The 72,089-nt window shown below is 44.2% G+C and overlaps 3 protein-coding genes across 3 annotated transcripts; 2 read left to right on the top strand and 1 right to left on the bottom strand.

The window, feature by feature from the left end:
* Window positions 1–19,562: 19,562 nt before the first annotated feature.
* On the bottom strand, window positions 19,563–20,009 carry LOC129589480 (uncharacterized). The gene has a single exon (XM_055484257.1). The coding sequence runs from the start codon at window positions 20,007–20,009 to the stop codon at window positions 19,563–19,565; it is 447 nt and encodes a 148-aa protein (XP_055340232.1).
* An 18,577-nt stretch (window positions 20,010–38,586) lies between these two features.
* On the top strand, window positions 38,587–44,854 carry LOC129589514 (uncharacterized). The gene is made up of 3 exons (XM_055484304.1): window positions 38,587–38,975; window positions 40,311–40,790; window positions 44,367–44,854. The coding sequence occupies exons 1-3, from the start codon at window positions 38,891–38,893 to the stop codon at window positions 44,414–44,416; spliced, it is 615 nt and encodes a 204-aa protein (XP_055340279.1). The 5' UTR covers window positions 38,587–38,890; the 3' UTR covers window positions 44,417–44,854.
* Window positions 44,855–49,138: 4,284 nt separating this feature from the next.
* LOC129589519 (uncharacterized) lies at window positions 49,139–58,966 on the top strand. The gene is made up of 2 exons (XM_055484313.1): window positions 49,139–49,534; window positions 57,747–58,966. Exons 1-2 carry the CDS (start codon window positions 49,447–49,449, stop codon window positions 58,550–58,552), a joined length of 894 nt encoding a protein of 297 aa, XP_055340288.1. The 5' UTR covers window positions 49,139–49,446; the 3' UTR covers window positions 58,553–58,966.
* Window positions 58,967–72,089: the final 13,123 nt, after the last annotated feature.

Raw genomic sequence — 72,089 nt, 5'->3', positions numbered from 1 at the left:
TGTTTTGCTGATTCCCGGCGACAGTCTATCCAGGGCAAACTTCCCGGTAATCAAAGAACATCGTCGAAACGCGCGGCAATTTTCTTTGTATAGTATGGAACATTACACCCGATGCGTGACGCATGCACGGCGCATTTTCCAGGCGAGAAAACCGTCATAACCTATTGAAATCCAGCGTGAAGAAAATTAACGCAATATTAAGCTGACTCCACTTCGTCTTGATCACTGTGCAAGATGTTTTGGTTAATTAGTACTCTGGCAACAATAATTCTGACGCAAATCGTGAGCTTGAGGAGTATTCTGCAATCCACAATGTAAGTAGATAAAAGTGAAATCCTCCTTACCGATGAGAAAGCGGGTTAAAGAAAAAGCTATGACTGTATACTGTTAGCAGAAAAGCGTCGGTCCCTGGTTGGATGGAAAACCGCTCGATTCGTGCAGGGATTTATAACACAATTTTAAGCAGATTCATGATGGCAATCAAGGCAGGAAGACTTACTTCCAACTTCTTTCTTCGTCCCATCCAAAACCTCTGTTCCATCAAATACCTGGTCTCTTGTGCGACTTCTGCGTTCTCCCCTTGCGCGGCATTTCTGAGCGGCCTCACCAGTTCCAGGAGATCCTTAATCCCTTCGCTTCGGAAACTTTCTAGACCCGATAAGGGGTGTGAGGAGGAGTGGCCTCTCCGTTCACCCGCGCACAAGCGGCTGCTAGGTTTTTGTGCTGTATTTTGATGGTATTTTTCTCCATCTACCAGATTTTAAATCTGGTAGAAAGAATCTAAAGAATCTACCAGATTTTCAATCTGGTAGATTCTTTAGTTGCTACAATTCGTCATCTGAGCTGCTTGCTGTCCTTTTGGCACCGCAGCATTCTGCTGCGGTAGCTTCTGTAGTGTATGGTGGGTCGATAAAGTCTGCAGATTGTGAGCGGAGCGTTTTTCGTTTTCCACGATTAGCTCGCACCTTATAACACTGCGCGTGTAGCCGGCAGGAAGGTTGACGGGTTGATGGTTGATGTTCAATGAAGGTCATCAACCTTTTTCTAAAGGTCATCAACCTTTCCATCAACCTTTCCGTCAACCTTTCTCGAAAGGTCATCAACCTTTCTGTACGGCAAATTTTCATGCAGAGACGGCACAGCACAGAACAGTGCATGCAAGAAAAACAGCTCTAAGCCCGGCCAAGAACCTTCCACAACGCAAGTAAGATGGATGGTGGATGATCATGAAATCGCCTTCACCTTCCTGCAGGAGCCAGGAAGAATTGTGTCCACTTTGCTGCCAAATCATTATCGCTTTAAACTAATCTAAATTAAACTGATCTAAAATTAACGCCATTGTGAGCATTCGGACCCATTGTAAGATCAATGCATTCCGCAAATGCTCCGGCTGAAAAGTGGACGAAGATATGTCTGCCGCTCTACCTGTACAATTTATACTGACTAATTTGCTTCTAGTAAATAATTTGCTTCTCGCACCTGTCGATGGTTGACTTTCAATTAAAATTTACGAAATAAATAGTTCGTTCACTGGGATATGAAAAAACGACCAAGATGGCGCATAAACTGTACAGATTGAGCGATAGACAGTAAGACATATCTGCGTCCACCTTTCTGCCAGAGCAGTGACGGCATGCTCTGATCTCAGTATGGGTCTGAATGCACATAATGGCGTTATTGTTAGATCAGTTAAAGCCGACCATGGACTGGGAGAAGGATGAACGCGCTCCGGCAGATTGGTGGATGCGATTTCATTGTAAGTCCACCATCTTAAAGTCCACCTTCGTGCCGGTTACGGATGTTCAATGAAAGTCATCAACCATTCCGCAAAGGTCATCAACCTTTCTCCAAAGGTTATCAACCTTTCTCCAAAGGTCTTCAACCTTTCCGTCAACCTTTCTCGTAAGGTCATCACCTTTCCACCGGCGGTATCCACTGATCTGCTTCGAAGCCAGGATGTACAAAAGCTTTAATTCTGCGTAACCGAGTGATTTGTATTTTGTATCGCACTAAGCCCACGTGTTCGATTGCGTAAGTCGGTCTAATACTGGCACACAACGCGCAGAGCGTAGTCCCAGGACCCGTTAACGGTCCTGCAAAAAGTTAAATATGGAAGAAGATCTTGTCATTTTTCATTAATTTCTCTGTGCGGTGTAAAAATTTTAGTGGGTCAATATACGATTAATTGGTTGGAAGTTACTCATCCCTAACCCAAAATTTTAATTAAAAAACTAGCAAAAAACGGTTTGCCTTGTTAAACGACAAAAGTGCAAAAAGCGAACGGTAGCATCCACCTTTCTGCTGAACCGGTGGCGGCATCCACTCATTAAACTTTTGCGCTATTGCAAACATTTTCTGTCACAGTTGCTTCCATCGCTATTGCTTATCAGCATATCGCTTATCTATAATCAAACATTCAGACGCAAGGCACAAACATAGTCGATGTCTTACCGAGTGCGAAATAGTTGTGGCGCACAATGAATTACAACACAATGAGCACAATAACATCAAAGGACACCGCCGGCAGAAAGGTAGATGACCTTTACGGAAAGGTTGATGACCTTTACAGAAAGGTGGATGACCTTTACGGAAAGGTTGATGACCTTACAGAAAGGTGGATGACCTTTACGGAAAGGTTGATGACCTTACAGAAAGGTTGATGACCTTTACAGAAAGGTTGATGACCTTTGCAGAAAGGTTGATGGCGTTTAGAGAAAGATTGATGACTTTTCTAAAAAAGTTTATGACTTTGCTGAATGGTTGATGATCTTTAAAGAAGGATTATGGCTTTCGACAGACAGGTGGACTACCATAACAACCCCCAGTAAAACTAGGAGTGCAATGACGCCATTTGCATGCAGAACGCGGTGCTGTTCATAATGTTCTAGTCCTAAAGCACAAAGGTTCGGAAACTGGTTACAGATAAAGTGCACAAATAGCGCGAACGTGACAACCAAAGAAAGCCATCTGCGCCTTTCGCCTTAAGTTTGAAGTGTTGCGCTCCTATGTGGCACCCATCGGTGCATTTTTCCAGTAAGTGTAACTGAGAATCTTAGCAAAAGACAGTCCCTGCAGTAAGGTTTCGGCTTCTCAAAACGCATACTTTTAGGGCGCAAAGTGATTGCATAGGGCCGCAATGTCTCCAAATGCAATTTTTAAATCAGTGGATACCGAAAAAAAATGCTAAGAAACAAAAAGTTAATGTTAATAGAGCTTAGACACACATACAGTGCGCAAGAGTGAGCAGAACGATAAATGTGTTGGGCAGCTAGGAGGATCGGCAAAAACGTGAAAAAGCTCATGCAGAAGTCTGATGACCTTTAGAAAAGGTTGATCCGAAAGGTTGATGACCTTTAGAGAAAGGTTGATGACCTTCATTGAGCGTCAACCATCAACCCGTCAACCTTCCTGCCGGCTACATGCGCGCACAGCAGGTTAGATTCCGTTTCTGTCTCTGCCCGTGGATCTGTTCCAGATCCACTGTGGTAGGGGGTTCATTCAGACGGGCTCGCGACAGCTTGTATCTGATTTGACCAGCGCCTACAACTGCTGAATAGCCTTCTCGCTCCGAAGTTCGATAAATCATTCTTCTAAATTAACTCTTCTAAAAAACTTTAAGTCTCATAAGAGAAGAGCGCCGGCTCAAGCTACCGGTTCGAATCGTGATGAGATGGTTGCTGATTTTTACTCGTTTGCAGAGAGACGGATCGGTCGACATACGATTCACTTCCGCTAACAGTTTTTCGTACCTTGTCATCCAGATTCATTACACACATACGGCCAACCGCTCTTACTCTCCGGTGCATATTCGATACGGCTTATACGCAATTTACGGCACAAAACCGCATCAGCTCCAAACAGGATGTGCATTAGGTACTTTATCGATCCATTCCAGTTATCACGCGGTGCCCTGCCGGCATCAGCCCGGGTTTAACGACAACGGCGATTTTTATTGCAGTTGATGATATAATAATGTTTTCCAGTTATTGCGGTTTCCCGTTCCTGTGGCGATGAAAGTAAACAGTCTCTTCTGTCATCCCGGTACACAATCAACATGGAGCGATGTTTTCCTTTCCTTATCGCCCATGCCTTATGCCAGTCGCTGGCTATCGCTTGCCCAGTTACCAGATGGCTGAGTCGGGAAGAAGGTGAGTACTGCTGCATGTACAAAATTGAATACGTTATTATTAGTACGAGGTACTGTAACCAGTTGACAAAGGAATATTGAGATTATTGACGACTTACCAGGGAACATTTTCCGCCTCCAAATTCAAAAAATTCTCATGTTTTGTAAAATGGTAGTGTACTATTGTAGTATGCTTAAAAAAATATTTTTAGCTGCCATCGTCAAGGGGGCGTGGCCAGACAACAATTAAAAGTTTGCATACTATCATATTCTGTGTAATGGAATGCAGTACAAGTTATTCGTAATTATTATGTTAACTTTTTCCTGCAGCACCATGGACTTTTGCAGCTGTTCGCTGTCGAGAAATGATGTAAGTAAAATAGGCCCACTTGCGTCGGCTCGGGCCATTGCTGCCCGTGTGCACATTTTCAAAAACTTGTTGTGAAGTACAGCACAGATCTGTGTATTAGCAGAACAAAGCTTTTTCACAACTTATTGTTTGCAACACAAATCGATGAAAATATATTCCGAAAATGTATATTCATGCAGCAATGGCCCGAGCCGACGCACTTGGGCCTATTTTACTTACATCATTTCTCGACAGCGGACAGCTGCAAAAGTCCACGGTGCTGCAGGAAAAAGTCAACATAATATAATTACGAACAACTTGTACTGCACTGCATTAAACAGTATAATATGATAGTATGCAAACTTTAAATTGTTGTCTGGCCACGCCCCCTTGACGATGGCAGCTGAAAATATTTTTTTAAGCATACTACAATAGTACACTACCATTTTACAAAACATGAAAATTTTTTGAATTTGGAGGCGGAAAATGTTCCCTGGTTAGTAAGTACCTGTATAACATGTACTGTCTGTACGTTAGCGAAGCAATGGAAAATAAACCGCATCTGCGCTGTGTAGGTACGTACAACTGTAAATGTGTAACCTAACTCGTTGGTTAGTAAACACCGAGACAGAATCATCCTGGAAATTTTTGGAAGTTGCCACCTGTATTTACAGTACTGGAGCAACTAGACGCTGCACTGCTGAGACACCCGGGCGGACCGCTGCACCTGGGTCATCTGACCAAAGCTTCAAGGTCTCCGACGGATCCACTGAACAATACCATACTAATCCAGGCAGCGGAAGGAGCGCCGGTCACATTCGAAAGCCATGACAACCGTACCATACAACGGAAAAACAGTTGCCGGGCAATGCGACACGACGGCGTCGATCACACTAAGACCAGTAGCCTGCGGAAAGACTCCATAGCCCCCGAAACCGGCCATGCTTGCGGCTGCACCAACACCACGCTGCCGTTCATCGGCTTCCGCGTCAACGAGCACAACTCCCACTGAAGAACTTCACGCACGCCAGTACGGGTGCATGCGCGTGCGTGTGGTACCAAGACGGAGAAGCCTTCGTCTCTCAGCGGTATGTGGTCAGCGCGGCGTTCACCGCTCGTCAACGTTTCAGTCCACCCATATACAACGTCATCGCCCGCCTCGGGGAGCGTGTGGATAGGCAGTCTGCAGACGCGGATGATATGAACCAATGAACATGTGATCCTCATGGCCTATGGCGCTCCCCGTCTGCTGCTGCTGGTGCGCTATCAGGTGGATATCATCTGGTAGCTGAAATTCAAGGAGGAGGGTACTGTATGGCGTTGATTTTTTCCGGCGGGAGGACGCCGGTCTGTATCGCTGATGCCTGATGGTTTAGGACGGATGATACGCTGGAGGAGTGGCTGGTGCAGAACGCGTGTATCAAGGTGAAGGATTATACCAGCAATGTTACACATCGATGCAGAGACTGTGTTGCTTTTTTTACTAGTTTGAACCATCGATCACTTTTTCGTCCACATAAAAACATGGCAATCCGAAAAAAAACCAACATAAGCTAAAAAAATCTCAAAAATAGCGTTCACAATGTGAGGCCAACTAGAATCTAAACAATCCGCGAGGCCTTTATAGCATATGAAGGCCTCGCGGAAGGAAGGTGGCGCTATGTGAAGTTTGAGCGGATGATAATTTACAGATCAAGAAAAGCCCACAGACTAAAAAACTGCAAAATTTTCCATATGCAACACTGCCAGCCCTTGAAGACTGCCGCCGGCCGAATCTAAACACGCATCCCAAGCCTGGTCTACTCCTCTGCCCTGATTGATGACGGGCCGACACGGTGAGACAGATCACCCAGGCCACGCACACTAAACGCCCAAATGGGTTCGGGAATTAAGGTCCTCCTGGTTTGCTTGTGTGCCACAAGGTGGGACTGAGAAAAGTGGGAATGGACCGTCAGTTCATAATAAAATTAGTAATCATTGTGCAACACGAACCATCCAGTACCGGTAATTCTAGTTCGTGGTACTGTTGCTAGGAGTGTTGCTAGCTAGTTACTGTACGCTGGTAGTATAAAGGGGAAGCGCGGGGAAATTGAATGAATGTCGGCAATTGTAGTACGGGAAATTTTTACTTTTCTGCGAAATCTCCATCAGCGGTTATTGCTTTTGGCTGGAAACTGTGCACAGAACGGTGTCACGCATAGGTTTATTGTTATTAGGGGAAGCTGGCTTATTGGCTGTGTTTTTGTTGTAGGCTGGAATCCCACTATCCGCCGGGAAATTGCGTAAACAAGCGCTTTTTTGTTCGAACCCATCACACGTGCCCTTAGGTCTTAAATGATTATTTTCTCGATGTACTTTTAAGTTGTGCAGCAAAAGGCAAACTGTGCAGAACTGCTTTTATTGTCATTGAAATGTGGTAGTGTTAAAAATATGTGATAAAATGAACACAAGAATAAAATAGGCATCGATAAAAATTGACGAGCTTCAAATCTTATAACAACAGCGGACGACATCTTTTGCGGTACCGTGTGGGGGGAGTAAGTCGAAATAAAAATGTTATTCAAGGCGCTTCTTTGTTACAGACGCCCGTGTGTATCAAAAGTACTTTGCTAATTCCATTCATTCTAAAGTAGATCAGTGACGTCCAGTACCTGAATTCCCTACCAGATTTCCCGTCGTCTCATCACGTTCCAGCAAGATTGACGCATGCGCCGTAACACAATGCCTCACTCCAATTAATTGGATGGAAGCTAGGCTGAAAGGGCACGGGTAAATTAGTAACTGCTAGCGTACAGATAAATCTGGTAAATATCGCTCTCTCTCGGGAAAATAGCGGATTTGTTATGCGGCCTCGATTATCTTTCAGACAGTTAACCGCAATCCTCGGCTTGTCTATAATTAAAATCACCTTCCTCTTTGCGTGATCAACGAGAATAGTTCGCAGCCGGTGATTGGATTGAAAGTTCATCATGTGTTCCGATAATCGTGTTGCGGCTTCGATTATATAATATGATTTCAGGGTTGAGCCATGTTATGGGAAAGATTCTTCGAAAGAATCTGAGTATAACGAGGTCAAAGGGTCGTCCTGCCACGAGCGTATGAATGGAGTGAAGACGGATGCCGGATTTGGAGCAGGACGAAGCAAGAGTCTATTTAAGCATGATTGTATTCGACAACCACTTCCAGTTTGTAAAATTATTTTGTGCCGTTCTTCTTCGCTTTTAAATTTTCTTCATAGCTTTTAAATTTTCGGTAAAATGAGTAAAACGCAGGAAGAACTTGAAGTTATGACATGTGAAGAATTAAAGGTGATGTTAAGAGAGCACGAGCTCACGGTTACCGGCAATAAAGCCGAACTCGTTAAACGTATGCTTGATCACCAGCCTGGATGTGCTGGCCATGGTGGTAAGAAAGATTCACAGCTGAACGTGTCGGGTAATACGGTCGATGATTTGGCTAAATCATTGGGATTGTGTGAAAGCACGGTTGCCGTTTTGAAGAAGGAGCGTTTCGTTACCATTGAGAAAGTCCTTTTCCTGTCCAAAGATGACCTTTGGACGCCTCCGCTGAATGCCATCCCGCTGTGCGACCGCAAAGATATTTGGACCTACATCATGGATAGCCGAAGTGAAGAGTCAGTGATTATTGTCCCACCTGCACCGTGCAAGAAGGTCAGCAAGCCCGCATCCGCGTTGGCAGAATTCGACCGAAGGGTCATGCCGGATCCGGTTGACTTTCCACGTTGCAGCCCCAGTCCTATTCCACCGGTCGAACAATTCCGCAATGGTGAGTTTGGCCTAAGAGAAGTTTTTAACTTGAAAGGTGACCCGTTGCCGAAGTTGGCAAGAAATTTACCACGACCACACGAGGTGGTGTATTCCCGCGCGCAAGCAGAGAAGAAGAAACCAGTTGGCGCCTTAGAGTTAACATACGCAGAATTCATGAATGGGTCGCTTATGTTGATTAAGCAGTTGAGTAAAATGCCGAGCCACGCAGAAACGTTGTGTGAATATGCCGAGTACGTTGAGTTCTTATCCAGTAAGGCTCCAGATTATGAACCAAAAGCTATATTGAAATTTGATGCTGGTTTCCGGCAATATGCCGAGCGGTTTGGTTGCTCACTGAATGATTTCAATGCGTGTGGAAATTTAATTCATCAGTGTTTTCACGCTGGTTCACTGTTGCCGGTTGAAGCCCACGCCGTGAGCGAAGGTTTTCGAGGTGGTCACGATGGTCGGTCTCGCGGGTACGGTCGTGGAGCGTACAATGGTCGAGGAAATAATTATAGTGGCGAAGGGCCGAAAAAGCTGAGCTGTTGGGCATATAACGAAGGGCAATGCCAGCGTGAAGAAGGAGAATGTTGGTACTCTCACGTTTGCGGCTCCTGTTACGAGAAAGGTCACAATTGGCACGAGTGTCAGCGTAACCAGAAAAATAGCAAACGAGGTGGGCGCAACGGCGCCTGATACTGCAAAATTTGATTGTGCATATTAAGTTGACGTTAAATTGTTTATGTTATTCAGTGACAATTCTCAGTATGAATGGTATTGTAAATTGTTGCAGTTCTCCGTGTGAATTGTATTATTATTGTTGATTTAATTAAATTGCATTGAGTTATGGCAAAGTTTTCATGGAACTTTGCTTATTGAAAGGTCAATGAAAACGGTTAAATGTAATAATCATTAACGCTCACTTCCAGCAAAATTCAGAACATTTAATTATTGATTAAATTCTTGAAATGAACGATTGAATGAAATTATTTGTGGTGAATTCCCGCAAATGCTGAAATTAAGGATTAAATTTATGAAAATGATGAAATGTATTCATTGTATGCACTGTATTTTGGTCATCTCCAACAAATTGAAAAATAATGAAGTTGAATTTGTGAGAATGATTGAATGTAATTTGTATTCATGGTCAGTTCCAGCAAGTATTGAGATTAAACGTTGAATTTCTGAAAATGATTTAATGTAATGATTTATGGTTGATCTGCGAACTGCAGAAATTTAAAGTTTCCATGTGTGTTGAGGAATTGTGGCAATGGATTGCAGCTGGTTCTGCAAAGTGCAAAATGAATTCTGCTTAAGCCCATTGTTGAGCAAAATGTTTTAAATAACTTGAATTGCTGGTGGTGTTCCTTTTTTGGGTTGCTTGGGCATGTGAAAAATATGATGATTTTGTTCTCGTAAACTTGTAAACTTTGTGCTACCGCTGTTTTATGTTTACTGTTTGTTCGCCAAATTGCCATGAATGTGAGAACGTAGAAGACCCGGCGCACAAACATCGCGCCCAAATGAATAAACCCATGGCTGTTGAGAAGTTCCTTTCCTCTTGCTCCCCGTAGACCGTAGTTATTGCAGTTCTTATGTCATGAAAACCAGTTGTTATATTTCTGCATGTCAGCTTTGTTGGTCAGACGAAAGATTATGCCCGATGGTTAAGTGGTCGTCACGGCGCTGATTGATTAGTCGTCTTCCACCTTTTCCATTCAGTTCTTCAGCTGAACCGCTCAGACAGCACCAGGTTTAGCCGCTACCAATGCTGTCGTTCTTTTCTTGTATGTGAAGAAACTGATTCTCGTTGTGCCGGATTAAAGTACGAACATTTCTAGATTCCACTTGAATTTTATTCGCTAATTGCTTTGGTTAATAATACCATTACTCACTGCTGCCTGTTCATTGCTGTCCTTCGTTGCCTGTACCATTGACAGCAGAGGTACCATTGACAGCCGGTCTTGTATTTTTATCATAATGCTTTCCGCGGTAACTATTTTTCTCCTTTCGCTTATCAAAGCCATTTATTCTGCTGGATTCGGTGAATCAATCAAGCTAATGAATCAAAGCCATTCTGGCAACAGCACAGACGGTATGGAACATTGGATTCCCAAGGGTCACCATAAAAATGCCACAAATCCTGCACCACTAGCCCCACCGGTCAAACCTAAACAATGGACGGAGGAGGACAAGGTTTGCCTTGCGACGTTGGCAGGAGTCGGATTTATTCTTCTGGTCTTCGGGCCGAAATTTGTTTGTTACTGGAGATGCAGCGGACAAAGAGTGTCCGAAAAGACCCAAGGTCGAATTGAACGGCTCTGGAATCCATTACAAGAGGTAGAAGTAGTTTCCGATTGTTTATGTTCATCTACTTGAATAACTGCATTTACAAAATTTGTTTTTTTTTAATATAGGCAGTACTATGGTATTTTCACATGCAGAAGTACTTCTGTGTCGCCACAGTGACGTCAAAAAGAGTCTGGTTGAGCCAGTGCGGAAAGGTTCTGATTTATCACCCTCCGCCGCCTGTTGATGAAGAGAGACTTTGCACCTTACGCAATGTCATCAGGTAGGCAGCGGAACAAATATTTTTTTTTAGTTTTGTTCTATATATTTAAGCATTTTCATACATTATGTTTTATACATCTAAGCACATAAATCTGAACATTTTTACATCTAAGTTTTATGCATCTAAGCATCTAAGCTTATTAAAAAAGGTTTTGCTTCCTGCAGGAATAGCAAGCGCCGCCAGTGGCACCGTGGCCACGGACCGGGAACTGTTGAAAGGATATTACTCCTTCAGGTATTGAGCTCGAACCATGCATTTCAAAATAAATCGATACACCTTAGGTGCGTTATAGAGCAAAGCCTTTAACTAAGGCACTGCAGATCAGTTGTGCGGCATCTGTAGATGACGTAATGTGTATCTCTACCGAAAAATTTTGAATCACTTTAATGCGATGAAGTAATTGTGTGATATTATTAGGTGGAGGGGCGCAACGAGCAGACATACGTGTACATGTAAAAGCATATGGCCCACGGAGGCTGCGTTCTTCGGTCCAAGACAAGATTTGGTGTGATGTTTTTTTTTTAAGAATGCGTGAGTATGTATTCGGAACTGCCGCGCTTTTTGTTGAAAGATTAACCATTGTAGCTGTCGTCAGAGTGCTGTTCTTGTCAGCAAATCCCACTAACTTTCAAGAGAAATGCAACAGCTGACAAGCTGGTAACTGGAATTGCCTTGCAACCGTATTTATGTACGAGTAAAACACAGATGTACATGTATCTGAAACGCCTGAACATGGTACATTTTCTAAGACTTCGGTCAGTTTGCCGTAAAATGGCGAAGATTGTTTTAGCGCGCTATTGAGAGAAGCGGCAGAAATTGTGGTGAAGCACCGAGTTCGCCCAAAGCAATTGAAACGTGACGCGCCCGGTCACTGCAGTTGTATGAAGTGGATTTCTGAAAACCTTCTCGGATTCGTTTTGTTTTGTCTGTTTAAGAGGTTGCTTACTGTGCACTGTGACCAGGATTATTCACTCTTCGGGGTATGGGTTTCAGCACATTACGAAATAACATCTTTTTACGGTAATAAGGGATGTGACTTTACAGCATCCACAAAATTAATACTGCGCTAAAACTATTACAAGGCTATTTGCTTCCGTCCCGACTCACCACTTTGTAACGGGACGAGCGACAGCATTCGATAGGCACCAAACACAGACCATAAGGAAATCTAAGCTCATCTCCATTCTGGTTTATGCAAATAAAAACAGTTGATTTTAATTAATTTTTACCACATACTGGCCAAACCGTACTTGATGGTAGAACATATGTAGTTTCCATTTGTGATCACTTACAAAACAGCAACGGTTCTTGCCATCCTGCCCGGCCCGGTTCGCTGTTGGCCGAGCCCGCGGAGGGCCTGCAGTGGATCTACATACCGTCCTCTGCTCACAACGATTGTGGCATTTTCGGGTCACGTTTTCGGTTTATGGAGTTGACACAGAATGAAGAATGTAAGCGATACCGGGTGGTCGAACAAAATGTCGGTCTCTTATTTTGGTCTGTTTCTCGCGAGTCATTTGTCCTATCGTAAAGTAGTTAGAGTCGTTCGATAGAAAATTTAATTATCTACTAGAAACAATAAAATTTATATCAGAAAATTAAAACATGCTCATTAATACCGGTGTTAATTAAAAACGTGTGGAAAATTATTTTGTCCCAGATCGAAAACTTGTGAATCTGGTGATACCTTTTTCCAGCACGCAATATTTACTTAGCGAAAACCTTCTGCTTTCCAAAGAAGAAAAAGTTATTGGCATGATGCATGCTCCGAATGAGCTATGCAGTTCCCGTATTTTGTGGCTTTTCGAAGAACTGCAAGTTTTTTGTCTGATTTTTTCGCTTATTTTAGGGAAACTTTTTTTGCTGCAAAACAGGCTGCAACCAGATAAACCGATTTGGATGATAAATGTAGCTAAATGATTGCTCTTATAGAAACACGTTTAAGCCTTATCAGCTTCTGAAGCGTCGGACTGGGAGAGAAATTTGTTATTAAAGTACCGGCTAGCTGGTTTCATGAGAAAAATATCTGCGGGGTTTTGTGCTCACCGCTTCTAGCCCGAACACATCCAATAAAGGTCACAGTTTTTTACGAGGAAAAAAACAAGAAACCTTTCCCCTACCCGAAATAGTAAATTTACACTCATGAAAATACTTCGTCGAATAACGGCGATCTTGAATTGGGAAATGGTAGAACTGAATTTGGGTTTCTGGACATCGTCCAACTCCACCCATTTTTTCCCAAAGAATTTGTAAAAAATTCAAAGCTTTGTATAATGTTGGTTTATCCTATTTTTTATATGGAATAAACACTGCTCTTCCAAATGAAATTAGAAAGCTGTCAATTAAAGGCTGGATGGACCAGCAAAACGTTAAAGAAGCGGACGGACATTTTGTTCGGCCACCCAGTAGGATATCGACGTCTAAATCGGGAAGCGTTCACTGACTGATAAATACGATATTTTCGTATGGTTTTGGTTGAGATGTTCCTACCGCTCTCTTTTGTCATGGCACTGGCTGCCGAGCGGTGAGCCGAAAGGAAACTGAGTTGACCATGGAGAGGTTCTCTATAAAAACCACGTAATGTTACCAAATGCGATTGCACCGCCGCTACGTCGTCATTCCTCGGCGCCAGTACGGTACATATAGGCAGAAGGATAAATTCGTCAGAGTCGCACCGGTAGGAACCAGTAACGATGGTCCAGCGGCCGCGATGTCTGCATCAGTCAGCGGAATGTTGTCTGCGCTTTGTTAACCACGCAACAACTTTCACGCCGCTCATGCGCATTGTTTCCGTCAAAATCGGTGAGCGCGTGAAATTTGACGGGATGGAAGGCGGTATGGACATATGGTCAGCAGTCCATACGGACGAAAAAAACACGACTTTCTGCTAACCGGTGACGCTTACCACTTGCATCGTTTTGTGCGCCATCGAAAGGTATCGCTTGGTGGCTAAAATCAAAGGAGGGATCGCGTTATATGGCTCTCAGTAGGTAATTTGGACACATATTGACCTTAGCAGTATCGGCGATTAGCAGTATCGGCTATTTGCCATAGTTCCATCACAGCGAAAGAATCTACAGGCAGACAGTGAGATTACTCCTCGAAGGTACTTACTGTATCGTCGAGTCTAAACTGGATCAGTCTCGATGCATTCGCGTACTATCTCACCCTTGTATGCTATTACCTACCTCACACCGCAGTGGCATAAGCGGCCACTGACGGAGTGACGTGCCGAGGCATATAAATGGATTAAGCCCATGTTTCTCCAATATCCCGCGTACGGTTGATGGACGAGTCCATGCCCTTCATCGACGAGATCCTCCTCAATCTCCGCTCAGTCATCTGTGATCTTGGCCACCAACAGGTATGCCACTCAGCTTAGTTACCAGTCGAAAAATATCAGAAAATAATTTGTCAATAATGTTAAAATAATTCCATAGCAATTTCTGAAAAAATTAAAATTATTTCTCATCAAATAAGCCATTTTGAATAATTCAATAGACGTACAGATAATTCGTAAAATGGTTTACAAATAATTTTTATAAATAATAGATCCGTAAATTTATTTACATTCTCAAGTAATAGTTTTTCAAATAATTTTGGAATGAAATAAAAAATTAATCGGCAAAAATGTTGAATTATTTCTCAAGGATTGGGAAAAAATAGGAATTAACCAATAGAAATGTTTCAAGGTTCACGGGAATTCTCTGAGAGGCGAAAATAATTTTATATCAGTAGTCAGTGTCACTAAGACGACTCAGTGAATAATTAGCGGTGTTTTGTACTGCGTTCAGGTGCAAAGTGCAAACGTTCTACGATGCGGTGGGCTACATCATCTCGGAAGTGGACGACAGCCAGCAGGCCTCGCTGATCGAGCGGCTCATGTCCATGCCGAACGCCATCTGGGACGAGGCCGTGCAGCAGGTCAAGGCCAACGCCGAGACGCTGAAGGACGTCTAGTGCCTCAAGCAGTTCGCCTTCTTATTACGCACCAACTACCGCGCCTGCACTTCCCGCGGCAACGTATACGTCACCAGGTACCGCCCCCTTCTCACTCATTTCCTATCCGTTGAAGCTGCCATTTATTGAAGATTAATTGGAAATTAATTATCAATTTATTACAGTACAATTAGATTTAATTGGAAATTAGTTAACAATTTTTTTTGAATTTCGGTGTTAATTAATTGATTTATCTTATATTTCATTAAAGCTTTTGTTTAGGTAATTTATTAAAATTATTTCTAAAATTTCCGAATATTCACGCGCGCTGGTTGAACTACTGTAGTACGAGTATAAATATTTTATTATTTATTAATTTGTATATGAATTAATATATGTAGTTCCCTTACATCTTCAGTTCGTAGCATTATTTCGGAGATTTTGTTTAGAATTTTAAATGATCCCACACTGCATATCTTTGGAAATTAAAGTGCATCTGCTTTCTGCAGTGTATCTGGCGCATCTGGACCCCGAGGCCAGGAAGTCATCATGACGGAGAAGTAACACAACATCTTCAGGTGAACGGCGCGGAGTGGTCGTGGAGAAATGAATTTTTTCGATTGTTTTGCATTTTGTTTTTGCCATTTACTATATTATTTGTATATGGATGTATCTGTATTTTCTGTTACCCCTTGATATTTCGCTGATGTTATTATTATTCCGTTTTTCATGGTTTCCATTTTCATGCTTTACTGGTTAAGGATGTTCGATGCGGCGCTGCGCGAACGTACCGAAAAGTTTCAAACAACATCTACTCATAGTATTGTTCCTCCGTTTCTTCGTTAAAACACCCGAACAAGTACGCAAAGCGGTACGGAAAACACTGCCAATTTAGTAACTGCACGAGGTGCAAACTGGAAGTTCTAAGTACCAATTAGGTCTTAAATGGTCTTTAAAACAGTTTCAAACAGGTACGACTTTTTGACTTGGGTTAATTTTAGACCCGGTTCTATTCGAGAAAAAAGCGCCCATGTCTTCTTCATCCAAAAGATGTCCTTTAGATGGTTGTTTTTTGAGTTTCAAAAAGCCATAACATAGTTTCGTGGACCATTTATATTAGACGTGTAAATGTACATAAAAAGGGGCTCCATAAGTATGTATACTGAAACATGCCGTTCTAAAGACGGCGTGTTGTGCTCTGACGATGTCTAAAGCACATCAAAAAATTGCTTGCCGTAGAACCGGGAGAGTGATACAAAACGCGTTACAGAAGAGATGAACAGAGTAGTGACAAATAGAAGCACATTCAACTAAAAAAACAGTTTTCAGTCAACACACTGGACCGACCAAAAATGGACGGATTTCTTAGGTTCAGCGTCGTTACTGGACTGATATTAATCTGGCGCACGTTGCGCGCATAAATACTTGGTATATTAACTTCTATTTCCCTCCTTCTGTACTGACAAATTATTGCACGTACAACAGTTCCATTAGCAGTACTGATCATTTTAAACCATTTTTGCAGTGTTGGCAAGAGTCCGAGGAGTCGGAATTTCAATTTGGCAGCTGTAATTTGGTCAGTTTCAAAAAAATCGTCGCAAAATTCTTAGTTGAAGTTAAACTCAACACAAAGGCATCGAAATGCAGAAAATGAATTCTCTACATTCTGTTGTCCAACTGACAGTAACAAACTTCCCAGAAAGCGTTATGCAAGACTTCCAAAAGTGGATAACTAGGGAAGCCTCTGTACCGCCAACACTAGCGAAACAGTACAAAAGCGGTAGCAGTAGGAGGCGGGAGACACAGTATTTTTTACGCTGCACAAAGTTTAGAAAGGTCCGTACTACGTAGTGTCCGTTAAATTATCCATATATCCGCACTCTCCACGCCTTTAACATATCAGACTGTGCCCTAAAGCTGCGCACAGGACCTATATCGATCCATTTATAATAAACATCCATCCATCTGATAAACATCCATCCATCTAATAAACATTCATCCATCTGATGTTGGTAATGATGAAATAATGGAGTGGGTAAAGTGTAAACGGTATATAAACGGTGTGTGGGTTACACTGTACCATCAGCATAGAGCAGGGTTTTTATTATGATTATTATCGCGTACTGGTGCTGGTGCGGGTGTGCTGGTGCCTGGTGTTTATTTAATGCCTATCGCTTGCTCGTGCTATCATTACGGTTTGGCTGATTTTGTTGGCTGCACTAACATATTGCTGCATCAAATGGCTACTCATATTTTTTCCAACTCTCAAAGTTATTCTGTCTTGGCTCATATCACCACAATTTGAACTTCACACACGTTTCCTTACTCACACGTTTCCTTAGTTCAAATCAGAAATCGAGTTAGATAAAAGTGGTATGTATTTTATTATAACCAAAATCAATCGGTTACTGTACCCAAGTGTCAAGTAAGTACAGTACTCACTTAATTATGTACTCATGTACTTGCACGGTATGGGACAAAGTGTACACTAACAAGCACTGTAGTCTGTAGGAATTATACGAGTATTTAATTCAGCATTTTACTGTGCATACTGGGCCAACAAGCGCTTCTTTGTGCATCTGGGAACTGAATGAACTGAATGTGTCCCTATTACACGCTGTTTGTTGATATCTTTAAAGAAGTTCCGAACTGCGGGCTGACTGATCGCTTTTATCATCTAGGTAGGTCCACATGAACCGTGGCTCCGGATTAAATACCATTCCGTTGAACGCGTCATAGCGCTGGGGCGGCGAGAAGAGTTGTTGTGCGGTGAAGATAGAGCTGTTGATGAAGACATCTCCGTACCCTTGTCACCCGTACCTACCAGTGTTCATGTAGCGAAACATTTGTCAGTGTCAAGTTATAGGACTTCGCCTTTAACTTGACACTGATGAATGCGCCGTTTCTAGCCCTTTCTTCCTTGATTCATGTACTCTGTACAAGTCGATCTCGGAACTTCCTGCACCGTCACGAAGTGCCGCCGGCATTTCTGCGCGATATTGATGAACGTATCACAGGCCATGTCCTGTACGCCGTCGTGCGTGTCTAATCAACACACAGCAACGACCTAGTCGTCTTCATCAAAAGATACATATCCTGATTCCTCACTGTGCAGTGTGCATAAACTCGAAGAGCTTTTTGATGACGGTGTTCAAGAACTTCCAGTGGGCGCGCAGGAAGCGCGTATACTGGCCAACAATGTTCATGATGTTGGAGGCGATGACGGCCTTGTTGTCTTTCCCCCGCTTCTGCTCGCACAGCCCCAGCAGCTCCTAAACATCAACTCGATATATTTATTTGCTAATTAATTGTCATTTATTGCAGAATTAATTTGCATTTAATTATGTATATCAGCATAATTTGTGGGAATTGTGTGCTAACCTTGATGACGGTGACGAGGAAACGCATCCCGTTCTCCTCGTGCATGGTCCCACTGATGGAGGCGATGCCCAGCACAGCGTGTTCAGGTTCTTCCACGACCACTCCGCGCCGTTCACCTACAGATGCAGCTTCTCAGTCATGATCCGCTCCGTGTCCACCGGATCCAGATGCGCAGGTATACTGCACCTACCTCGACGCTCCGCCACACTGTTAATGCGTTCATGGCTGGCTGCATGCCAAAATTAACAAGAATTACCGCAGTTGCCTTGTGGATGGGGCCAAGCGAAAGTCAGTGCGTTAACAACTGTAAGAGACGATCTAACAGCGGAGCAGTCTATTATCGCACATACTGTACTTGTAGTGCAGCGGCTATCATCGTGTGCTAAGAGAGCGCGTACTTTTTCTTTCTTTATTGCTTTAGTTTTAAGACAATTTTTAAGATCATGCTCGAATACATTATAATGCAACGTGAACATTGTAGCGCATAAAACATAAACAAAAATAATATTGTACTAACCACGGAACGTACAGAAAAACTGCATAAAGGTAAAACTCATATGTTATATCCTTAAAAAAATTATTTCGTAAAGGTAAAGATCTGTACCAGTACGGTAATTAAAATTAAAGTGCTGTAAATTCTCACATTAAGCCGAGCGTTTCAGGAAATAGGGCCATAGGCCATATTCTTCTCGTCAGTATGATCATGAAAACCAAAATTAAAAAAGTTGTAATATACTGTATGTTTTTTGTTAATGGCACGCTGAGCTCGAGGCTATTCCAATAAAAATTACTTACAGCTAATTTAAAATAACCACTGAGTTACGTATCTCGTCGAGTAATAATAAGCGCATCTTTTACATTTACAGAAATGCAAACAACTGTTCAGAGTAACATCAGAGCACAACCCCCGCAACGGAGATTTGTGGACAAACTTGACTTCACGACTTATTAATGGATTTGCTTTTTTCAGTAGCGTTTGCACTTGTTGGTGCACAAAATGCATATGTCTCACCTCACAAACCAGCTCAACGATATCGATCAAAATTTAAATAAATGCAACACCGTTGCGAATACAAGGGACCTTTAGCACTCACAGCGAATATCGCCAGAAAAACCGCTGAAAAAGGAAAAAACACAAGTCGATTGCAGACAACACAGGAAAACAAATAACCACGCACAAATCTCCAACAAAAAAAACGAAAACCTCAGTGATATCTCATCACACTGGTAGCAGTGTCTGGTCTAAAGCAAACATCCAAAGCGAAAACAAAAACCAACTGGCTTCACACAATGCCCAATCATCGATGCGTGCCGTACAACCTGCGACAGTAGCTAAAACTTGAGATCTCAAATGTCCAGACCATTGTAATACTCCACACTACATAGCTGCAATGAAAACACTTGGCAACATCAGTGCTCGGCACATCACACTTTACAGTTCCGATAGCACTTGCGCACCGCCGTGCACACCGCAATCACCACGGCCAGATTGATCAGGGCCCCCAGCAGCAGGATAATGAGCAGACTCAGGAGAATCCTAAAGGTGAACACCAAATCGCGGGTACGCTGCGCGATAATATCGTTCCTCACCACTCCCCGGTTGTAATCGGCATCTTTGGACAGGGTCGACAGGACGATCCCGTAGGAGACTGCGGCGATGACCATCAGACAGGCGGCAAACACCGACATGAGGAAGTGTCCGGAACGGTAACGGGCTGGTGGGTTCATACGGCAGGGGATTCCCAGTGGAAGAAGGCCAATAAAGGCGGCTATTAGCTGGAGTATAGCCGACACAGTACACAGATACATAATACAGTGCGTGGTATATTTGCCAGCAACATATGCGTTGCTGGGACTGGGAGGGCAGTCCATCATGTGTACGTATGTGTACGTACAATGAATTTTTAATTCCGAACCTACACGGTCGATGGACATTTTCAAACCAACACATATGAAACCAACTGACAATTAAGATGATTTTACGACTCTCGCGAACCTAGCAAACACAGAGACCGACAAAAAAAACTACAGAAGCAAGCAGCCAGAATCCAAAGGCGCCACACCAACGAGCTCACTGGTTAAGGGCCAAATGCAGAGCGTTGTAAGGGCAAACCCCCAGATTGCTTCGGGTAAAACACCAACAAGATCCGACCACAAACATCCACGTTTCCTCCAGCCGTCTCCAGAACCTGGCAGATCCACGTCCGTTCCATGATACCACAATGACGTGAACGATGAAATGAAGCGATCCAACGCACAGTGAGGGTTCCTGAAGTCAGCAAGATTCCAAATGAATTAGGCATTCGTAAAAACAGCGACAAATATTGAAAACCTTTAAAAAACACAGTACTCACCCATGACATAAGTAGGTGTGTCAATCAGTTGTTAACAAAAGTTAAATGTGGTCGAAAAATAATAGTAGATTGTGACGTAAGTGGCGTAACCGGTAACCGTAACGGTGCACGTATACAGTGGGCAATAGTCGTCAAATTATTTATGTGAAACGGCCAATTAGGGATACTATACTTGGAAAGAAAACACAGTATGATGACGTAAATGTACGCCCTAAACGCTAGAGTAATCATTACTATGTCGTTTGGCCAGGCGGTGATGACGCATTACAATTAGAGCAAAACCAGAAATTTGATATTCATGCAAATCACTACTCAGAAGTTGTACACAAAAAGCGAATCTTGTTAGTAATGCATGCGTCAATGCCTGAATTTACACCGACCAGTACACAGTCTACCCATGGGGTTTTGGTAATGGTCACTGTTGGTTGGTCGACCACCTTGAGTATACTCCGGCAAGGTAAAAAGTATTGCAGAAGCCATGCATGAAATATACTTCTAGTTATTTCAGTTATAACAAATTTTCGTTTATCTATATCGAATATATTTATATTTATCTATATCATCTGCACATTTCTATGTATAACTCTCATATGAGGACGTTCAATGACCGCGGTCGGTAGGAATTAGAAATTTTTATCCCGCAGTTATCCAGTTTGTTGCAATACGCTTACGGTGAAATACGAGTACTAGTATATACCGCACTGTACATATAATATGTACTTGCAAGAACCAAACATCAGTTTTTGCAGTGCAGCTACTATGTAATAAAAGCATATGTGTACCAGGTTCGGAGTTTTCTATAAACGCCATTAAAATTTAACCGCAAAAAGTTTCGAAGAGAGGGAAATTTCAAATTCGCCTGCATAAATTTGAATTTGAAATTATTACTAAAGTTGCATTAGCATACGGTGCATTCTTCGCAGGCGATATTTGGTAGACTATGATCGGTAGTCTAACATGATCAAATACTAGTACGTTTCCTGTACATGTATATTGTTAGCGTCTATCGAAAGGCAACGACGTACGGGATCCTCCGTAAAAAAAATCTATAATAGCTGCAAGGGACTATCCAGCCGTGTAGTATAAATGCCAAGTTCGCTTTACGTAATGGCGACAGAGGATCATGCGACGCACGCAAGATGTGGTCGTCTACTCTTCACCTACCAATCAACCACGGAATGCCGGATTGTTCTGCGGGATATACAGAAGTCATCCTATTGAGATGTCCACATGACAGATGGAATAGAATTCCCAAGAATTTCATTAACGCTGCGATGTAACGCCGAATTCCCTGCTCCCATTGACAGTGAACGTATACCGTATAATGATATAAGTCTTTTGGCACATGCTGTGAAGGCGCCGTTGTTGTTTTTAAAGAAATCGGGAAAAGGTTGTTTGTTCGAACTACTGGCGAGTCGATCCCGATCTACCTTTAATTTTTTTGTTTCAGCGGCTAAGTTTAGAGATTGGGCGTGGTGATGCTCAGTGGTTTTGGCGACCGTCTCCTCACGCTCCAACTGGGATAATTTTTTTATTTGATTAGTGAATATTAGTTTTGTGACGCAGTCCATTATACTCAAGGTTATTAAGTAAATTGTACTCCTAAAAAATGATATATAAATTTAACTCTGTAGATACGCTATGAATTCCATTGTACATGTGGAAATGTACTCGAAAGCTTTAGCGACGTATTAAAAGCTTATTATAATAGAAAATTATTATATTAGCTTGTTATTATATATTAAAAGTTCAAAATAATGGTGAACTACCGATCCTCAGCGATATCGTATACTACCAGAGCCAATATACGTAACTGATTCAGCAGTTTAGTCATCCGCTATTTGCGTAAACCTGCAAACTACTCTAGAAGTTGTGAGCGAGGATAGAATGATCATGATCCATGAATCATAAATTTTGCATTTACTTCCCCGTGGAATACGTATGTTTACGGAGATTTCTTCCATCTCTGCTTTTTTCTTTCCTTCATGCGGCGCACGCAAAGTGAGCGCATACATGATGTCAAAACAAACAGCCAAAAGAACATACAGAACCATTTTGATTACTTGTGGTTTTACTTGTACACCCTGCGTTAGTTGTGATCTTCATAGCACTAGAAATGCATGCCGCACCGTTTTAGGAAATTTAAAATAAATTCTGTTAATTGAGAGAAATGCACATTCAATTCAGACCGCAGCACATTACTCATAAGTCAGTACAAATATCTTTCTAAGTTAACGCTTTTTGGTTTAGTTTGCGCAATTATTTCGACCGTTTCCCATTTGTTCCTTACCTTTCTGGCACATGTACAATCCGTACAAAATTAATTTTTTATTCGTCTAATTTGCGTAACTATGGATGTACTCGCTGAACTTCCGGTCGAAGACGTTCAGGTGATGGAATGGAGAAGTGAACCGGAGAACACTGGCTTATTGTCGCGACTGCCGTTCGAAGTGTTTCGCCTAGGACTGGCTCAATCCGTACCAAGATCATGCGTTGCGCGACAGCATCGGCGCAGCAATCATTCCAAGCCGCAACACGCAGCAACGGGCCGCAACAGTGCTGCCGTGCTCGGCTGGGCTATGCCAGTGCAACGCCGCAACAGGCGCAACACGGCCTATAAGCCGCAACACGCAGCAACGGGCCGCAACAGTGCTGCCGTGCTTGGCTGGGCTATGCCAGCGCAACGCCGCAACAGGCGCAACACGGCCTGTAAGCCGCAACACGAAGCAACGGGCCGCAACAGTGCCGTGCTTGGCTGGGCTATGCCAGCGCAACGCCATTATACGCCAACACTATCCATAAGCCGTAACGCAGCAACGGGCCGCAACAGTGTTGCCGCAATTATCAATAATATGCCAGCAACGCCGCAACATACAACACGGTCCAGGCCGCAAACGTTAACGGCCGCAACGAAAGGCCGTGCTCAATAATAGCCAGCGTTAACCGCCGCAACAAGCAACATCATCCAGGTCGCAACACCAGCAACCATCCGCAACAGTGCTGCCGCAATAGCAACGCCGCAACACAGGCGCAACGCATCTGTGTCCGCAACACCAGCAACGCAATCGCAACATGCCGTCGTGCTCTGAATAATATGCCAGCGCAACGCCGCAACAGTATGCCAACATCATCCAGGTCGCAACGAGCCAACCGGCCGCAACAGCGTTGCCGCGCTTAATAATATGCCAGCGCAACGCTGCCATTTTATAGGCGCAACACGCATCCATATCGCAACACCGTTAACCATCAGCAACAGCGTCAGGTTTATCAATATGCCAGCTAACGCCGCAACATACAACACTCCATCCAGGTCGCAAACGCGTTAACCAACAGCGTTGCCGTCGTACCATTACCATGCCAGCGCTAACCGCAACAGGCGCAACACGGTACAAGCCGCAACACGCAACAACGGTCAGCAACAGGCCGTCGTGCTGGTCAATATGCCAGCAACGCCGCAACAGGCGCAACATCTTCCGTACGCCAACACGCAGCAACGGTCGCAACAGTGTCGTCGTGTCATCAATATGCCAGCGCCGCAACAGGCGCAACACCTATCCGTACGCACACGCAGCAACGGTCCGCAACATGTCTGTCGCGCTGGGCTATAATAGCCAGCGCAACGCCGCAACAGGCGCAACACCCATCCATAGCCGCAACGACGCAGCAACGCCAAACAGTGCGTCGTCGCGTTTATCAATACGCCAGCCGCCAACGCAGCAACGTACAACGCAACAGGTCAGCAACGCCAACGTAACAACGTCGTGCCTGGTCAATGCCAGCGCTAACCGCAACAGGCGCAACACATCCGTAGCCGCAAACGCAGCAAGCCGCAACAGTGCCGCCGTGCTCATTAATATGCCAGCGCAACGCCGCAACAGGCGCAACACGGCCCAAGCCGCAACGCAGCAACGGTCGCAACAGTGTTGTCAGCCTATCAATTATGCCAGCTAACGCCGCAACAGGCGCAACACGATCATAAGCCGCAACACGCAGCAACGGGCCGCAACAGTGCTTGCCGTGCTCATTAATATGCCAGCGCTAACCGCAACAGGCGCAAACGCATACAGGCCGCAACACCAGCAACGGGCCGCAACAGTGCCGTCAGCTCATTAATATGCCAGCCGCCAACGCCGCCAACAGGCGCAACACGGCCTATAGCCGCAACACGCAGCAACGGCCGCAACAGTGTTGTCGCGCTTCATCAATATGCCGCCAACGCCGCAACGGCTAAACGACCAGGTCGCAAACGCAGTTAACGTCGCAACAGTGCTGTCGCGCCTACAATATGCCAGCGCAACCGCAACAGGCGCCAACGGTCCAGGTCGCAACGCAGCAACGCCGCAACAGGCTGTCGTGCCTAATAATATGCCAGCCAACGCCGCAACAGGCGCAACACAACTGTGGTCGCAACACGCCAAGTGCCGTCAGTGCTCGTCAATATCAGCCGCCAACGCCGTAACAGTATGCCAACACATCCATAGCCGCAACACGCAGCAAACGGGCCGCAACAGTGTCTGTCCGGCCTATCAGTTATGCCAGCGCCAACGCAACAGGCGCAACACGTACCAAGCCGCAACGAAACAACCGCAACAGCCGTCAGGCCTAATACTATGCCAGCGCAACGCCGCATTAGGCGCCAACGTACCATAAGCCGCAACGCAGCAACGGTCCGCAAAGTGTTCGCCGCGTTTGGCAATATGCCAGCGCAACGCCGCAACAGGCGCAACACGGCCTACTAAGCCGCAACACGAAGCAACGGCCGCAACAGTGCTGCCGTGCTTGTGGCTATGCCAGCGCAACGCCGCAACAGGCGCAACACGGCCTGTAAGCCGCGCAACACGCAGCAACGGGCCGCAACAGTGCTGCCGTGCTTGGCTTGGCTATGCCAGCGCAACGCCGCAACAGGCGCAACACGGCCTATAAGCCGCAACACGCAGCAACGGGCCGCAACAGTGCTGCCGTGCTTGGCTTGGCTTGGCCTATAAGCCGCAACACGCAGATTCAGATTCAGGCATAAGAAACTGGTTGGTCCACGAAAAGCAATTGCTTATGTTCCGAATCAGAATCTATGTTTGCAGTAGAACGTTAATTGTAGTGAATAATTTACGTTTTCTTGAAGGAAGTGACCCGGTAATGACGCTGAATTTGGGTTTTTAAAAAAATTTCAATCCCGCACCCCCAAAGGCTTATCGAATCGGTTTACTGCATTCTGTGATAAAATGGTTTGCTTGCAACGATGTGAAGACCATTTGTGGGCGCACCATTCCGTTGGTAAATGAGGTATAAAATATCTTTATTTTACTTATTTTTCAATATGCACATCAACGAGCACAACTCAGCCTGCACTTTTACTAGGGTTACACAAAGAGATAAAGAATTTGATCCATCTGACATAACAAGAACTGTGCACGAAAATGTAATCAAAGGTTTTAAAAACAAAAGGACACCAAAAGTATCATTATGGACCGATCTTGTTTTGCGCACAATGGTATATACGCCTAAAGATCGTTTTAGCATGAAATCAGACTTCCATTAAGTTCTTCCTGTTTTAAATTGTATATTCAAAATTTTAAATCCGCTTTAGAACTGAAAAAATTGCAGTATTCTGGTACTGTGTCAAAAGTTCAAAACGATCTTTATGCTTACTTCATGCTTCGTTGTGCATAATGTGAAGGAGTTGGGTCCATAATGAAACCTTTATTACACCTTCTTGCGCTTAAAGTTCTTGCTGTTTTTTGCACCCATAACTCCCGGCCAAATGGCCGGATTTTGCGCCCCAACTGGTTCTTACGCCGATGAATACAACTTGTTCGGCTACCACAGTGTCAGGAAACAATGCAACCAGGTGTTAGGGGTCCAAAAAAATAAATGTTTTGGTGCATGCAACCGAGTTTTTTGGCATCATTTACCAGGTCACCTCTCTAAGTTCTCCTAAATAAAACCCCGGGTTTTCTGTTTGCACGAGGAGACTGTGAAGATACTGATGTTCAGGCTGATCTGCTGGTTGGTACAACTTACAAAACGGATAGAAGTTAAATATCTGGCCTGCAAAGGCCAGCAACAAACGACAGCCAGCAATGGCATCAAGATGGTTAAATGCGATAACGTAGCGTTTCTTTGCGATAAACGTTCGTAACGGGCAAAATTTATAAGCTGCAGTACCATCGCCATTATTTCTAAAGCGTTGGGCCAACAAAACCGCAGCGTCGCGATATGCTTCGTTCCTGACGTTGCAGCAATCGGCAGAGTCGCAAAAACAAAAATTCGGACTGAATTCAAAAGAGCCGGACCCGCAAAAACACGGCAGTGAGCAATGACTTTATAGCGGTTAAATGCGCGAACGCAATAGCGCGATTTCGTTGCGAGTTTCTGTAGCGGAAGGAAACCTAAAGCTGTAGTACGCTGTATATCCACGCTTCATCGCGGCATCTAACGACGACGTAATAGACCTGGGCTGCGGTGACATCATAGCGATCAGCTGCTTGACGTCATAGTTATACTTACATAACTGTACATTGTTCCGCGACGCTGAGGGATCCATAACCAACGTTCGGATGGACCACCTGACGTGGCTTTAGGCCTCCCCTACCCGTTCGCTTTGGCGGTTTGGGGATCAGACGTACGGAGAAGCTAGCACCGTCTGCCTATTTGGCATCGGGCTCTTCGCTGCGCCCACTGATCTCCAGGTTGTGCCTGACGCTGATGACTACGGATGTAACTGCCGCCACGCAGGCCTGGAAGGCTCTGGTTAAGACGGATTAACTTCCAGCCGAACCGCTCCGAAATGTTAAAAAAGCTTGGGATACACTCGCAACGCTACAGGCCTTTTCACAGCTAGCAGCTTTGAAGAAGACACAGAAGGAAGTCGCTCACCTGAAGGCGGTATCCGTTCCGGAAGCCGGAGTATGGTTCTATGCTCTGCCTGCAGCTTGTCTCGGTAAAATCAAGCGCGAAGACTAAGTAAATCCGGAAACTTGAAAAATGCAAAACAACATAGAACCTAAAGAAATTTACAAAAGGTGAGCCTCGACCGGAGAAGGTGTTGCCCAAAGTGACACCGCGGTGCCGAAGTGTAACACGCCGGAATGATCGGACGCGCCTACACGCGCGGTGAAAATCTCGCTCTGCAATAGTTTTGTCCCAGACCTTGCGAAAATTTAACGGGTGCATATGTTTGCGTATGACGGTGTATACATCTGCGTATTCAATGTCTGCACGGTAACTCGAATGGTACTGAACAGAGACTGTGGTGAATATTTCGATGACGGTCACCTATTGCCACTAATCCAGTATGCATTTTAATTGACTTAACACATTTCGCAAGTATTGTACACGGGTCAAGCATGTATAGCAGTGTGGATATCGAGGGAACTCGGGAAGTGCGCAGCTTTAGGCTAGAACTATCTGACCGAAGCGAAGCCGGAAACTAAGTTTTGTACAAAAATACGTAGGTTTTTGTTATGTTAATTATGTGATACATCCTGCTGGTGCTGATGGTAATAAATTCTTAAAATTTGCAGGATACGTAGCTGCAGTGAAAAGTGCAGTGAGCAGAGTGCTTCCGTGGGAAGAACTGTTTACTTTGGTGTCATCCCTAACCACTGATGGAGAGAGCTTGAATACCGGAGAGCGCTGCAGTTTATGGGCCTCCTTCGTAGTGAACGCACATCTTCTGGCAACCTGCTTCCGTTTATCACGTTGTGGTGTGCAGCACATCGTAGTAATCTCGCCTTTGAATCCCTTGCAGACGAGTGCACTGAGGTTCACCGGGTCATTACGGCTGCGACAGCTCTGGCAGCATATTTCCATTCATCCGGTAGCCGAACTGCAGAACTGGAACTGATTGCAAAAGAAGCTGGGTTTAAAGTTCGTCACCTACCCAAGCACTTCGAAGTTCGATTTGCACAGTTTTCGGAAACTCTGCTGGAAAGTATTTTGACTTCGTGGCGCGCCTTGGTATCTTATATGAAATCAAGCGACGATGGTGGTAAAGCCGCAAAGGAAGGCTTTTTAAAGAACCTGACGGACCTGGATCGTCTTCGAATGCACTGTTTACTTGCAGATGTTTTGTGTATATTTGCGCGGTACCAAAAGTTAATTCAGTCAGACTCGTTAACTCTTTTCGACCTCCAAAAGAAGACAGCTGCCATTATTGACGAGCTGTCACGTCTGTTGCGGGAGCCTCTGTTTGGTGGCTGGGAGGCTTTACTTCAGCAGGAGATTAAAGAAGAGAACGGAACCAAATGTCTTTACGGTGTGGAGCTTTGGGAGAAAGAACGCAGGACAAATCGAAGGCATCGTTACGCTCCCCAGATTCGACCATTTAAAGATGTCCGCTCTGATGTGATTGCCTCATTGCGTAGTTACGTTACTGACCGCATGAGTCTCGACGAGCCTGCTTTTAACGCGTTGTGGCCGATGAAAGTTTTCGACAAACACACCAGTGCAGTGGCCTTAGAATCTTGCTACAATTTGATTGCGCCCGACCTCGACAAGCGACAGTTTGGATCGGCATACTACAGCTTTTGCCGAAAGATCGACGGTAGAGCACTAACTGATAGAGAAGCTCTAAAACTTGCAGTGTCAGAAGAAGAGTTTCAGCCGATTTCTGTTGCACTCGCGAGAATCATTGCAGCAGTGCCGCATTCCTGTGACGTCGAGCGCCTCATTTCGGCATATACTCGCTTGAAGTCTGACGACCGTTCCTCCTTGTCAGCGGAAAACATTGCAAATTACCTGCACGTGGACATAAACATGCCTCCTGTTGCCGAATACGACTACCGTAAAGCCGCGAAATACTGGGTTGAACCTAAAAACCGTCAGCCACGAGATCCTCCAAGTATGACCAACGCCTTCTTTGTCGGGGTGTTTAAAGAAGCTTCAGATCGAGCAGTCGATAAAAGTACTGGATCGCAAAACACTGGATTGTTGGGTTTTGAGTATGTGCCTGCGTGTGAGCATCTACGGCTTATAAATGCGTGTTTATAAAAAGGTAATTGTTTCGTCTAGTGGTTAGCAACTTAGCATTAACTTTTGTTTTATAGGTTTTCTTGTTTTTATAATGTTATTTTTATTCTCTTGCTGCCTGGGACAGCAGTAATAGTTTCATTTAAACCATACGGCAATATGTACGAGGAGATGATTAACAAACAACGAATATGTGATTTCGCTTTGCCCGAAAAGTTGTGTAAAGAAGGCAATCCAGGTTGATTGCACCTCGATTTTTGCATTACGAGGTATGCGGCAGTATCCGAACGACTGAAGGAGAAAATAACCTATTAGCGCACGCCAGAAAAATTATAAAATAGTTTCCAATACCCCCTCTTTGCAAAAATTAAGTGTGCTCACGTAAATTTCGAAGATTTTAGGCTCTGGTCTGCTAGCCAGTGAAAGTAAAATGTTTCCGTTGCTTGAACGGCTTTCTGTAGGCACTGGATATTGTGGATGTCAAAATGTGTATAAACAGGAAGCTCTCCGTGAATTTGTCCTGAGGTTTATGTGCAAAGTAGCGGCTACCTGGTAGACGCAACCGCAGCCGAAAGCCAAGCACGCGCCTCCTCAGACACCGCTGTCGCCAAAGTCTAAAGAGCAGAAAACTTCATCAGCTCCCAGTGACCTTAACACTATAATCGAAGGAGCAATCGAGAGTGCTGAACCAGTTACGGTACGTATTCTGCAAGGCACAGAAAGCAGTGATGAAGCGCCTTATTACGTAGTCAGAAGGTTTTCGGTAAACGGGTTACGCCAGTTTTGCTTCAAGTAGAGCTTTTTCAAAGAATGCTCAAAAGTGAAAACTTATATTGACGTTTTGCTAGATAAAAAGCAATGTCAAAATTCATACCGGAAAGGCCAAAAGTGGTGATCAAGTTGCTTTCCTGGCGTTAAAACTTGAGGCCTTTGAAGCGGATTTGAAGAGTAAAGGAAAGGATACACGTTTCCTGGCGGGTTATGTTCCTGCACTTCGTCTAATTCCCAACGCTGAAGTTTCTCATGATGTACATTTGGATGGGCGCATTTTAAAAGCGTCAATTGTCCCCATGTCTTACGCTCGAAAAGGGTTACGGAATTGCTTGAACAAATGGGTAGGGAAACTTTTAGCGTACTCTATTATGTCTCTATATGTGGTAAAAGTAGTTATCGTGTAAGATTTTATACCGTGCTGAAAGGTGTTGAAAATACTGGCGAGCATACGAGAATCAGTTGGACTTTATATGCAAGTCCTTAGGCTTTCATTACTTTCCTTGCTTTCGAAAGACTTATTTCGCGACTCGAAGATTACTCGAAAGAAGCAAGTTCTAGGAAACGCACAAAAATTGCAAAGGGGCAAAAATCAATGTTGTATGCTCGTATTGGGTGGTCTTCCGGTATTAAAAAGCCATTTCTTAGGCATCCAGCCAATGGCTTTCATCTGGCCATTATGACGCACAGACGGATACAATGTAAAAGGTATTATGCGTACATGAATATGTGAACATAATAAGTACATTTTGCGTAAAACCAACAAATTCAATTACTCTGTAGAAAAGAATTCAGGTAAGGAAATAAAAATGTGCAACACTATACGTAAATACCTTTCCTTTCTCCCTGTGACGTAGTATTTATGTTTTACTAAGATATATTTTTTGCATTTTCCAAACAATTTATTGTTTGCGTCTAAAAAACCTGGTGTATCATACCAGTACTCGTGATGATTCATTAATTTTTATGCTGGAATCTTTGTTAACAGACATACGTAGATCAGCGCAGTTTCTATAAAAAATCAGGTAAACCTATTATTTTGACGCGTCATTTTCTTTATCCACAATTAGTCATTTTTAGACTTATTGTTTGTATCCTACTTTGAAACCCCGACACCGCAATTTACAAACTGAGGAACAATGGTTCTTAAAACAGAAAATCTAGGAAGACCTTCGCCTCGCTCCAGTCGATTAGTAATCCATTAGCTTCTGTAAACAGTACATTGCAAAGTGATGCTGTCAAGTGGAAATGAAGTTATCCTTCAAAATAATTTTATTTTGCTATTAAGGTATCTCAGGCACAGCCGCTGCCGGTGCCCAATCTCCTCCTACGAACGAAAAGCCTTCGGCCTCTTCCGCTAATCAGCAGAGCAATCTTGTCGTGCCCACCAGCGCCATTCCAGGAGGGATGACTGAATTAGGTATCGGCATCAACATCGCGCCATCAACTTCCGTTTTGGCAGACAACACGGATGTGACGGAGCAGTCCTGTTCAGCGGGTGGACGTGTCCCGCCGGACGAACGGATTGCATCGCCGGAAACCGTAAAGGGTAGCAGCATTGGTTGTCCCCATACCGAGCTTAAATCTTTGGAGGACGGCAGGGGGTAGAACGTGGCAGTGGCACCTGCCAGTGGCACTGCCAATGGCATGGCAAGCGATAAAACCTGGAGGTTCTGGCAACTGGCAAGTTATAAAACCTGGCAGATGCCACATAAAGTGTGGCACCATGTAAAGGAAGCGGGTTCCGAATATTTAATCAACTTCATAGGTTTTTATTATATTGCCAGCACACAATCGATTTATCGTGTAAGCATTAACAGCACTGGCCATGCACGAAGTGCGGGAGTGAGCGCCAGCACAGAAATTTCAAAAGGTCACATCGTATTAGGCAAAGTACAGCAACAAAAAAGAATGATAAGGCATGTTAAAAATGCACTCGCAGCACTTCGTGAGGGCGCGCCGCTGATATATGCGTTACAGTTTGAGTACAGTACCTGCACGGTACATGATGCAGCCATTGCCGTTGCTCTAGGGGTGCGAGAGGAATGCATGAACATTCATTCCCCTCGCCCACCTAGAGAAACGGCAATGATGCAGCACAGCCCAGGGTCACAAACATCACTTACTAAGGCTAAGTGTACATCTGTGTCGAAATACCATAAAAACCCATGCTTACATAAAATACCATAAAAAAACCATGTCTAGAAAGAGTGACCGTGCAACTGTTGTACATGGTGTCTACCGGTGACCCTCGGACTACAGCAGCAAACATTTACTTGTTCTATTGCTTCCAAAGTTTGGAAGCAACAATATGACATCATTTAAATCAAAAGTAAAGTAGAGTGTTATAGGCGGATTTCGCGATACTGTTTTGGCATTCACGTGGCAGAGCCCTCAAATAATTTGTGCGAGCAAAGCGTCCAACTCTTACTAAAACAGCGCTATCCTATAATTACTGTCATGCTGCCCGTGTTATAACCTTTATACGCCGGAGTGTGTTCTCACCGTAAAGGTCATCTAAAAATTGTGACTGCGCATCAGTTACCAGTTATCAGTCAGTCTCAGAACATGAACGTGATAGTAATACCATAACTATCAGGTGGTTATAACTTATTACCCACAGCATCTCGCAGGCGATCAAAACAAAAACCGTTTCGAAGAAGTGCTCTTCACTTTCTATCTTACTTTTTGTAACAGTTAGTGATACGCGACGTTGCGACAAATTCATAAGCACCGTAGCTATCTTAGAATTATAAATTCATAATAACACCGTTAATCTATTGGTGTACAATAGTGCGTTTATCGCTACTAATGTGCAAGAAGATATTACGACGACTGTATAAATATAATTCGCAAGTGTCTGCTCAAAATTTATTGGTTACAGAACCTTTTAATTATCTTAATAATTAAACTAGCCTTGATATGTGCATTAAAAATTTAGAGTGGAGTTTGTTCGAACGGATTGAGAACTTCAAGGTTAAAAATGTGAAATGTCAACAATAGTCAAGACAAAAAAGAGGCGCAAACACAAATAATGCGATTTATTACTTACGTATCGTCGTATACTTAGAACGAACAATTATACAGATTATATTTCCCTTTAGTCAGTCCCACTATACTCCTGTCCATATTTTATCAATTTGACGTGTAACGGCAGGTGCCGGGATCGGTCGGTAGTACTCGGACTCGGTACTCTAACAACAACGCCATGCAAAGAGCCAGATGTTAAAATGGTTTCATTGTCGTCACTCGCCAGTAAAAATTTTCAGATTTCTGTATGGAAGCAACTGATTAATCTTAACGTGAGTACGCAACCGTTCAACAGATTACTGCGGCTCGATATATCTGCTTGTGTCGCATGATTCATTTTCGCGGCTATGTACAACGAGCCAAAAAAATAAGTTACCAAAACAAAAAGATAAGTCTTGTTGTTTGTCGAGCTAGCATGTGAATGTAACACCGGTTTTTTGGAACAACAGCAAAGTTCACGTGCACGTATAACGGACAATTGCGTCGAACCGGCATCAAGGAAGATAAAAAATTAAAACATGGCACCGTTGGCCACCCAGCTGGGCTTGGCTTGCAGTCAAAATACGGCTCTAGAGTGTCTTGCAGCAGCGTGGTTTCACTCCGCAGAAGTGGCCTGGTATTAGTTATGTTTTACCAAACAAATATGCGCTATAGTTCTCCTTATGCACCTATTTGTGGTCAATAATACGGCATGTAGTGGAGTGCTGCTGGGTATGTTTAATTGCTATGAAGTACAGTGCTTAATTCTTATTGAGAATGCATCGATAATATGACTACGTACAGTACCAGTATCACAATCGTTAATTTATTGTTACAATAGTTTTCAATTGGTGAACATGCGTCGCGGTTAGTCTAACTCATTACAAATTGTATTATTTTAGTTACTTTTAATTATCGCTTTGATGCTCTACAAGCTTGTCCGCAATTTTGTCGTAAAAGCTTCGCTGTTTAAAGAACATGTATATCTCTAGGCAAAACCGTTAAAAAAATGCAAAAAGTAATGCCACCAAATTTTATGTTTTGCACCGAGAAAAGAAATGCCACGAGATTCTGTGTTTTGCAACCCGGAACACAAAAAATTTGCCTACGATTTGAAATGGCAGCGTTGCAAACGAACACGGCTAAATATTTTCAAAATTGTTTTCGGTGGGTAATAAAACTCTATCGAATGAGCCTAAATAGTAAACGGAGCGGCAATAAGTTCGCAGAAAATAAGCCAAAATGTTATACCGACATTTTTATCAGCCACCCGGTAGATCTTGTGCTAAATACTCGTATGATCTTATACATTAATACGCATTATTGTTATTTTCATGTAATATTCATGTTTTTTAGGCTATCACATATCACCAGCAAATGTTCGTGTTACTAATTGTCTAATAATTACAAGAAATTATCACAACATTAAAGCAGAAAACATTGCTAAAAGCAGAACGAAGAGGCACGGAGACAGCTCTTCGGCTGTTTCCCCGTACTATAGCCGGCGAAACATCGTCAGACAAACATACCTTTTAGTCATGCTTCCTCAACAGTAATATTAAAAATAATTCACAATACAATTTACCAACGAGAAATGTACTAGGTATTATAATGTCTGAAACTTACGGTAAAATTATCACGCATTACCGATGTCTCTAACAAAAGGACAATTGAGATGCCACTACAGCTTCCTTTAAGGAACATGCCGCCACAGCAAATCGAATTGTCCTTTTAGTAGCACCCACCCGCTTTCTGTCTTCCACGAATACGCAGGCTACTCTATGCTTTCTTTGCTGCTCGCTTCACAATAAATCTTTAAAAACTTAAAAGGCAGACATCGGCGAATGCAAACACGCTATAAATGTATGAATAAACCACAGCAGAACGAAAAAAAAGCAAAAGAAACGGAATGTCACTTGAATTACAGCACTTACTACAGCACTTACTAACCGTGTATGCTTGTTACGCAGATGCGCGGCATGTGAATAGGCAGCAGCAAACAGCATTAGATTATTCAATTGTAAATTGACGAAAATGACAGAATTTAAGGGTTAACATCCACCAGTATTCGAACCGGTAATACTGGAAGAATTTATTCGCAAGTGATGCCCAGATGAAGAGACCGTGAGACGTTACTACCGTGACCTATTTTTTCGCCTAAACAGATGACTTCACTGAAGCTTGTGTCTGTTGTCTTAGTCCACCGTCGTCCACTGCTGTCTAAAGGTGAAGACCACCGCTGTCTGTTGATACATGAATTACACCATAACAAGATGAAACCGCTGTTGCGAGCAATACTTCGTGAGAGCCGCTGGTGTCTGCGGCCATGCAGTCTAGCAGCTCATTACAAAAGGATGACAATGTACAGTCAGAATACCTCAGACTTGGGAGAAGCTACGACCCGCTGTCTGTTCAGTATAGCGTTGTCTGCGACTGCGGCATTTCTTTCTTTTGTTAGTGCCTTTTGACACCATACTGTGAATTGTTACAGAGCCTTATTTGCGGGATATGCAGACTGTCCAGGGCGCATAGCCATTTGGCTCCCGGCCCGGACTCCAGGGCGCATAGCAATTTGGCTCCCGGCCCGGACTCCAGGGCGCATAGCCATTTGGCTCCCGGCCCGGACTCCAGGGCGCATAGCCATTTGGCTCCCGGCCCGGACTCCAGGGCGCATAGCCATTTGGCTCCCGGCCCGGACTCCAGGGCGCATAGCCATTTGGCTCCCGGCCCGGACTCCAGGGCGCATAGCCATTTGGCTCCCGGCCCGGACTCCAGGGCGCATAGCCATTTCGTTAAATTAACCCGCGAATCTGCATCATGTTCCTATGCTTATGCGTTAGAAATTACGGGACAAGTTTGTACACATGAATTCTGTGCACAAATTATTCTGACTGCAAACAGTGGAAAGTTGGAAACTAGTAGTCCGTTCCTGAGCACTGGAACTTAAATTAGCGAAGCAGATTAAGTTATGTATACAATAGGAAAATACCTAATACAATTTCGGTATAATCCTTAAGGACAAACACTTTTAACATGAGTATACCTACAGGAAGTGCGGTGGTTGTATTCTACGAAGGCGCTGCAGGGTCGAATCTGCCAAGCCTAATAGGCTGACAGCATGGAGGTATGGCAGACGTAGTCAGTCCACATAAGTTTATTTTAGTTGTGTGGTAAGTATAAGGTCAACGTTCTACGAATAATTAGGGGTACGAAGTAACGAAAGGTTAGAACGATACTGCTTGTTTTGGGCTTTGCTCTGTCTATCCTTAAGGGGAAACGATGAAAAATAAAGGGCACTACAGGCTCACTTGTCGATTCTCTGTTAGACTCTCTCCAGGGTCAGGACGACATCCACGTTAACAGCAACAAACCAGTAAAGTAATAAGAAATTTTTGCAAATTTTGCAGTTGCATTTTCGCCTTTAATTACAGTCAATGCGCTTACAAGCGCCTGCGAACTGGACCAGTTCGCAGGCGCCGTGAGTGACGTTAAGGACTGTTTTTCTTAATGCCCTATTATTTTCTTATTGTAATATTTCGTGCGCACAGGAAAGTATGATGTGACCTTTTGAAATTTCTGTGCTGGCGCTCACTCCCGCACTTCGTGCATGGCCAGTGCTGTTAATGCTTACACGATAAATCGATTGTGTGCTGGCAATATTTTAAAAACCTATGAAGTTGATTAAATATTCGGAACCCGCTTCCTTTACATGGTGCCACACTTTATGTGGCATCTGCCAGGTTTTATAACTTGCCAGTTGCCAGAACCTCCAGGTTTTATCGCTTGCCATGCCATTGGCAGTGCCACTGGCAGGTGCCACTGCCACGTTTTACCCCCTGCCTCGGAGGACGAGTCTTCTGCTGAAGGTGACGAAGTACTTCCCAATGATTGCCTGCATAACTGACAGCAATTAAGTTTTATGAGCTGATCTGAATTTAAAAATATATTTCTACTTCTCGTTTCAGAAATTCCTGAACCGGAAGGCAAAGCGAAAAAGCGCAAGCTTGCCAGCACAGGTATAACGTCAGCCTATTAAAATGAATTGTATGCGTTTCATAAGAACTGCATCGCGGTAGCTGTGCAATGGAATTAGAGATCAGTGCACAACTTTCGGTATTAACACTAAGCGATAAAAATCGGATGTGTTTAAGGTCGAAACAAAATAAAAGCACAAATGTTAACCAAAGTTAAAATTGCGGATTAGCATGGGCCTGCGTGGTAATAGTGTTCTAGCACCCCTGCAGACTGCAGTGTGTTAATCTGGACAAGGGATCATGACGCATGCCGGGGTCACTCGCATCCTTTGATCTGTGTAATGGTGAATTCTGACTGAAGCTGCATCGTGGTTTTCTGTTCGTACACAGGATTTGCTCCTGCAATTCGAGCCAGCAAGCATAAAGTGCGAGTTGTTTCGAACGATGATGTCGCAAAGGTTACTAAATCAGTCTTCATACATTTTGTTACATGCCACTGTGTCAGTGTTAACAGTGCATTGTTTGTTTAGTGCGCTAAGTGTGGGCTTGCGCTGGAAATCAAGGATTTAGGGATCGCATGTACGGCATGCAAGCTTGTGTTTCATTTGAAATGCGGAGATGTCAATGGCAGGTTAACGGACGCAAAGAAGAGAGCGTATAAGTGCCAGTCCTGCAAATAGGACTATCGTGTTTGTTTGAAATTCATGATTTAATCGAACTAATGCGCATATTTCTATAGACAACGGCAGTGCTTTTTAAAGGAAACAATGCACGTTTTTTTAGCTTTTGACTTTATTCTTTATAGTTAGTATTTTTTGTGCATTATCGCTACAACTTGCACTTGGACCGAAAGTTGTTGGTAAACGGGTAAAGAGCCTGAATTCACTTGCATAAACATTACTTTTTGATCTATTGCCTATAAAAAAACCTGTAAAGTTCTAAAGATTTTCGCTGTATTTAAATTGTGAATACGTGCCAAATTTTAGTTCAGCCAATGAGCATAGTCTGCATGTTTAACAGTTCTCATAGACAGTTGGACAATGACGCAGAAGAGGCGTTGATGTCGATAACTTCTACAGTAAGCTTGGACGAGATTTAGATAAATCTTGGTAACCGTGGTTGATCCGTCCGGTAAGGAAGCCGAGAGCCGCAAAAAGCCTTCTACGTTGTAGTATCCACCGTCTTCTCCCTACATCGTATTACTTACGTAATGCGCATCATTTGCTGCACTACTTCGTGCGTTGTCTGCTGCAGTAGTTCGACTGCTACAGTACTTATTCATGTCATAGTGGAGCATCTTGCCAATGCGGTTCTCTAGGGGCTGTATTGTAGTTCATACAATACAGATACTATAATTGTGCTGTGTGACGCATAGTCATGTATACAGTGTTGCTCACCGGCGTAATCCGGCGTTTATGCAATTGTTGTGAACTATCTTCACGTAGCTATCTGTGTCTAAAGACGTCTGTTTTCTATGCTGATTTCTCAGCGCCATGATGAAGTTGTGATTGAGCGAATCATTATCTATCGTGTGCGGCTACAGTAAAGATCATTGAGGGGATTTGGCGGTATTCTCCGTTACGTATAGTGTAGGAGAAACGATCATATATTATGGCGCTCCTGGGTGGATGCGTTTAGCAACCGTAATAGCCCGGTGACCTTTCTGTTCTCAGTCGATATGACGGCTCCCGTTATTGATCCATTTTATACCCATCTTTACGACACCTGTAATGAACGTTTAAAGGCGGTGGAAGCGGCTTTGGGTATGTGATTCCGTTATTCAGCGGATAGTTCTTTTGAATGTAATATTCGTACAAGAATCGCATATCGTACAATATTTGGTTGTTGCTTTTGTTCAAAATGTGTAAAGTTTTGAACTGTATAGTAGCACCGATCAGAAAGTTGATGAGCTGTTGCTCGTGGTCAACTCAACTGTTAATTCTCTTATCTGCTGGTAGTTTGACTGCTAATGTCGTGTTGGGATACATGCTGCACCAGGCGCAATCCAACATTATTTGTAATGCTATTCTTGGTTAAATAATTGTCGACGTTAATGTCCGACAAGAGCGGCAAATCAACGCAACCGCTAACTAAGAAAGCAGATAAGTCAGTTGCAACTGCAGCAGCAGATAAGCCTGTCGCAAGTTCAATAACTGTAGCTTCAAGTTCGAAAGCTGCTACACAGACTTTTCCGTATACAGAAGCAGACATATTAAAAAAAAGCCGGAGGACGGACGTTGCGTTCAGACGGTCAAGCAGAGTTTGCAGAAGGCGAATTGCCAAAACCGAAAAAGGTCAGGCGTGCCCAGGGCGAAATCAAATCTGATGAAGAATTAATATCAGATGACGATGAGCCTGTTACCGCATTAAGCTCAACACAGTCGGCTGTTATACTTGAAAGTGACGCTTCGCCACTCGTTGAGACAGGTACACAGTCACCTTTCTTGACCGATATACCAGAACGTACTGCAACGGTTCTCGTTGACATTAATAATACTGAAAGTGTCAATATGGATGCACAAGTTAAAGCACTTACTGATGGCCTACAGAGTCTTGTAAAGGTCGCAACAGACGCTCCAGTAAGTGGTCCGCTGCAGTGCGATAAATTCAAGCCTTCAGAGCATAACGCTCGTGAATGGATGAAGGAGTTTGAAGAAGCAGCGACCATGTCGAATTGGCTGGACAAAACCAAAATGAACGGTTTGCGTTCTACTTGACGGCTGGTGCCGCTAAGCAGTGGTATAACCTCAGAAAGCCGTTTGCGACTTGGGACGCTTTGCGTACTGCATTTCTCACAGAATTTGTCAGTGAGGATGAGAAGTGGGACTATCAGAACAAGTTGCAAAATCGCAAATTCAATCAGGATAAAGAGAGACTGGTTGAATATTACTACTCTATCATTGACCTTTGTCATAAAGTCGATACTGCGATGTCAAACGAAATGAAAGTGCGCTACCTGTTGAACGGTCTTAGTACAAGCCTACGTAATCATATGGCGGTGCTTAATCCGACAACACCGGAAGAGTTATTGACACGTTTCAAGGTGTTAAAAGTTGATTCGGAACGTACAAGTTCTAACACAAATGTCATTTTGACAGCTGAAGTCTCGGCAAAGCAGAAGCAAAGTGAAGACGACGAAACTGCTGCCGGTGATGTCAGTTCAGCAAACGTGTCAAACGTGCTGCAGTCCAGTGAATTTCAACAGGCTGTGGACAGAGCTATCTCTGCCCGTTTGCAGCAAGAGTTCCAGATGGCTGCCGGCTCATCGACACCTCCCGAGACTCAGTCAGCCGCGCCTGTGTTGACGCAAACGTTTGTACGGGGAGGCGCTGCTGGTGCCCGTGGAGGCCGTGGTCGCGGTGGCCGAGGTCGTGCTCGTGGACGTGGCCGTGGTGGTACACGCAACGGCGGCAATGGCGAATCCCGCAAACCGGCTGTGACGGTTGAACGGAACCAAGACGACAAGTCGCGGTGTGATTTCTGCGGTCGGCAAGGTCACCAAGAAAGCCGGTGTTGGGATCGCATGCGGGAACGTAAAGCGGCACACGCGAAGCATGGAAATGCTCTGCCGTCGGAAGGTGAGGGAAATTTAAACTCCAGAGAGTAGCTAAGTACAGGGGTTTAGCTGCTCATACGTCTGATCCCCCTGATTTTGCTGGTTTTCCTTTCGATGCATTTCCGATAGAAAAACCAAATGACGATTCAACTGTTCCGGCTCCAGTTTGCACTACGGCATATGTTAATGGTATGGCCGTGCCTGCTGTGATTGACACCGGCTCCGCTGTAACGATTATGAGTGTGCACTGTGCACAGATGTTAGATCTGTGTATTCAGTCATATACCGGGCGGCCCGTTAAAGGTGTTAGTGGCAAATTGATATCGCCTGTCGGCACTATTTGTGTTGATGTGTTATTGGCAAACTGTTCGCACCAAATTAACGTACTTGTGCTAGACACGTACGATCGTGAATTATTGGTCGGTAATGATTTTCTGATGCGAACAGGATCTAGTAATTGATTATGCCGGTCGTACTATACGGCGCTTTGATGAACGTGATGGCGAACAGTTCAGGCCATGGAAAGCGCGGAATCTTGTTGCAAGTCGCAAAGTGCACATTCCCGCTGGTCACGTAGCTTGGGTGAAATGTCAACTAAACCGTAATCTATTTCCTGGCCGTGTGAAACCAGAAAATATGGAGTTTATAGTTTCCCAAACGCTAACACGTTCGCTCAAAAGGGTTACGTACATCAAACGCGCTAGTCAAAATTGTCAACAATGTGTGTTATTTGGCGTGTGCAAATTTCTCTCGCATGACCCAAACAATCGGTAAGGGTCAGAATATTGCGTCTGCGACACCAATGTATGTTGACCGCGTTCCAGAGTGCTCGGTGGTTGAAACGTGTGAACTCCCAGAACTTCAGTGTGGTGCAAATTTAACTGCCGATCAAACTGAACAGTTGCACGCTGTGTTGCGCAAACACGTAAGCGTGTTTCCCACTGCTGAACGCCCTATTGGCGAAGTAAAGGAGTTTCGCATGTTATAGACACAGGCAGTGCATTGCCAGTGTCCCAACCTCCTTACCGGCGATCGTGGGCCGAGCGTATTGTCATTCGTACAGAAGTTGATAAAATGCTCCGCCAAGGCATTGTGACCCCATCCTGTAGCCCGTGGTCGTCTCCCATTGTACTCGTACACAAGCGAGACGGCACAACGAGGTTTTGTGTTGATAATCGCCGGGTCAATGCTGTTACCAAGAAGGACGTGTACCCAATGCCCCGCTTGGACGACGCGCTTGATCAGTTAGGTGGGTGCGCTTATTTTACTTCCTTAGATATGGCGTGGGGATACTGGCAGATCCCGTAGCGGAGTCCAGCAAGGACCGTACCGCTTTTGTGACGCCTGACGGCTTATATGAATTCAGCCGTATGCCCTTCGGCTTGTGTAACGCCGGGGCGACCTTTCAAAGGTCAATGGACAAAATACTGAATGAATTCAGATGGCAGTTTGTTATAGTGTACATAGATGATGTACTCATCTATTCGAAGACGTTTGAAGAGCACATGGAGCACCTTGATGCCGTACTGCGCAAGCTTCGCCACGCAGGTATTGTGCTTAAACCATCAAAATGTGTTTTCGCGTCCGATTGCACCAAATACCTTGGTCATGTCGTTGACCGTAATGGTATTAGTCCCGATCCCGATAAACTGTTGGCAATCGCAGATTATCCAGTACCAGAAAATGTCACGGACATAAAGTCGTTCTTAGGACTTTGTTCGTATTTTCGTCGGTTTGTACGGGATTTTGCCGGTCTATCGGAACCGCTGGTACGGTTAACGAGAAAAACCGAACCGTTTGTGTGGTCTTCCGAACAGATGGTTGCTTTCGAAAAACTCAAACACGCACTAATTAGTTCGCCGATTTTAGCTCATTATGATCCAAATGCTGAGATCGAGCTACACTGCGATGCTAGCGGCCTTGGAATAGGCGCATGTTTAGTATCTAAACTGGGTGACTGCGAACGGGTGTTGGCGTACGTTAGCAAAGTTTCAGTCCCGCAGAACGTAATTATGCGGTCACTGAACAAGAGTGTCTGGCAATTGTTTGGTCGGTTAAAAAGTTACGACCTTATTTGTATGGTAAGATGTTTCGCATTGTGACAGACCACTGTGCACGGTGTTGGCTTATGAGCCGGCGTGAATTAGCCGGTCGTCTGAGCAGGTGGGCGGTCTTGTTACAAGAATACAATTTTGAAATTGTATACCGTAGCGGCAAACGTCACCAGAATGCGGATGCGCTATCGCGACATCCCGTCGAACCAGCTGACAGTGCTGATGTCGAAATGGACATGTTAGTAGCCATGACCGACACTCCAGATTTCCACTATGAACAGGTGCAAGACCCACGACTGTGTGATGTGATTGACAAGTTGGCAATCGGTTTGGTGTCTCGCGACACTGTGTGTTATACCATGAAAAACAACTTGTTGTATCGCAAAGCGTTAGTTGACGGGGAAGACGTACTGCTCCTCGTAGTACCAAAACATTTGCGACGTGACATATTGTTCGCTTGTCATGACGAGCGTACATCCGGTCATTTGGGATTTTGGCGCACGTATACTCGTGTCCGTCAGCGCTACTTTTGGCCGCGCATGCGTGATCATGTGCGTAAGTACATACGCGGCTGTCGACAATGTCAACTTCGTAAAGTCCCAACTGATAAACCCGGTGGTCTTATTGAACCAATTCCAGTGGGCACTGCATTCGAGATGGTGGGAGTGGATGTTTTTGGTCCTGTTCCCCGTACCGCTAAAGGCAACCGGTATGTCATAGTCTGTACTGACTATTTGACAAAATATGTGGAAACAAAAGCTATTCCGGCGCAGACCGCTATTGCAGTTGCTAATTTCTTGGTGCATCAAGTAATACTGCGTCACGGTGCGCCGTCAAGAATTTTGAGTGACCAAGGTGGTCCATTTCTGTCAGATGTAGTTCAGGAAGTTCTAGTGCTATGTCAAACGCGGCATCTGAACACAACAGCGTACAATCCACAGTGTAATGGATTGACTGAGCGGTTCAATAAAACTTTAGCCGTTATGCTTAGCCTGTATGTCAGTGATAATCAAAAAGATTGGGACCTACATCTCCCATATGTCACTACAGCTTACAACACCAGTAAGCAAGCCTCGACAAATAAAACACCATTTTATTTGTTGTACGGGCGTGAGTGCCGTTCAGTCATGGACGCACAGCTTGGTGCACTTCCGAATAACAATTTGAATAACATGCACGAATACAGTCAGGCTCTCGTTGAGCGTCTTAAACTGGCTAGTGATGTTGCAAAAGCTAATATTGAGAATGTCCAAGCTGGTTATATGTTGACCGGCAATATCAAAAGAGAACCGCGTGAATTCCAAATCGGTGATTTGGTGTTATTGTATACGCCGGTAACTCCTGTTGGTTTGTCTCCGAAATTAATCGCACATTACTTTGGACCGTACAAAGTGGTTAGCCGTAAATCAAAGCTTAACTACGAGATCCAGTCTGTGCGTACTAAAAAACGTGGTAAAAACACTCTTGTTGTCCACGTAAAGAGACTAAAACTGTTCACGGAGCCTCTGTCTGATTTGGATTTAATGGGTGACACTGATTCACAGTGGGACATTCCCGTCGAGGACGTGGATCCCGAGCTGCGCGTGGAAATTGAGCGGGACTGCGTCACCAAACCTCGTCGTCCTGCCAGGAAACCGGACGAGCCCGTCGACGAAACCGATCGCCCCGTTATCCGGACACTTCGTAACCGGACCCTACGGGAACCCTCGCCGTAATGCCTTGCCTTAACGCTTGCACCTCTTCTTTCATGTAATTTTTATATAGCGTTTTCCTTCATTACGGTCATCCAATCGTTCAAGTTATGTTCCGTTTCTCAAAGTGATTGGTTTTCGCCGTGCTTCAAACTTAAGAACGGGAGTGCTGTGTGACGCATAGTCATGTATACAGTGTTGCTCACCGGCGTAATCCGGCGTTTATGCAATTGTTGTGAACTATCTTCACGTAGCTATCTGTGTCTAAAGACGTCTGTTTTCTATGCTGATTTCTCAGCGCCATGATGAAGTTGTGATTGAGCGAATCATTATCTATCGTGTGCGGCTACAGTAAAGATCATTGAGGGGATTTGGCGGTGTTCTCCGTTACGTATAGTGTAGGAGAAACGATCATATATTAATTGTTGTATCTTCACTGTATAGAATACAGTGAAGCCCCTTGAGCAGGGCAGTGATCTTGCCCTTAATACGGTATTTACGTATACTTATTAATACCAAAATAATGGACTTACATTTTTGGTTTTTAAAAAGGAAAATCAACGTACGTACACCGAATAATATTCGTAGCAACGTATTCGTATCAACGTACACCACCTATAATTTTTTCTGACTGTTTTGCCTACACTGACATTTTTTAGGTAATTGTGTGCTAGAATTATGCATATGCATTAGCATAACAAATTTTGGTGACAAATTTCTGGATGCGCAGTACTTTTGTTAACTGAAAGTCGTATAAAGGTTATAATTATTTGCGGCAAATTTAGGCAATATTACAAGGAGTGGCCAATGCCTATTATGAGCGTTACTACTCGTATAATTACAGCGTGGAAAGTACTGCTACAGAAAACACAAGAAGCGAAGAAGTTGACTAAACGAAGTATTGAAAGTTATGCAGCTGACAATGCACAAAGTAATGCAGAAGGTGATACGTCCAACGTACGGGATACAATGAAGAAAGAAAGCAGAGGATACTACAACGTAATTATTCTAGCCATTATTCTAGTCCATTTATAGTCTAATGTCAGAGGAAAATGTTATCCGCGAAGAAGTTACTGTCTCATAACTTTGTGGGTAAATGACAACAGTAAAGCGTTTGCGTCACCCACTCAGGTAAAGTTGTTATGGTAGGTGTCCAACGAAAGAGAGAAATCTGCCGCAGGACATTGATAAGGGAATGCGAAGGTTCATAGCCCTTTCAGGTTCATAGCACTTAATTTTAAAATGAATTTTAAAATTTTTGAAATTTATTTTAAAATCGGAAAAAATTGCTATGAATCTGATATTGTTTCGCTTTCGACCTTATGGTCGTGCGTCTTTTACAACAAAGTTTCAAGAAGATCGGGTAATAACCTGAATTTTAGTGCACAACAATGCATTTAACCTTTTCGCCCATTTTGTTGCACCGTAACTCGGCAACCGGATGTTGCTGCGCGCAAACGGTGTTCAGGACAATGTAAACAAATTATTAAGCTTTAGAATGACATAAAGTAAGTATTACAAAAAAGTGATTCGAAGTTCGCGCAAGCAAAAGTTTTAGTGTATTTATACAGTACCATTTTACGCTACTCTGTATGTACCGGGCCATTTCCCTTAACGTACAACGTTTGACAAAGGTTTAAAGTGGCGTGCACGGTGCTCTAAGTGCTTGCATCACGCAATGTGGAGTGACCGCAACAAATTTAGAATACAGAATGCATTTTCAGATTCGTATCAAATAAGTCCATGGATATTCAAGCCAAGAATTGCAAGACGAGTTCGAACAAGAGCAGCCACATCGAAAATGCCAATCTCATTGCGAACACCCGCATTTGGCAGTAGTGCCGGATCGTAGCACCAATTTGTATGGCCCAAACAGGTTTTCAAATTCCCACAAAAAAAATTTTTTCGACACTTTTACTACCAAAATGTTGAGAAACAAATTCTCTACTTACTGCAAACAACCTGACAACACGATCAAGCGCAATGCAAAAAAGAGAATGAGTGTCATTGTTTCATACAATATACTCTAAAGCTGACCGTTTAAGTGCGCAAGCGGGATACAAGCAAAGTGATGAGAGCGAATTCAAAGGCCACCACGGCTTATCCTGTTCCTTCTCTGCTGGAAGACACCCGCGTCACGGCGGACTGAACAATATCGTCTGCAGAGCGCTGTTGTCAGCGGACATCCCTGCCAAACTGGAGCCGCGCGGAACATCCCACACGTCGGATCGTCGCCCGGATCAGACGGGGCCGGATGGGTGCACGACCTTCGCCTGGAAACGCGGTATGTGCTTGGCGTGGGACGTCACCTGTGTCGATACCGTCGCCCTGTCTCACTTAAAATCCACGTCAGCTTCTGCTGGATCCGCTGCAGCGCAGGCCGAAGATAAACAACTAAACAAGTGCGACTGTACTTGTATCTGTTGGGAAGATACATCTTCGCGCCATTAGCCTTTGAAACTCTCGGACCGTGGGGAAAGTCGGCCATCGCTCTAATTAAAGAAATTGGGAAGCGACTCCAGCTCCAAACAGGCGAACCTCGTTCCCATGAGTTTCTGCGCCAGCGAATATCGTTGGCAATTCAGCGAGGCAACGCCACTTGTGTACTTGGAACAATGGAAGGAGCGGCAGCATTAAATGAGATTCTGTTGCTGTGAATTTGTGACTAACTATTTTCGTTATGTAATGTACTCGTATTTATGAAATGCTTAAGGACCGTTGGGCAATTTTAATGCCGTGTTACGGCCAGTTGCTGCGTGTTGCGGCTTATAAGCCGTGTTGCGCCTGTTGCGGCGTTGCGCTGGCATAGCCCAGCCAAGCACGGCAGCACTGTTGCGGCCCGTTGCTGCGTGTTGCGGCTTATAGGCCGTGTGGCGCCTGTTGCGGCGTTGCGCTGGCATAGCCCAGCCAAGCACGGCAGCACTGTTGCGGCCCGTTGCTGCGTGTTGCGGCTTATAGGCCGTGTTGCGCCTGTTGCGGCGTTGCGCTGGCATAGCCCAGCCAAGCACGGCAGCACTGTTGCGGCCCGTTGCTGCGTGTTGCGGCTTACAGGCCGTGTTGCGCCTGTTGCGGCGTTGCGCTGGCATAGCCCAGCCAAGCATGGCAGCACTGTTGCGGCACGTTGCTGCGATTTGCGGCTTATAAGCCGTGTTGCGCTGTGTATGTTCGCTACAACGCGAAACTTGGTCCGCAACGCGACAGTGACGCTTAAATCCCATGTTGGTACAGATTGAGCCACTTCTGGTTTCGCCGCATTCTGGTGGAGCATGTCGGTCCCGAGGGAACTCCGCTGCTTCGTCTGACAGGGAAGCGAATGAATACATAGGTAATAACCTTATGCACCGCAGTATGAATAATACGCTCTGTATAACACTGTGATCCGCTAAAATATTTCCGCATTTCTCATTTTCATTTCTGTTACCTTCGTCACTTAAACCTTTACCTTTCTACTCGAAGAGACCTTCAAGTGGCCACCTATGTTGAGTCAATGGGCGACATACCTTCAAGTGGCCAGGCATCAGTTATTTGGCCCCAGAACCGATTTTCTTCCGGTTTTTTGGTACAGCATGTTCAGCTCAACTTGCTCTTAACATGTGCGGGTGCAGCAAGCGCTCGCTTTATATGAGCGTACAGGCAACCGGGATCAAACTAAGTTTTAAAAAAGTCATTAAAATATACAAAAAAAACGGAAATCAAAATAATAAAAATCACAAATTAGTAAGCATGCGAAAAATCAGGTTAGTGATAACAAAAATTTGTTATCATATAAAGCGAGCGCTTGCTGCACCCGCACATCTGTGGTTGATAAGTGAAATAAGCTGGCGTAGTGTAGTGGCTCTCGTGGCGTGGCTTAAGCGTTTCGTCACTGGTTTTTTACAACGTAAATAACCAAAAAACGGTTCAACCGATTTTGAAATTTTCAAGTACTCTATAAAGAGCAAGTTGAGCTGAACATGCTGTACCAAAAAACCGGAAGAAAATCGGTTCTGGAGCCAAATAATTGATGCCTGGCCACTTGAAGGTATGTCGCCCATTGGCTTAACATAGGTGACCACTTGAAGGTCTCTACGGGTACTGTTTGAAGTCTGTTTTCAAATAATCTAACCGGGAGATTATTATACATTTGTCATCAACAATACCTACGAAGAAAAAATAACTTCTGATATTCGACCTAGCCTTTAGGAAAACAGTATTTAATGCAACCACGGTTGACCTTTGATTTGTGTTACTCTGTGCTAATAAGATGAAGGACGAGTAAAACCCGTACAATGTGTTTATGACAATCATATTTTTAGAAAACACCGCAAGCACTTGATACCGGTGTAGTACGTACTCGTGGGCTCTTTCGATATTGTCATTGCAGCTGACACCCAGTGCTCACCAATATTCATCCGTGTTCAGCTTGTTATATAATTATATTAGCAACACACGCATGGGAGATCACGCCCGATGAATTACAAAAATGAATACAAATAGAGTTAACGCTGGTGTTCTTATCAGCAACAGCAGCAGCCACCAGACTCGTCACGTATGAACAACAGTCACAGGCTGATGCGCTTGGCTTAAAAACGTTCATTCGTTTCGCAACTTTTCCCATTCATTTTGAAATCGTTGAGTTGAGAGACCCTTCGCTCTATATGGGAGACTCGTACTTTTTTAATGCTAGAACATGCACGTTTTGACGATCATATGATCAACATCAAGAAGTCTGTAGAGTCGCAACGCTGAATCAGTTGGTTAAAGTCTCATGCTAAAACGAATTCGGTCTACCAACATAAACTATATCATCCAAAGTGGTAAATTCTATTCATTTTCATCGTTGCTTGGACAAAATTTTATTGTTCTACACATCTGCGCGGTCCTGCTACTGCAGTAAGCTTTAGAAGATCAAAATAATTAACGTTTTGCTTCTGCCCTCCCAAAAGAAACCAGCATGGATATTTGGTTTTATTTTATTATCGCCCAGGCTATATTATGCTGTTTTACTGCTTGCCCCGTTAAGAGTGGGCGTCGAGAAGAAGGTGAGTAGAACGGCAACAAAAACATGTTTTGCCCTATGGCACCGTGACTACTAATCAGAATTCTTGTACGTACTAAGATAATACATGTAGTTACTTTAATGTATAAAAGAAATCAAATTTATTAATTTATAGTATATAATTTTTAAAAACTTAATGCTATTAAATTTCTGTAAGTCTAGTGCCAAGTGGTAACCTGGAAGTAACCATGTGGTGAAATTATACGGATAATGTTCCACTGTTCGTTATAGGATGCAGGCACTGCATACTCAAGCATTAAAGTACTGATTAGGGATCGCCGATCGTTCAAGTTAGCTAGACAACCAAAAAGCTTAACGAAGCTCAAAAAATATAATTATAACCCAGGACATTTAAGCATAACCTAAGATAACATTAGAGTAACGGTAACCTAAACATGCTACCCGTAAACTAGCCCAGTGTGATATTTGGTTGGGCAACATACGCTTGAAGAGAGCAGCTTCGATTATTTCTTTCCTGAGTTCTTTGCATGCAAACAAATGTTTTGGCGGATTTCGGAAATTTGCTTTTTTTTGAAGTACTTGAAAATTTTCAAATCGGTTTACCCGTATGATGTATCTACGCTGTTTGCGTTACAAAGAAACCGAGAATGCACAGTTAAGCGCCCGCCACTGCACCACCTCAGGAGAACTTAAGTCACCGCCACACATGGCGACTGCTTCATTTCATTATCATTAATAATAGGAGAACGCTCTGAACACCACATTTTACCACCGAAGTTTCCCGAACCCACCTTTCACCAACCTTTGGGCACCCGACACCGGCTTTACACCAAGTTTTGTCTTCGGGCCAACTATTTTTGAGACACCACCAATTTTAGTAACATACCTTTCGTCTCCGGACAACACTTTATAGTTGCAAAGATATATAAGTACCGGTTAAATAGTGCTTTTAACCGCTCTACATATTGTACGTTTGTGCAATTACAGTACATGTACGTACATGCACATTCAGTGTACTGACTCGTGAATGTATAATAATATAGTAGTATATTATGTATGTACTGTCATGGCGGTACTATCGACAAAGCGTCCGCGCGCCATTGGTGACGTCACAGTAAGGCAAAGCAGCCAGTTAGCGCAGTGCTTTAAGGCTCGTATGCTCCATAGAGGCATAGACTGCTATGGTAAACGCATTTGCTTCCCGTGCTGTGGGATCACCGAGTTATAGCTCAAAAGAAAGAGCAAAACATTTCAAGTTTTATAATGCAGATGTGTTCAGTAATAAAGGCAAAGTAAGATTTTTAGAACGTTTCGAAAGTAAGCCGAGTTAGCATACAAATTCAATGGCTCAATGCAACAGTCGGTCCAGACCGAGCGACCGTTGTGTGCTAACTGCATACAATTTTGAGACCTTTTTAAAACATTTAATTGACTTCACTTGCACTCATATTATACATCGAAAACCTTAGAATTTCTCTTTCTTAGTTAAAGCCCGCTCATTTTAAACTTCCAAAACTTAAATTCGCTTAATATGGCAACAATGGAGCCTACGAGTCATAAAGCATTGTGCAGATGGCTGGCTTGCCTTCTCGTGACGTAGCACCGGAAGGGGGTGTCGCGCTAATGCCTCCTGTTTATTGTTAGTGCTGCTGTGTACTGTACAATACATGCAATGATAAGCAGCCAAATGCCTTTACCTTAATATGAGCATATGATCTGCTTAACTGAAATGATCCCGATAAAAGCTCCTTTTCCGGGAAAACGATAAGGGAATGTGTGATAGCTTCTTTAGAGGTCAAGCGAAAACCGAAGCCTAATCACCCCCCTGTTAAAGCAGCAGAACGAGTGCGACCAAATTTAGTCGCATCCGTTCTGCTGCTCGTTGTGTTATGTGAGCACATGGGCTCACATTAACGGAAACCGCAGCTCGAGAGCGGCACGTAAAAGGCTGAACTGGACCTCAAGAAGACCGTGCTGTGTTTTTCTCGCCTATAAATTTATAGTAACATTAAACTGAGAAATTTGCAAACGGTGGTATTTCGAGGCTGGAGCCAGCCATGGTATGGGCATTTCCCTTGGTGGTGAATCGAGATTTCAGTAGTGTATGCTTTAAATTCGAAAATAATTAGATAGTGTTGTTTTCGGTATAAAAATTATCTTCATACTAATTATCTTAAAAATTATCTTCATTTTGTGCATTTACATGCAAAATTTTTAACAGATTAGTCCCTAATTAGACCTTTGGTACACCTCTAACTTTTTGGGAGTTCATTTCGCTCATAACATCCCAAACGGACGCTGAGCGCACATACGGCTTTTATGCCAGTGTATACAAATCATTTGGTTAAAGAATATAAAAAAAACGAAATCAAGTGTTTGGGAGTACGCGAAATCGAAGGATCGCTTGTATGTGATAATAATACTATATGGTCTATATCCAAGTCCTACTTCAGGTGAAACTGGTTGTATTAGCCCAGATACTGCATTTTCTACGACACAAAAGCGCTACAAAATTTTACCTAAATATTTTAATTAATTTTGTTATTCTGGGACATCTTCGACCGAATCTTAGCGAAGGTGATCTCTGCTCAGTTTTATTGAAATCTGTTGCCCTTCCGTCGGTCACCAACATCGTCCATACGGGTTGTATAAGCAATGTGGCCGTAAATACTCCTGGTGGATAGTAAAGCAGTGGCCTCCCGTCGGTTCAAAATGCTACAAAAACATAATATAAGAGCCGTCCGTCGGTCGCGGCTCTTGAAAATGCACACGTGCCCAGTTCTCTTTGTCACCGAATGCACACATATGCCGTGGTCCGTCGCCGTATATATTCTCACGACATACCTATAACTGGAGGTGTTCATATGTCGGTTCCGTCAACCCTTATGCAAGCCCACGGAGGGTCGTATATGCACTCGGACCACGGCCAGCGATGATCGTAATGTCCGCCCCATAGTCTAGCAGGTGATTCGTGTACACGAATGGTGAGAATGATAAGTCGATGACAGATCTACATGGAAATGCTGATTTTCAGAAACGAATATAGCTTGGTGCTGTGAACATACACGTATGTACCCTGCACGATTGGACTGCGATGGACACCCGACCACATTTCCTCCGTCTGTCTTTTAAACCGTGATGCCAGCAGCATTACATGCTACGGCTAGCCGGATGTTTACCGCAGCCCAATCCTGCAGGGTGTGTTAACCGTAACCTCTCCGCCTACATACAGAAGCTGCCACCAGGACTTTAATATGTTACCAGGACGAAATTTCAGGTAAAATAACAGTTGCAGACTGATAAATTATCTCCTACTAAAATTAGCGCTGCAGTAACTATCTGTATCTTTTTCTGTCTATCCCGTGTATTTACCCCCTCCTCGTAGAGGAAACATTCACATTGCTACAGAATTAAGTTATGATCTCGGATCTGTGTCTGGCATTGTAGGAATTTGGAACTCAATGCCGAGCGTAGAAACGCGTATCTGGCATATGTGAAGAATAATACTTGCAGATTAAAACTGATGAAATTAGCCTGACCAAAGGTTTCAAAAATTAAAAATTTATGATATTTTACTGCTACGTTCGGTCATGCAGTGCCCGCCAAAAGCGAGTGCACTTTCCCAGTACCGGGATAATTCAATATTCTGAGTACTGGTACTTCAATAATACTGGAGTAACTCAATATACAAACTAATTCAACAAAACTGGAGTAATCTAATATTCAAAGAACAGTAATTCAATATTCAAAGAAATTCGATAATACGGGAGTAGATCAGTACAAGTGTTAAAAGTGCTTAATTCAATGATACTGGAGTAGTTCAGTATTGAAAGTACTTAATTCAATAATACTGTAGCCCAAAGTCCATCCCTCCCTCCTTCCCACGCCACCGGCAAACGATCCCTCACTTATTTTGGCCGGCAGTAATAGGAATGGCATCTGGCATTGGTGATTGATTTGACGTCGATTTGACGGGAATTGCACTGCGGGAAGCTTACGGGTTTCCACTTTCCAGTTGATTTAGTGCTAGCGACTACAGTGGCGCTGCAAAACTACATGCGGACACTGATCAGAACGGTACCGTTTCTTCAAAATCCTAATAATAACTGGTGTATTCTCCTTTGCTACGAGTCTTCTCCTTTTAAGCTAACAAAAAAAATGCTAAATAAGAAGAGAAAACAAAAAGCGCGACATCACATGACAGCAATTAAGATGCGAATTTAAGAGTTTGTGGTGCACTAATTAAGGAAAAGAAAAGCACAAGCATCGAAACTACATATTCGTTCGATTTAATATTCAAGCGACTTATGTGGCAAAAGCTAAAAATTTAAGTATCTTTAACCCAGGAAAACCGGGTACTAGAAGGGATGGGACTACGGTTTTGAAAATTGGCAGTCTGGAACACAAAAATTCAGTTAAGAGAAAAATATTTTTTTCGAAATTTTAGCGACCACAGGTCAAGCAGGAGATGACCATGTCGGCCTAACACGCATGGTAACCATGTTGTGCCGACATGTTATCCATTGCTGTCTAGAACAACTGATAAAAAAGTCGCATAGAATATGTCAATAGCTCGAACGATATATCTCAACGAGTACTTCGCTACAAGTGCAATGTGATGTTCATCGGAATGACAAACTTAAAAACGAGAAATCACTAAAATGCAACATTACATAAGTGCTAATTGGATATTTCGCAACAGTTGGTCACTTCTGCTTATGTTTTGGACAACTGACCATCGACCTTAATGTGGATCACAGTTTGAGTAACATGTACAGTGGAAATAATGCTATATCCGGCTATACAACTGAACGGGATAGCATAGATAAAGAGCCGGGCTGGTTCCGGAGAAAGTTCACCATCGTTAATATACCGGTGGTCAATTCTTCAAAGTGTTTTACAAATGACCAGTTGTTGAGAAACTAGGGAATTTAGCACATCGAGGTCAGTAAAGTTCTGCCAAGCCTGTTATATATACCTGCGTCAGAACATGTACAAAACAACAAATTTTGGTATTTATAAAAGAAGACAGGACTTCTCAGTCACTTCAAATATGCGTTATATTCTCAGCTTCGCACAGATTGATTTCTACAAGTTACAGGGCATGCTGTATGAGCGCTCGCAGACCGGAAGGTCAAAATGTGTGCTTGATGCAAGGGGCACAAGCGTCACTAGCACACTATTAACGCGAGATAAAGAACTCAAACATGACTTCTCACTCCTTGCTACAGTTTATTTCAATTAAAATTTGCAAAGAATATACGAATTGTTCGATGAACAATGGAGTAATTTGCTTAACAGTAATTTTTAGAAGGATCCGACTTTGAGCACACGTATTGGTCACAAACCTCGGACATTGTACGGTATGTACACTATTACGGTATTCCCAGTACATAATGCTGTTGCTGTATGTATCAATGCACTGGAATTAAGTTCCGCCACGCCCACTTAACCATGGCCGATGAAAATACTTTTTTAAGTATACCCAAGGATTACTCTGTCTTCCTGCAAAAAATGAAATTTTTCGGAGCCGGGAGTCGGTGACCGGGCCCTGGTAAGTCACGCTCCGGTTTGCCGATGCACGCTAACGTGCATTTTTCTAGTTTAGCATTTTTACGTTTTAAAATAAACGAAGTTTGTTTACACTCTTAATCTTCCTAGTCAAAATTCCCGACCAAAAACACAACGGAAATAGATGGAAATACGATTTGATAAAGACACCGATACGTACCGGATACCGATTCAAGTTAGAAATTATAAATCCTAATTTTTAAAAAAATACAGAATAGTTTATGGCATGTGGATTGGCCATAAATGGTTTCTGAAAAAAATTTTGATTCGCCTGGGATTAAAAAGTTTATTTGAAGCTTTGTATTTACTCGTACTGTTTATTGTCACATTGTGAGAAGTTCCGGAAAGATCAGCTGTAGCAACAGATTTTTTTCCATTAAAATTTTAAGTTCTTAACAACTTACAAAGGGCGTTTGGAAAAGTGCTTGCCATTTTATGTCCTTGCCATTTCAGCTTTTAAGGTTATACTGATACTGCACTTCTAGATTTTGGTTTAATAGCCTATTTGGTAAGCTAATTATTTATAAAATAACGAATAAAGAGGTCCAAGTCAAAACCACTTGTTTCTTACATTTTTCTTACATATTTCATTTTATTCACCTCGCAGTCCTTGGAAAGTTATTACATCTACATCTATGACCAGTTCATGAATCTATAATTTAGCAGTTTTAGGATTTTCAATATAGGAAATCTTTCACAAAATAAACGACATATTTGAATATTTCGACTCTGAATTTCTTGCTGTTTAGCGCGCGATCTACACTTGTGTAAACCCTTCAATCGGCGTCTTTATTCCAAAACAGTTGACTTTTAATTCCAGATTCAACTTTAAGAGCGAGTATTATTCTAACAGACAGGTTGAGACATCAGGTTGGCCTTAAGTGGTTTTAAAAAAGCTTAAATCGGCTGGGATTCATAAAACAATTTCGAAATTTATGAGTGTGGCATTATTAAATGTATTAAAAAGCACTTAAAAGTCCAACATTAGCAGCCACTTACTTTTATTTCGCTTTACCAGTTCTAAGTAGTCAGCAACGCAAAAGTTTATAATAATCATAAAGTATCGATGCGCATAAGCCCGAGACTTCATAAATCTCGAAAACATTATTATTACAAGGTAAGCCTCGCACTCCGCGCTCGGCAGGGGTGTATTTGAAAGGTTCTGCTTGAATTATGGAATTTTATCGTTATTCTTATGCTACAAAGTAGTTCATTGCCGCTACTATTATTATGGCTACCGATCACTTCGGCCGTTTTTATTTCGGCCGCTTTCATTTCGGCCAAAGTTTTTCGGCCGCCACTCACTTCGGCCACATTACATTTCGGCCACATTACATTTCGGCCGACGCCTATTTTGGTTTGATTTACACGAAAACGTTACTTTCGATATAAATTTGTTGGAAACTTAAAACCGTTGAATCAAAAAATGATAGCAAATGGCCGCGTTCAGATCAATTTGCACGCACAATTTGTTTGAGCAGTTCTGAAAGTGGTACTGTCACCATCCTGTCTCCCTTTGGATAACCCGAAGTCACGAAGCCTGCCAGGAGAGTACTGAGAACCTAACCGTAACTTCGTAAAACACCAAGAAAATATAAAAATGAAAAGAAATCTTCTTATTATCATAAATCACCTAAGGATAACCTAAGAATACCTATGAAAACAAAAGAAAGCTTTTGGCGGGCACTGCATGACCGAATATTCGACCGAATCGGGTGTCCATCGCAGTCCAATCGTGCAGGGTACATATGTTCACAGCACCAAGCTATCTTCGTTTCTGAAAATCAGCATTTCCATGTAGATCTGTCATCGACTTATCATTCTCACCATTCGTGTACACGAATCACCTGCTAGACTATGGGGCGGACATTACGATCATCGCTGGCCGTGGTCCGAGTGCTATTTCAAGAAATCTTTGGGCTTGTATAACATTTTTTTAAAATAAGCCTTCCCTTCAGTCACTGAAAAGAATGATCCAAGACAGTCATGGAATCCTGTGATGACATCGGTGCTTAATTTTCGTAACGCACTTCCATGACGGACAAAAATCAACTAATGCATTGGTCTTTCAGTAAGCGGACCATCGCTTCCACTTGGTGCAAATTATGATTGTGAAACGGGAAGTACCAGGAAGTGGAGGCAAGGGCAACATTAAGTGGTTGCCGAATTTGTTGATTGTTGCTAGTGACACTTCAACGTGCTCGCTAAAATTCAAAAGCGCAGAATGGGACGAGCAGAACCATCATAAAGCGGTTAAAGCTCCAGTAATTATGAAGCCGAATTTGAGCGCATGTTTTTCTTGGTGTCTGAGAAAACCCAAAGAAAAACCAAAAGGAAAATAGCAAAAGAATTTGTTAGGAAACTCACAAAAAGCCGCATGGTTCTGGACTAAAGTGTAATTTTCAGATCTAGGATTTGTCACTTATGTCAACAGGACGGGACAGAAAGTTGACGCGCGTAGGGTCTGATTGTCTCACGATTTTTCATAAACAATAGCGCAACCTAAGTAGGTAGCCTGATAGCTGATAAGGCGGTATATTGTGCGGCGAAATAGCCACCGAGCTGGCTGTTAACCACAGTGGCGACAAAATAGCCAACATGCTGTTTTCGTCGACCATACTGCGGCGAAATAGCGACTTCGATATTTTTTTGTGTCGTTATAGTACTACAACGATTGGACGGTGCTATTTCAAGAAATAAGAGCGGAACAGCATTCCTAGGCACCCTGACCAATCCTTCGCATCCGCCTGATCCCCTTGCAAATTCGGTACTCATAAAGGCAGCGGAAGGAGCGCCTGTGACGCTGTATTGCCACGACGACCGCACAAATCGACATGACGTCAAAGGTCACCACCTGGCAGTGCGCTGGAACGACATGGAGTTCACCAGAACGAGTCCGGTGGAACCGACCCGACCCGTTGTCAGTTGCGGTTGCACCAACTCAACCTCGACGATCGTAGGATTTAATGTTTCGATGCACAGTTCCACATTCGCCAGTGTCAAGTTAAACGAGTTCAGCCAAGCCAATACCGGGAGGTACGAGTGCCGATGGTATAACGGAGCTGAGGTCTTCATCAGTCAGCGATATGTTGTCAGCGCTGAATTTACCGCGCAGCAACTCTTCACGCCACCCATGCAGAGCGTCTCCGCCAAGATCGGCGAGCGCGTAGAACTGCGGTGTTACGTCCACTTCGACCAGATGGCCGGCGATCTGCTGCAGCGGTTCATGTGGACAAACGAGCGCGATTTAATGATGGCCAATTACGCCAAGCACCTTCACCACGTCACGCGCTACCGGAAGAGCATCACCTGGTGGCTGGCGCCAGTGAAAGGGGCGTGCTATATGGCGCTGATAATTCCGTCGGTGACGCTGAAGGACGCCGGCCGGTATCGCTGCTGGTTTAGAGTGGACGACGTGCTGGAGGAGTGGCTGGTGCAGAGCGCGTATATCACGGTGACGACTTATTAGAGTGGTGCTTTCAGTGTCAATCTCCGGACGAAGAGATTATTGGTCGGTTTCTGTTAGCTTTCAGCTGCGAGCAAAGATGGTCTCTTATGAGATAATCTGGTGTTTTTGGTTGGTTAAGCTGCTTATTGTTCATCCTAAAATCTCTCGTGCATCCTTCGAATCTCTTTTTCTCCCATTAGTGACATTAATCTTAGTCTTTGCCACCGTGATTTGGTGCCGGGTTGGGTCTGTTTTTTTATCTGTATTTTACGGACAGATCGCTGGCTGGTATTTGGATGTTACTTATATATACAAAAAAATATGCCTTCTGTTTTACTTGTGCTAGCGGGTGTTGGCCACATCATTTGCACCGAGCTCGCGCTAATTACTACTGGAAAATGGTACCGGGTAACTTTTGTGGAAGTAGTAACGTGTTCCACTACACGCATTATATTCTGAGGCAAAAATTTGCGTGCATTTAACCCATGCGTTACGAGCAACTGGCTGAATCAGCGAACAAAAAATCTGAAAAATGTTACGGTATTTTGTTTAAATCTGCAGCCTACCCTAGCCATCTGTGGGCTACTTATTATTACTTCGGCCGTTTTCAGTTCGGCCCGTTCATTTCGGCCAAAGTTTCTCGGCCGCCATTCATTTCGGCCGCAGTACACTCCGACCGACGCTCACTTCGGCTTCCGCTTATTTCGGGCACTCTACGAGTCGCTATTGCCAAAAATTCAGCTGTCTAAGAACTACATCAATCTAGAAAGACAATTCTCGAAAGATAATAATGTTGGGAGTGGAAAGCCGCTTAAAGCTTCTTACAAATTTCGAATATGATGAGCATTCCCATTATAAATGTATCCTACCCTGCCGTAAACAAAATCATAAGAAAACAAAAGACTACAAAAACACGTAAAAGGATCAATTGATATACGGTGGAAACTGGGGTCGCTATAAGTAAAAAAGTGCCCCGAAAATATACCGTGTACGAAGTCGTCCATATCTCTTTACATTTTGATTAACAATAAGTCTAAAGTGCTTAAGATGTGACAGGTGGCTTGCGAGAACCAAACCATAAGAGCAGACAGCCAGTTCGTTCTGCCGCTTAGTGCGATCGCACCATCACTTTTAAAAAGTTCCCATAAGTCACTGGACCGTAAATTGAACTATATTTAATTTTCACGAGATTACTCAATTTATCTAGCAACAGATAGATGAAAGAATGCATTTAAATACGTAACGATTCTGCTTTAGATTTTTGTTGCGAAGAATTTCTACGGAATAATTACAGTAATTACAGTAAATGTCGTCAATTTTTAAACGAATAAATCCAATCGGAACGACTGGTCACTTCATGTTAGCTATCGGCAGAAGCTATACGGTGACGAGCAAAAGGTGGTCGCTGGACATTTCAGTTGCCGGGATCGAATCAATGCGGAGTGTCCATGTGTTCAAGCATGACCATAGTCGAACACATTACACAATGCCCTCAGCGGACAGGAAGGAAGCCGGCAGATGACAACAAATGCATGTAAATGAGATGACCTTTTGGGCACTGTGGGCGACGTATTATTAATTCGCCCTAATCAGCTGAAATACCCATTCTAGGTTGAAAAAAGTAATTTAAAACTGTACCCTGAAAAACACCCAGACAAGCTGTAATACTGTACTTATTACTTTTAGTAACACCTGCTACAAATTATCTCAAATAAAAGAAGTTCCTATAATCAACAGGACGCGAAAAGGGGTACCTATGACATACGAGGGCGTATGTCATATCCTGAAATCCTTTGAAAGATTTTGTCGCTTTACGTGAGCCGCTTCTCTCCTCACAGTTGTAACGTTTGATGGGGATTCTAAAACTGTTCTCGATTGGTACGAAATATGGTTTCCATGTTATGACGTGAACGTCGCATGTGAACGTTTTCCAGGTAAACGTTATATTGAGAACTATCCTTATGTTAAATTCTACTGGACAGCCCGGTTCTCAGCCGCATGTACGTCATAAAAAGGTGAATGTTAAATTAAAGGTTGTAGCTGTTGCGAGTGCATTTAAAATAAAAGAAGGTTGCCGGGAGAACCAGTTGTTGTCTTTGGCGCTTTTTCTCGTTATCCCTAGCGAAGTTTTTGTAGTTTTCCTCAGTTTGCTCGTGTAAATGTACAACTTAATAATCGTGAGGCACAATAAGTTTTCGTGAGGCACAAAATGTACAACTTAATAATCGGTTAGTAATTTACGTTTGTAATTTAGATTGACGAAATGCGCTGCAATTTAATTTTCCTTCTTCTGGAGACAAACGAACCTTCCAGCTCAGTAACTACGGAATTTTAGATTTCACATGGTTTAGGCTCCGTACACTAGAAACTACTGCGTCACATAAAGAGTACGTTAGCAGACTGAAAGTCGTTTAAAATGCTTGTACGGATGCACACTTGCATTGACGGACAGTTGAAAAATAAATCGAATCGAGATTGCCGAGAGCGTGACCAATCTGCTTTCGGGAGGCGGTTAGAGCACACAAAAAAAGATCCACAGGCAGCATACGCTGGCTTGCCGTTCAGCCATATGGCTGAACCGTTGCGCAGATCCACGTAAGGCAGACAGTTTTTACGCGTCAGCCCACGACGTTGGGTTACGGCGCCTTACGTCGCAAACGGACGTTAAGCAACCCGTAACACCAACTTCTACCCGCAAGTCCAACTGTACGGAACTTGCTTTGTGAAATCTAAAATTCGCTTCTGTTTCTCGTGTGTCTTACAGTTAGGAAAGCCCTTTTATCGTCGTAGTCACCAAAAAGCGTTTAAACATTTGTAGAAATTGTTTTGAATCATTTTTTCAGAATTCCTGTATGACACAAACGTGGCATTCAAGAAATTAGCTGTATTTACATGCAAGAATCTGTTCTGTTTTTGGTCCTGAATTTCCTGTTTTTGGTTTCAATTTTTCCCTGTCTTCGTGGCGATAATCCTGTTGCACTAGCACAATTAAAAGCTATCGCAAACGTTGTGCACCCCGCCGAGTTTATACAAAACAATGGCAGCCACGGTACTAACTATAAATAAATGATGCATACTATGCTGATTGACTACCATGCCGTTGAACATTACCATAATTTCTAGCAAAAAACTTAATGGCTTTTTACTCAGTGCTCATCAAGCAGGACGTCGCCGATTTGGAGTTGCTAAACAGAGCACAACTGTCGCACGGTGTACAAGAATCATCAGTTTGACGCTCCGCACTGTGCAGAGCAGCCCTAGTTTACAAGCATGATTTTCTGGCTTAGAGCGCCCTCTGCGATGTGGCTCCAAGACCATAGCGATATAATATTATTGAGCCTGTTCGACTGCTGTTCCACATTAAACGGACCTGACTGAACATGGCAGACAATTAGGTACATCAACATGATTCTGAAATACGGTTACTGTATTGGCACGGAATTAAGGAACGTTCCAGGCGGACCGCACGCACGGGTTGTCGGCCCCTTTGAGATCATAGCCGCCGACGATGTGTGTGCCTGGGAACGCCCTCTCTGTGTTCCTTAAACCTGAAGCGATACTGCATTTAACCGATATCTGCCGAAAAGCTGTCTGCATAGCTTATGGTTACTTTGGGAACATATTGACATGCTATACGGAAGTTGCACAGAACTTCCGTTCTCGATAACCAAGCACACACAGTCGGTACAGTGGGAATACACTCTGGACTCCGATGAGTGGTCGCACACAACAAACTCTTCTTCCGCTAGGTACTGCGGATGTGCCTAACGAAAGCTACTGAAACGCAAACACTCTGGAACTCCCAAATGTTTAATCAACAAACAGAACACAGTTCTACCAGAAGGTCACACCAACCTCCTAGTAAAAGCTAACTTCCCAGTCTTCTCAACCAAGACCCGAACACACTCCCCAACACACTGAACATGGAAGAAGAATCGCTAATGTAATTAGTGATCAAATGCGTTAGGTAAGAACAACAGTCGTACGTAACAGAACAGATAACACGTACGTCACAGCACGTACGTACGTAATACACGCTTTGTACGCATAGCGTGTTACCCCCACTGCAGAGAATTAACGTCCGCGCTAATCAACAGCAAAACAAACAAAACAAAACCAACTCAAAGAAAAACTTTAAATCCAGGAAAAGTACCGTAATCCTGGAGGATCCAGTGCATCATTATCCGTGTGTGGAATCCGGGGTTCGAAGAGCGGTCCAAGTTAGCGATCCGTCTTAGTCCTCCGGAGTTCCTGATTCCACACGCGTACATCATCCTTTCAAAACGTTGAAACTTCGATCCGTTCCGTCCATGAGTTTTTCGTCACTCCTCTTTCTCCAAAGAGCTCGAGGATCCACAGTTAAACCAGCCAAATACATCAGAAATCGCAAAATTTCTCCAAAGGATTCGTATACATAGGCGAAAAAGCGTTTGTGCGCGGCGGCGCGCAACATCCGGTTCGGGAGTTATTAGTGAAATAAAATTCCAAAAGTTAAAACGCGCGGAGGTGTACCAAAAGTCTCATTATAAACCAATGCTCTTCAAATTATGCACGACAACACACATTACTATGAAGATCGTTTTGGTACCGAACCAGCTTTATACCATTTTTTAAAATTTAAATTTAATTTTTAAAATTTTAGAAATTTATTTAAAATTTGAAAAAAATTGTAGAAAGCTGGTTCGTTACCTGAACGATCTTCATAGTAATGTGTGTTTTCGTGCAAAATTTGAAGAGCATCGGTTCATAATGAGAATTTTGGTACACCTCCGCGCGTTTAAACTTTTGGAATTTTATTTCACTAATAACTCCCGAACCGGATGTTGCGCGCACAAACGCTTTTTCGCCTATGTATACGAATCCTTTGCTGTAAAATATCATAAAACAGTGCAAAAAGGTGTTTGGGAGTGCGCGACAGCGAAAGTCGCCGTGGATGTACCCGAATTCGGTACTATGTATCGGGCCAAATCTATTAACTGCCGAACGGTTGCCTATAAAGTGCTGTCTTACTTACGCTAGGTACTTTGAAAGTGCTGTATTACGGTCCAAGTGCTATAATACCTTATTACTGTAACGCTGTTAGATGATGAACAAAATTAATTAATAAGGCTCAGTATTACAATAGTACAGTACAGTTTTACAATAGTAATTCTGCTGTAACAGGCATGCTATTTATCTGTACGCCAAATAAACAGTGTACGTCCTAAAATCATTGAAAAATTATATTGCTCAGACAGTACGTACTCAGTCGTACTGTTGTAATAAATAGTCAGCTTCATAATTCTGCAAACTGTTCACATTAGCAAACAAAATCACAGTTTATTAATTGTATTCGGTATGCGAGCTTTTACGAGAAACCTTGAACTATTTAGTTGCCGGGATACGACGCATGAAACACACTGAGAAGACTTCGCTGTGCCAGAAGTACGCTGCAAAACTACAGTACTGAACGCCACGCTGGTATGACTGTGCTATGCCACTTCAGGGGCGCAGTGTACAACCTACCAACAACAACAACAAAAACAACAACAACGCTGTGAAAGAAAAAAATTGGAAATTCTGTGCTTTATTTGTTACCCGTGCCCAGACATCTTGAAAGTGTTGCAATACTTACGTACTTTGAAAGTGCAGCGATACTTTCAATGCTCTGCAATAATCTCAAAGTACTGCATTACCAAAGTACTGGATTACCAAAGTGACCTTCCCGATCGTCGCCGAACAAGCCGATACAAACGATCAGTGCTCAGACATCCTGAAAGTACAGCAACTTTGGAAGTACTGTAATACTTTTAACACTCGCACAATTTCACGTTCGGTTTACGTCGGCTTTTCCTGTGCGCTGGCCAGGCAGCGCCAATCACGATCTGGCAAAACGCCCATTTCCGGCTGTCTTACAAGACATCGAGCGACTTGCGCCAAATTTTAAATTCCAGTTCGAATTTCTGTTTTCCAATATCTTAGCTATTTATATTTTTACGTTGGCCGGTCATTACGATTTCAGCTTTTATTACATTCCAATAAAAATTTAAAAGTGCCTGGGTCGACCCGTTTTGGTTCTAACGTATTCTGACACCATTCGTAAACTACAATTCCAGTGCTTCAGCACTATTATTGCAATGACAAACGATTTAGCAGCCCCAGCAGTGTTCGAAGTGTGTTCAGGTTCCTTTTTTTGACAGCAGCTGTGATGTCGTGCTATCTGGAGTTAACTCCCAGATCTACAAGAAAGGTTTCAATATATGCTGATAACTGACGGCAGTCCAGGATAATGAAATAAAAATTTAGGTAACAACAAGGTTTCGACACGGCAGTGTAGCCCAGGTTAATTGTCGAACCCAGCAGAAGCATAAATTAGAAAGGGGTCGACTTCAACGCTATGGCAGTCGACAATATGATGTCTGTTCAAAAAACGTGAGCACTCTCGTGAAATTCTGAAGCCAGCTAGAGATAATAACCGTAATGAAGTCTCCGCTGTGCTGTTAGGACGAAATAACCATGATAAACGCGTAAATAGTCATCCGTTTATAATGAGTTATTATCCTACATGAGCCACATCACATGATGTAGTGGTTCCGAGGTCGACCTCGCGAGCAGTTGAAAATTTCCAAACGTGAAATGACTGAAATCTTAAAACTAACCAGAGGAAATAATGCGTGCGAAACAGCAAAACCCAATAAAAAAACTGAGAAGCGTAGAAAAATCGAAAAAATGAACTACTGACTACTGTAGCCACAAGCGATTCGGCGCATTCAGTGACAAAACCAAACGGTGACCTTTCGATCATCCCAACAGCGTGACCAAACAGGTCATCACAATAGCGTGACCTTTTCGGTCATCTCAACAGCGTGACCTTGCGGTTACAGTCAGCCTGCAGGAACCCGCGACCTTTTTGGTCAACCAGATTTTCCTGAGGACCCTACTGCATCCCCAGCGAACCTAGGGATTCCGAGTTATACCGTCCGGTATAAAGAAGACGTCTACACTAAAAAGCAGAAGAACGACCCATAGGGGTAAGTCAAATTTTTAAGTACACTGGAGCAAAGGGACGGCGAAGCCGGACCCTCGCAAAGAGTCCCGCAACCCGCCAAAAACCTTTACCCGGAACTCCCGACTGAAACCGGAGAGCCGGTCCGAACCGAAGCAGATTCCACTGTTTTTGACGAAAAGGTCAAGTCGGAAGACGACACCCAGGATCAAACCCAGGAAACCAACCGTCCCACAGCGGGATCGAACATGAACACCACGGACGACATCATCCGTGCTGTCACAGCCGCACGAGCCATCGACCTCAAAGCTCCAGCCCCGATCCATCCACCCCGGTTCTGCGAGAAACCAGGAGAAGACATCCCACTTTTCCTTCAGGAATTCGAGACGGTGTGCGAAGGGCAAGGATGGTCCCACACCCAGATGCTTCAGCAAATGAAGTTAGCCATGACGAGAAACGTCGGAATTTGGTTCCGAAACCGTCCAAGGCCGGCCAGCAACGCTACAACCGACCAGGAGAGATGGGAGGAGCTCAAGAAAGAACTTACGGACAAGTTCCAACCGTACCGCTACCTCGAAAACAAACAACAGGAGCTTCGTCGCACAATGATGCAACCTAACGAAAGTGTTAATGACTGCTACCATAAGGTCATGAAACTATTATATCCTAGAAAATCTAGGAAAGAAGATGACCGAGTCGGAAAAAGCAGAGAAGCTGACCAACGGACTTACCGGACAACTGGCTAAAGACGTCGGACTGATGCTTCCGTTCACTCCAGAAGATTTTCTGATGAAGGCTTCCCGCGTGATCGACATCACGCAACGAGCCAATCACCAGATCCTGAAGGACAAAACAATTACAAGCGCGGTGGACATTAAAGGAGGATTAGACCGAGAGAACCTCGACGGTTCCGGTAAGTCCCAACAAAGCCAACGTAATTGGCCACAACGGTTCGACAGAGCGCGAAGCCAAACGCCCTTTCAGGGAAACCGAGGAAATTCCTACCGGGGAAGAAGTTATTCGAACGTCGGACCCCGACCGAACTTCTGGAACTCCGATAACTCAAGGCTTCCAAACCGAAATTTTGGAAATAACGGGACCCAAAGCGGATCCCAGAACATGCAGAACCGACAATGGGAAGAGCCCAGGCGAGCGACTCCTCAACGAGCTACGCCACCGGAACTTCAGACGTCATACGTAAGTGCAACACTTGTGGCAAGATTGGGCACACTGAAACGTTCTGCAGAAACGCGAAAAACCCCTGCAGCCACGCCGCCAAGGCACCTCCTACTTCATGGGAGAAGAACCAATATCCGGAACCTCGGCCACGCGGACAACGACCCCGGATGCCGAGTCGGGCTTGGAACCCGACCAGGACCATCAGTCCAGCTTGGACACCGAATCCGGAAGAGAAACCGATGGGCACCAGGAACCTTCGACTAGTACCCAGTCGGTAAGCATGAAACCAAAGGATCAAGAAGTTGATCCAGTGGAAGGTGCCGAGCCGACAGAGTCGACCCCGAAGAAAACTGCGCACCGCTAGAAGAATCCCAGGATGGTCATTTACACACGATGGGAAAACGGAACTCCAACCGCATTAGTCCCACCGGCTCTCAAGGAAGCAATGAAAAAACGCTCCTGGGAAGAAGAATAAGACGCGAGAATGGAGCAATCCTTCAACGAAGTGGATCTCCATCAGCGAAAAACCGCTTGGCCGACCGGAACACCGGTGGAGGAAGCAGTCAAACTGGCCCAATTAGCGGACCTCCATTTCACTTGGGGACGGCTCGTTGCCAACGGAAAAAAAGGCCCTTTGACCCAGCAATGCCATCAAAGGGACACACACTTCCAAATCGGTAACACCATCCAGTTTTTGGGTGACAGCGAGTTGGTCCAACTTTTTAAGGCCATGGAGGCGTTCAAAGCACGAATTGGGTACACCGGGTACACGATATACCGCGTCCCGATGATATGGCTCCCATCGTTTTAAGGTCAAAAACCAATTTACTTGGTAAGATCATACCTTAAACGCCGACCGCTAGTGCCAAAGAAGGATAGCTTGGACTACGTGGTATCTTTGACACTCGTGGACATGGAGGAAAAACCGCCCATTGGCTCGGTATCCATCCACTGCAGCCTACAACTCAGAAGGAAAGTGGAACATCAAATTCAACCGCATGCCGGATGACATGACACTCCGGGAAATTAAGAACGTTACGCTGGCTTCGACTTGGAAGTTCTGTGAAATTGAAGAATCCAAGAACTCTACCCAAGCCCCGGTCAGCCCCGATCCGCCGCGGAATGCTGAGATTGAAGCCTGGTGGGAAGATCCATCCCAACTGCTGGACCATACACGACATCTGACGGACAAACTCATCAAACTCAAACCTTCAACGAACCAAGATGAGGAAACACCATCTACATCTCGGACCGACACTTTACCGTGGGTAAGTCCAGAAACTGAGATGCAAAACTGCATTCAAAACATCCAAGAAAATGTCCTAGAGGTTAGCGGTTCAATGAAAGATCTTGGGAAGAAATTAAGTCATTTAAAACAAACGATTCGGCAGTACCCACTAGCACAGGCCCGTATCAATACAATGATCGGCCGCACGCGCTTGCCAGAAGCCATCTTCGACGAACCCGGACGACCTCGCCGGAACGTCGGGCAAACTGCAAGGTTTAACCCAATCCCAGCGCAAACCCCCGCACTCCGGAACTGGCTACGACAACAGTTCCAACGAATAGAATTCCCGGAATGCAGTACGGTACGAAGGCAACCAACCGGTTATGAGGGATACCGACTTCGGACCAAGGTGCGACCAATGGAACCACGTGCCAACGAAACCGTATCCCGTCGGTCTCCACCGCCGCCTACAACGCATGACGTCGGTTGGCGGCCAGAATCATATCCCCGACGTTCACTGTCACCAGAATCTTTGATTGACAGACAGAACGCACGGACCGATCGATCCCGACGACATGGACCAAACCCGGTAAGCAATCCTGACACACTTTACGCCTTGTTCTCCTTGGCCCAGGATCGCATAATCCCAAACCCACCACCGATCATCCCAATGAAGATATGGGGCCAGAATCAGACATGGTCCCTGTTGGACACTGGCTTTTCGGTAACCACGATCGCCATAGAAACAGTAAAGACAATGGGCATGGAAGAGTGGATCGTCCCAGAAAACATTAAGAGCCTACGGAGCGTCAGTGGACACTCTGTCCAGACACTTGGGATAATTGAAGTCCCAACTAACATCATGGGCTCGGACCTGATCCTAACCATGGACTTAGTGAAACGACACCCGGACGATTACGACGTAATCTTCGGTCAACCGCATCTTGCCCAGTTTCTAAAGGATTGGGATTCAGAACAGAAAGAAGCTTTGCTACAGATTTTATAAGGAAAAAATTACCATGTTCATACACATTTTGCTACCGAAGAATTGGTCCCGTCTGAAGAAATAAAAACGCTAGTGATTACCTCGACTATTCTCAACTGACCCTATTTAACCACTTAACAAACGAGGAGCGCATTTACCTCTTGTTGCTTCTGCAAGACTTTGATGACCTTTTATCCCAAGGAGGGCCAACCGCAAAGAGCAGCCAACATCAACCCGGTCGAACTTCACATCGTCGATGGAGCCAGACCTGTTTGGCAGCCAGCCAGGCGATTCGCTCCGAAGGAACGCGAAGCCATAATCGTCCAAATAAATAAGCTGGTCAACCAAGGCTTCCTCGTGCCTTCCCGGTCCAGCTGGCAGAGTGCTGTGGTACCGGCCCAGCACAAAGACGGAGGAATCCGGATGTGTGCGGACCTCCGGAACTTGAACAAGTACTTAATACCGATGCGGTACGCTATGCCGCGGGTCCAGGACATTCTGCACCAGGCTGCTGGATGTAAGTACTTCGTTTCCCTGGACTTTGTAAAGGCACTCAACCAGATCCCCATGTCCCAGAAGTCCCAGCACCTGCTTACAATTACCACTCCGATAGGCAGCATTGCCTACACCCGCATGCCCTTTCGCGTAAACAACGGGACAGACGTCTTTCAGCAGGTCATCAATCAGATTTTTGGCGACATGATCGCCAAGGCCGAACTACAGGCCTTTGTGGATGACATCATGATCGCCACGAAGACGTTCGAGGAACTTAAACGGATGCTAGGGGAAGCCTTAAACCTACTCCGCGAAGCTGGATTCACGGTCAACCAAAAAAAATGTAAGTTTGGCGTTCCCAGCCCTAAAGTCTTGGGATTTATTGTCAGCGCCGATGGGATCAGCTCCGACGCCGACAAAACAGCAGCGGTCCGCGACTTCCCAGTTCCACAGGACGTAAAAGGCGTAAGGACATTTGTGGGGCTTGCTTCGTTTTACAGGCAATTTGTCCCGAATTTCGCCAGGATCGCCCACCCGTCGACAAGACTCTATTCCGAACCACCTAAAGAACTGAAGAATCGTAAGTTCGACTGGACACCGGAATACCAAAAAGCTTTTGACACACCGAAGGAGCTGCTTTGCTCCGCCCCGGTCCTATCCTACTTCGACGATTCCCTTGAAACGGCGTTGCACGTAGAGGCTTAGGATAACGCCATCGGTGCAGTCCTTGTGCAAAAGCATACCGATGGATAACACCCAGTCAGTTATTGCAGTAGAAAGCTGTCAAAACCCGAACGAAACCTCTCCACGACCGAGAAGGAATGCCTTGCCTTCCTCTATGCCACCAAGAAATATTGCCAGTACGTGGCCGGGCGAAAGGTCACTGTATACACAGATCACGTCAGCATGCAATGGCTCTTCCAACTCCGAACCGAAAACGGTAAGCTGCAGCGTTGGTCGCTCCGTCTGTCGGACTTTGACCTTAACCTAATCCACCGAGCCGGAAATGAGAACCTAGATGCGGATGCCCCTTCAAGGAATCCGGTCAATCCAGACTATCCGGAGGAAATCACTTTCCCATGTTTTTCAACTAGGGCTATTGACATCCGCAGTGAACAGCTGATGGATCCATTTGCCGGACCCATCATGGACTTTCTGGGGAACCAAGATCCGGAACCAACCCAGAGAGTGAAGAACTTGGCCGGAGACTTTTACATGGATGCCGGAATTCTTTTCCACATGACCGAAGTTAATAGCCAGACCTACCAGTGCCTGGTTTTGCTGAAGTCCATGTGGATGGACATGTTGAAGTCCGTCCACTATTCAAAAGCCGGATTGGCCCATCTCGGGTTCAGTAAGTGTATGGATATCGTAAGCAAGCGTTTCCACTTTAAAAACATGGCAAAAGTAGCCCGAAAGTTCGTCGCCATTTGCGAAGCATGCCAGACACGAAATGCCGGACGCCACACCGGAGGATATATGCAAAGATGCAGATTCCCAAGAGACCAATGACGCATTTAATACTGGACACCGTCGGCCCACTTCCGGCCAGCAACGGATGCATATACATTCTCACCTGTATATGCGAGTTCCCATCGTTCCTAATGGCCAAACCGATAAGGAACCACACAGCACTGACCGTTGCTAAATTCCTTCTGGAAGAGGTGTGCTTAAGAAATGGGTTCCCGATCCAAATCCGGACGGACAACGGATTGGAATTCGTTAACGACGTCCTAAAACAGTTACCAAGATGCTGGACATCAAACACATAACGTCCACTTCCTACCGACCTCAAGTCCAAGGTAGGCTGGAACGAAAGCATTGCCCGCTAGTCAATTGCCTGGCAAAACTTTGCCAGGATAACCAGAAAGATTGGGCCAAGCTTGTCCCATGGGTCGTATTTGCCTTAAACGCGGCACCGAACAGCACTACGGGCATCAGTCCATACAAGAACCTCCATGGAGTCGAGTGCTTGTTCTTCTTTGACACCACGTATCCAGTCCCGATCGACCAATCATTCTTCGAGGATATGAAGTCCAATGTCGAGAACATATACGAATGGGTCAAGACAAGCCTTGTCGAACAGCAACGACAGGCAGCATCGACGTACGATGCAGGACGGATGCCCATATTCTTCAAAGAAGGAGACGAAGTATGGCTCTTCTCCTCTTCCGTAGAACAAGGTAAGACCCGGAAATTTTCCCACTTCTACCATGGACCTTACACCGTCCTGGAGCAAACCGGAGCAAACAACTACCGAATCAATTATTTCAAACCTGGAAAAAGTGTCGGTACCGTGGTCAACGTCGCCATATTAAAACCTTACCATTCCAGGAAGGAGTTTGAGGATGACTTTGACCTTTCCCAAAAGCAGTCGAAGCCACCGGCGTGGAACCCCCAGAAGGACGTCCTTTTCACTGGTTACCAAAGGACGAGGATAACTACGAATTCCCATTGGAAAGCTCTGGAATTACGGGAACCAAGATCTCCGTGAAATTGCCGGGATCACCCGTAAAATTGTCAGGACCACCCGGATCAGTGCAGCCCATAACGCCTCCTAAACCTACGGGGACTCCACCACAGGAAGAGGGCAATGCCGAAGAGGCCAGCACTCCCGTCTCAAGTACGAAACGCAAATAGTACCCTACAACACCTTTCAAAACCGCGATGGACAGGACATCCGAGA

Source organism: Paramacrobiotus metropolitanus, unplaced genomic scaffold (assembly GCF_019649055.1).
Source record: "Paramacrobiotus metropolitanus isolate TYO unplaced genomic scaffold, Prichtersi_v1.0 Parri_scaffold0000035, whole genome shotgun sequence".
Classification (NCBI taxonomy): Eukaryota; Metazoa; Tardigrada; class Eutardigrada; order Parachela; family Macrobiotidae; genus Paramacrobiotus; species Paramacrobiotus metropolitanus.
Note: the sequence above shows the minus strand (reverse complement) of the source record. Positions and strands in the feature narration are given on the sequence as shown.

Coding starts and splice junctions, on each gene's coding strand:
- LOC129589480 (XM_055484257.1), bottom strand. CDS start 20,009: ATGGACTGCCCTCCCAGTCCCAGCAACGCATATGTTGCTGGCAAATAT.
- LOC129589514 (XM_055484304.1), top strand. CDS start 38,891: ATGACGGCTCCCGTTATTGATCCATTTTATACCCATCTTTACGACACC. Junction 38,976..40,310: donor GGCGGTGGAAGCGGCTTTGG/GTATGTGATTCC, acceptor TCATTTTGACAG/CTGAAGTCTCGGCAAAGCAG. Junction 40,791..44,366: donor AAATGCTCTGCCGTCGGAAG/GTGAGGGAAATT, acceptor ACTGATTCACAG/TGGGACATTCCCGTCGAGGA.
- LOC129589519 (XM_055484313.1), top strand. CDS start 49,447: ATGGATATTTGGTTTTATTTTATTATCGCCCAGGCTATATTATGCTGT. Junction 49,535..57,746: donor GAGTGGGCGTCGAGAAGAAG/GTGAGTAGAACG, acceptor GTGTCGTTATAG/TACTACAACGATTGGACGGT.